Source organism: Cricetulus griseus, chromosome 6, assembly GCF_003668045.3.
Source record: "Cricetulus griseus strain 17A/GY chromosome 6, alternate assembly CriGri-PICRH-1.0, whole genome shotgun sequence".
Taxonomy (NCBI): Eukaryota; Metazoa; Chordata; class Mammalia; order Rodentia; family Cricetidae; genus Cricetulus; species Cricetulus griseus.
The window spans coordinates 152738029-152809198 of NC_048599.1; the positions used below are offsets into that span (position 1 = coordinate 152738029).

At 44.0% G+C, this 71170-nt stretch overlaps 4 protein-coding genes and 1 long non-coding RNA gene across 6 annotated transcripts in view; 4 read left to right on the forward strand and 1 right to left on the reverse strand.

The window, feature by feature from the left end:
- The window catches only part of LOC100767155 (zinc finger protein 175), a 7833-nt gene extending 5373 nt beyond the window's left edge, over positions 1-2460 (forward strand). The window contains exon 4 of the mRNA XM_035446751.1: positions 92-2460. Within this exon, the coding sequence (XP_035302642.1) occupies positions 92-2460 (2369 nt within the window). The remainder of the gene's footprint in view (positions 1-91) is intronic.
- A 3744-nt stretch (positions 2461-6204) lies between these two features.
- Positions 6205-30893, reverse strand: LOC118237941. Its single transcript, XR_004770569.1, has 5 exons — positions 29430-30893; positions 24375-24446; positions 7732-7822; positions 7305-7559; positions 6205-6809 (listed from the first exon to the last, which is right to left on the reverse strand). It is a non-coding gene; the product is annotated as an uncharacterized LOC118237941 (long non-coding RNA).
- Positions 6904-18689, forward strand: LOC100763447 (zinc finger protein 260). 2 transcript variants are annotated; one of them, XM_027420855.2, is made up of 5 exons: positions 6904-7112; positions 7332-7584; positions 11716-11896; positions 13921-14047; positions 15324-18689. In XM_027420855.2, exons 3-5 carry the CDS (start codon positions 11825-11827, stop codon positions 17288-17290), a joined length of 2166 nt encoding a protein of 721 aa, XP_027276656.1. In that variant the 5' UTR covers positions 6904-7112; positions 7332-7584; positions 11716-11824; the 3' UTR covers positions 17291-18689. The 2 variants fall into 2 exon arrangements, with proteins under 2 accessions (XP_027276656.1, XP_035302699.1); XM_035446808.1 differs by lacking the exons at positions 6904-7112; positions 7332-7584 and having other exon boundaries at positions 10988-11896.
- Positions 30894-37720: 6827 nt separating the features above from the next.
- LOC118237623 (zinc finger protein 175-like) lies at positions 37721-43860 on the forward strand. Its single transcript, XM_035446880.1, has 4 exons — positions 37721-37856; positions 41484-41686; positions 43006-43132; positions 43292-43860. Exons 2-4 carry the CDS (start codon positions 41615-41617, stop codon positions 43330-43332), a joined length of 240 nt encoding a protein of 79 aa, XP_035302771.1. The 5' UTR covers positions 37721-37856; positions 41484-41614; the 3' UTR covers positions 43333-43860.
- On the forward strand, positions 43381-53736 carry LOC100763730 (zinc finger protein 660; the record flags this gene model as incomplete). The annotated part of the gene is made up of 2 exons (XM_035447103.1): positions 43381-43441; positions 49203-53736. Coding segments are annotated over 2 exons (1590 nt in total), but the record flags the coding sequence as incomplete, so codon positions are not given.
- Between the last annotated feature and the right edge of the window lie 17434 nt (positions 53737-71170).

Consider the following 71170-nt stretch of genomic DNA (forward strand, 5'->3'; position numbering starts at 1 on the left):
TCATTTGTCATAATTTTGTGCTTCACAGATATTATGTGCTCATTGTCAATTAACTCTGTTCATTATGTATGTTCTTCATCTCTTCTCCCAGAAGTGGAATCAGAGTTTTATACCCCTCGACAGAAAATTTCTGAAAATGCAGGATGTCAAACTAGTAAGGCAAGTGAAAGACATAGTTTGTGGTGCTCTATTTTAGAAAACCTGTGGCAAGATCCTGAGCCCACAAAAAGAGAGCAGCAAAACCAGATCCCACCCTGGAGCACCAGTGCTTTCCTCAACAAGAAAAGACAGAGCACAGGCAGAGACTGTGAATGTAGAGAGCCCGGGGAAATCAGTCCTCTGGTGTCCAACCTTATTTCTACACAAAAGAGAGCTCCAGAGTTACTTACACAAAGTTTGGAGCATAATCTTGAAGCAAATGGTGAAGATCAAAGCAATGTCACAAAACAGCTTAATGATGTTACATCTCGTCAGGTCCTCGTGCAAGACTCTAATGTTAACTGTCCGATTCCTCATGAAGAACAGAATTCATGCAAAGGTAACCAGTACAGAGAAGTTCTCATCCATAAGCAAACATGCACACAGCAAGAAGGTCGTTCTCAGGAGAAACCAGATGAATGCAGTGAATGTGGAAAGATCTTCTGTGACGTGTCTGCTTTCCATGAACATCAGGCAGCTCACCCTGGAGAAAGACCTTTTGTCTGTCACAAATGTGGGAAAGCCTTCCTCCAGAAGCCAGAGTTGACCGCCCATCAAGAAACTCACGTAGAGAAACCTTATGCATGTCCCGACTGTGGGAAATCATTTAGTCGGACATCCAACCTGCAGGTCCATCATCGAATTCACACTGGGGAGAAACCTTATGAATGCCATGACTGTGGGAAGTCCTTCAATAACACATCCCAACTGAAGGTCCATTATCGAATACACACAGGGGAGAGACCTTATGTGTGTCCTGTGTGTGGGAAGGCCTTCAAGCAGAAGTCAATCCTCAGCACTCACGAGACGATTCACACTGGGGAGAAGCCTTACAAATGTACCGTTTGTGGGAAATTATTTAGTTGTCCGTCCCGACTGAAAGTGCATTATCAGATTCATATGAAGGAGAAGCCTTATGAATGTGCCCACTGTGGGAAAGCCTTCAAGCGAAAGTCAAGTCTCAGTGTTCACCAGAAAATACACAGTAGACAAATACAGCACGTGTGCAGCGAGTGTGGAAAGGCTTTCAGCCAGAAGTCAGAACTCAGCATGCACCAGAGACTTCACCTGGGGAAGAGTTCCCACAAATGCAGTGACTGTGGGAAGTCATTTACGTATGCATCCCAACTGAAGATGCACCGTCGCGTTCACACCGGGGAGAAGCCTCACAGGTGCCGGGACTGTGGGAAAGCCTTCACTTACTCATTCACATTGAATGTGCACCGTCGCGTTCACAAAGTGGACAAGCCTCACAGGTGCAGTGCCTGTGGCAAGGCCTTGGCTTCTAAGTACCAACTCGAAGAGCATGAGCGAATTCACACGGGAGAGAAACCCTATGTGTGCACTGAATGTGGAAAGGGGTTTCACGGCAGGTCAGGTTTCCTGAGACATCAGATAACTCACACTAGGGAGAAACCCTTTGCCTGTCACCAATGTGGGAAGGCCTTCTTTCAGCGGTCACAGTTGACATCTCATCAGCAAACTCACACAGGAGAGAAGCCTTACAAATGTCGTTACTGTGGGAAATCATTCAGTCACACATCCCAACTGACAGTACATCATCGAATTCACACAGGGGAGAGACCTTACAAATGCAACTACTGTGGGAAGTCATTCAGTAATTCCTCCCAACTGAAGGAGCATCTCCGAATTCACACTGGGGAGACACCTTATGCATGTACTGAATGTGGGAAGGCCTTTAGCCGAAGATCATCCCTCAATCTTCACACAAAAATCCACACTGGAGAGAAACACCATGTGTGTAGTGAGTGTGGGAAAGCCTTTAGTCAGAAGTCAGTACTCAGAACACATCAGAGAATACACACTGGGGAAAAGCCTTACAAGTGCAGTGACTGTGGGAGAGCCTTGGCTTCAAAGGGCCAACTCCGAGATCACCAGAGAATTCACACGGGCGAGAAACCCTATGTGTGCACCGAATGTGGGCGGGGCTTCTTTGGCAGGTCATCTTTGCAGAGACATCAGATAACTCACACTAAGGAGAGACCTTTTATCTGTCAAAAATGTGGGAAAACCTTCACCCAGAAGTCAGCGTTGACATCACATCAGCAAATTCACACAGGCGAGAAGCCCTATGTGTGCCCTGAATGTGGGAAGGCCTTCTACAATAAGTCATCTTTGCCTAGACATCAGATGACTCACACCAGGGGGAGATCTTTTATCTGTCAAAAATGTGGGAAGGCATTCCTCCAGAAGTCTGTGTTGAAATGTCATCAGCAGACTCACACTTGCAAGAAACCCTAAGAATGCCATGGGAAACTGTTTCGTAATACACCCCACTGAGGGCCAAGCATCATATCCACACAGAAATGCAGAGAGGACGGGAAGTCACCCAGCAGTGCATCATGACTGGACATGCAGCACTGGATTCACACTGGGGAAAGACCCTGTTGTGTTCTGAGTGTAAAGAGACCTTCAACAGCATGTCAGATTATAATAAATACCAAGCAACTCATACCAGACACAGTTCTTACAGACTTAGTTTTTGTGTGAAATGCTTTTCCGAGAAATCAGTTCATAGTCTATAAACATATTTCCAACTGAGGTATAATCCTTAAATTTCTTGGAGAAAATATTTTAAAAGAACTTATTGTACATTATGGATTCTGTATGTTAAAAGATCTAGATATACACTGCTGTTTATACACATTATTCATGAGAGGCATTTGTGGTATGATTGTGGATTTCATCCTAGGAGAAAAACCTAAAGCAACTGGCTGAGAAAAGGTTCTCTATAGAAAATTGCAAAAGACACATTGTTACCAGACTTACACATTGTTATAGAAAAGTTTTGGGGATTTTGTATCAACAATATTCCTGTTTACTGTGGGGTAATAATATTTCTATAATACAAGAAAGGAAATGACAAGATGGTGTTATCTGGCAAAAGTATGTCTAAGTGTGTGTGTGGGGGGTGTGTGTGTGTGTGTGTGTCTGTAGATTGAAATTTATTTCTTTATATGACATCAATGTTTACATATGTATTACCTCAGACTAGTGGGGGTTTGACACAGAATTCAAATAGGAGTTTCTTTTTTCAAGAATTTAATGTGTATTGACAGCCTATCCCTCATCCACACCATCTTGAGGCTTCACTATCAATAATTATTAATCTTTTCATCATATGAAAGTAACTTTTGAAATAAATCCATTAGTGAAATTCTATAGCATTCACTACCTTGTATTGTAACTTTTCTCTTTCATGATTAGCTCAGCTTACTTTTTTTCCCGTGTCCCATCTGTAGTGAGCTACAAAGACAGAGTTAACTATTCATTATAGAATCATTGAAGACTTCTTCATAGTGTCATGCAGGCTTCTTTTGCACACAATAAGACAGTAAATGGTGGTGGTGGTGGTTGTGGTGGTGGTGGTGGTGGTGTGTGTGTGTGTGTACACATGCATGAGTGCCAAGGCATATATGTGAAAGTCAAAGAACAATTTGTGGGAGTTGTTTCTTTAATAACAACATGCAGGTCCCAGGAATTGAACTCAGGTAGGTCATCAGACATAGCAATGTGTGCCATTAACTACTGAGATAGCTCATACTCACCTATGATGGTTTTTTTGAGACAGAGTCTCACTATGTAGCCTTGGCAGGCCTGGAGCTCACCAGGCTGGTCTTGAACTCACAGAGACCCACCTGCCACTGTTTCCCAAGTGCTGGGACAAAGACGTGCACCACCATGCTTGCTTGAATTTTTAAATAAAGTTTTATGCAGCATAGCCACGTTCATTCTGGGTATGCTTTGTTGTTCCACTAGTACAATTGTGTAGTTGTAGGAGAAACCATGTAGTCTCTAAGCTTCAAATATTTACTATCTGGCTCTTCACAGAATATATTTGCCAATGTGTAACACATACATCACTATCCACATAATCATATCCTTGTATAGAATTTCTTTCCTTTGTTTCATAAAAACCAAACTACATCTGTGTGCATATTGTTTTTCTATTCTAAAATATATACCTCCATTGGCATCATAGTATTCTATGAAGTCGGAATGCCATAATCCAGAGCCAGGTGTAGTGACACATGTCTTTAATCCCAGCACTCAGAAGGCAGAGGCAGGCCAAACTCTGAGTTCAAGGCCAGTGTGGGGTCTACATAATGAGTTCCAGAACAACCAGGGCAATAAAGAAAGACACTGTCTCAACAACAACAAAAAAGTTGAAATAACTTCCTGAAAAAGGTGAATAGAAATAATCAGAAAAGAGGAAGCCAAAGAGGAGGATAACTGGGTTCACCTGAAGCAGCAGCCTGTTCCACCCAAAGAAACACACTTTGTGAGAACTCACAGAAAAGAGCCTGAGCTGCTGTAGCCCATTCCCTATGAGTCATGGCTTAATGAAAAAAAAGGAAAGAAAGAAAAAGACCTAGACTGTAAAAGAATAAACAAGAAAACATGGGATAAGGAACTGAACAGAGAATTCTCAGAAGAAGATATACAGTCAAATTCTTTTAAAGTGTTTACTCTCCTTAGCTAACATTTTACCCTGGTTGGAACAGCTATTATCAGTCTACAGATCTGCTGAGAATGTGGAGAAAAGGGAGCCTTTATTGACCATTGGAAGAAATGTAGGTTGTTGCAGCCCTAATGAAGTCAGTCTGGGGTATTGTTGTTGTGTTTGGTTTGTTTGGTTTGATTTTGAGACAGGATCTCACTATGCAGCCTCAGTGGTGGTTTCCGAAATTACTAAAACTGGAACTACCCCATGACCCAGCTAACCACTTCTGGATATACTCCCTGGGAATCTACCATGCCACAGAGGTACTGACAAATCCATGTTTAAACAATAGCAAATCTTTTCACAACAGCCAAGAAATGGAATCAGTCTAGGATTCCATCAGTATAGATGGATGTATAATGAAACTGTAGTATAAAAACAGTGGAATTTTATGGGTCAAGAAAATGAAATTTACAGGAAAATGAATTGGAAAATATGAGGTAAGTAATTTAGGAAGACAATGACATGTTCTTTCTCATATACAGATACTAACTTCTGATTTTATGTATGTGCAGCTTCAGCGTCTGAGTGTCTCTAGTGGCTCCTCCCCTCCCTAAGGCCAGTGCTTCATCTTTGTGAACTAGATGTGGTTTGGGCTGTAAGATAGATGGGCCTAGTGCCAGGTTTATTGACTTCCTTTCAATTCTGAAAGGAAATGTTCTGGAAGAACAAGATTGTGCCTGAGATGAAATAAACGGATATAGTTAACAATAATGATGTGTTTAGAAGTAGCAGATAAATGAAGAGCAGAGACTGACATTTGCATAATACTAACTTTCATGTAGTTTACTATAATTTTGCCTGTGGTAATGGATGGCTGGGCCTGCTCTCTGGGGACTCCTGGAACTGTATCTTTGATGATGAATCTAAGTTCTCTAAATCATCACTCCCATAGTCTGTTTCCAATGGGAAGATCTAGATCATCTGTGAACCAGGTGTGATGGCATGTTGTTGTTATCCTAGCACTTGAATGGCACAGACAAGAAGATCAGAGTCAGTTCAAGGCCTGCCTGTTCTACATAGTTCTAGACCAGTGGTTCTCAACTGTCCTAATGTTGTGACCCTTTAATACAGTTCCTCATGTAATACAATTAACTCCTCATGTTTTGGTGACCCCTCAATGATTAAATTATTTTTGTTGCTTCTAGAATGTTTACCCTGGAGATAATTCACACATCCTTTGACTTTATTCCCATGACTCTACATTAGGTCTACTGGTTTATTCATCACAGTGCTAGGTGCTTTCACCATTTGGCGGGTCTCCTCCATTTACCATTATTTCCACTGTCCACCTAGTTAACATTGTTTCTATTATGCAACTTTAAAAAGCTTACTTCTGAGTAAGAACAGGTTTCTATCCTCCGGGAACCACGAGAAACCCCAGTATGAAATACTCCCCAGTATGAAATATTCCCCAGTATGAAATACTCCCCAGTATGAAATACTCCCCAGTATGAAATATTCCCCAGTATGAAATACTCCCCAGTATGAAATATTCCCCAGTATGAAATACTCCCCAGTATGAAGTACATGATGGTTCATCTCGATTCTCACCTTTAATGTTCTACATGGCTTCACTTCCTGTTCCTAATAACCCCACATAGTTTTCAGTCTTTGAAAAATCAGGAAGCACCAGTGTGGTGGTACACACCTTTAATCCTAGCACCCAGGAAACAGAAGTATGCAATGTCTGAGAGTTCAAGGCCAGAATGATCTACATGGCCCATTCCAAGCCAGTCAGGCCAACATAATGAGACCACCTCAAAAATAAGAACCCTTTTAAGTTCTGGTGAAAATAAAGAAAAGGAAACTTGTTGCTCCTGCAGATGACCTGGGTGCTGAGAACGCAACATGCAGACAATAACACATGAATCAAATACAGAGAAGAGGTAGCTTTAGCAACATAGTGTCACAGTCTCTTAGAAACAGATACATATACAAGTAGCAAATAAACCCCCGGACAATGTAAGGCAGTCCTGGATTTTCATTGTATCACACTCCACAGACCTTGCCTGGCTGTATGGAACTGCTGCACTTGGATGGTGGCTTCCCTGACGTCGGAGTGCGGGTGCGGCCATGACACTTTCTGAAAGAACAGAAACCACCAGACAAACCATAGTAAGTGTTGGCAAGATTTACCTCCGCCAGAGGTGGTGCGCATGCGCGTCACCCACGAGGGGGGATGTGGTAATGGGCTGAAGGAACCATTATTCAAATCGGAAGTGGCCTAGAATGGTCACCTCGGCTCAGATATTTAGGTAGCTCGCTTCGGCTATCGTTGCCAGGACAGCGGGGGAGTTTGGAGTGCGAACTTTTGGTATTGTGGGTGTCCGCGGGCGGAAGTCGCGGCCGTGCGAGCCGTGCGCAGAGCTCTGCGGTGCAGGGTGAGGTGAGAGGCGGCGGCGCAGGGCGGACGCGGGGCTGCTGAGCGCTGGTTTGTGCTGTGACCGCCGGGGCGGCGGCAGGGGGATGCTGGGGATGGGGCGGGGGTCGTTCGAGTCGTCTGCATTCCGTTCTTGCGGGTTTTCCGCGTCGTGTGTGTTTTGTCACTCCCCAGCGTGCTCTCCTGTGGGCTTCTCACCGTCTTCTGTGGAAATTGTCATGTCAGGACGTTCGGGGCAGGATCGGAGAGCTGGCGCTGCGGGAGCCGTCCCGGGTGCGAGCCGGGAGCCTCGGGACCAGGACCTCGACGCCGCGATTGCCTTAGGAGTCAGGCGAGGGCCGAGCCGGCAGCGATGGAGCCTGGGGCCCGTGGCGGGTGCTTGTGAGGGCGACCGTGCTGCCTTCTGGTCCAGAGGTAACTGGATCCCTGGCTCCTGGCCCAACACCGGCCTGCCTGCGACAGGGGAAAACTCCAAAGAGTAAGTGAAAACGGGAAAATGAATTTACTTACGTTTTGGCACAAACTGGGGACAGTGTCCTCCGTCTCTTGTCAGCCTAAGCAGTATTACCAACAGAAGGAACTGCACGGAAGCCAGGATAGGTATATTTGATGTGGGCTCACTCACCTGAGCTGGGGCATAAGCCTTGGTGCTGCCCCCAGAGAGACCAGGTGTTCTGGTCATTTCCGTGGCTCATATTTCCTGTATGGAGGTGGATCTGAAAACAGAAAAACGATTAAAAAAAAAAAAAACTAATCCTAATTCAGTTCCTATTGCCAATTTACGTAGCTGTTGGGATCCTCCGCAGATGTGAGACCTGACTGGAGATTTGACCTGGGCTTGGGACCCATGGATATGGTAGATAGGTGATTGGCAGTTAGGCAGATTTGGTGCTGCAAAGAAGTTTGGGGCAGAAGCCTGGGTTTTTGCATTCAAACAAGCCAGGACCAGCCTCATCAAGTATGCCTACTGAAGAGACCGGTGAGGATGCAAAGCAGAGAGGGAGAGCTGGAGAGATGGCTCGACAGCATTGCATTCCCAGCGCCCACACTCTGAACTGCATTGATCAGTTCCAGGGCCTCTGTTCTCCCTCTGGCCTCCAGGGCATTGCTTGCTTTTGGTGCACAGAGACACAGACAGCACACACATAAAATTTTAAATTTTTTGAATGGTAAAAATAAATCTTTCTTTTTTCTCTAACCCCCAGTGAACTACTTTTCCCAACTAAGCCCCATGTGGTGGTTTAAAAGAAAATGGCCCCAAAGGGAGTGGCACTATTAAGAGGTGTGGCTTTGTTGGAGTGGGTATGGCCTTGTTGGAGGAAGAGTGTCACTGTGGGGTCAGGCTTTGAGGTCTTTTTTTGCTCAAGCTTCCCTCAGTGTGACACTGAGACTACTTCCTGTTGCCTCCTGATGAAGATGTAACCAGCACCGTGGCAGCCTGCACACTGCTATGCTCCCTGCATTATGATAATGGACTAAGTCTCTGAAACTGTAAGCTGCCACCTCCATTGAATGTTTTCCTTTATAAGAGTTGCTATGGTCATGGTGTCTCTTCACAGCAATAAAAATCCTAAGATATCCGGCCTCTTAAAAAAAATTAAGGAAAAAACAAAAGCAGAGGATGAGATTCCATAAATTAGTTACATTAGGCAGGAGAAAATTTAAAATGACCTACTGACCTCATGTCAATCTCCGGTGTACTGATTTGAAGTCTAGGTTTAAAATCATGAGTTATGTATTAAAGTAGCCAAGCCTGTAGTCTTAGCACTTTGAAGGCAGAGAGGCTGGAGGATCACTACAAGTTGAAAGCCAGGCTGGGAATGAAATAGGTTAGAAATTGGGACAGAGTTAGAGTCAAAATGAAGAAGACATATGGTGCTTTCTAAGTAAAAGCAGCTCTGTGTGTGTGTGTGTGTGTGTGTGTGTGTGTGATGTTAAGGCTTATTTTATGTATATGAGTGTTTGACTGCATGTATTTAAGTATGCTAAGTGTGTTCCTGGCACGCAGAGAAGCCAGAATTCCTTTGGAATTAGACTTACGGGAGGTTGTGAACCACATGTAGGTGCTGAACCTGACACATCTGCAAGAGCAGCGATTGCTCTTAACCCTTGAGCCATCTATCTCTCTAGCCCCTGTTTCTTGTCCTTTCTTCCTAGGGGCAGGGTATTCCTATGTACCCTACCAACTCAGTAGGTAGACTAGTCTCACCTCAGATGTGGTTGTGATGCCCCTGCCTCTGGAGTGCTGGGGTTGTAGGTCTGCAATTGAAGTTTTGTTTAAAAGCCACACCTATGTTAAAGATTCTTCAAGACTGATGAACTGAAAAGTACTTGAGTGGTTACAGAAAGTTTGTATATTATAGCTGTCTTCTGTCCCCTCAGTACTTAGTCAATATCCACCCATGTATTTTACCTGAGCAGCCCACTAGGCTCAACAACTGACAGGCTAAGAATGTCATTGTAGAGCATGTGAGGCCTGCAATAGAGATTTTCCCGCCTTAGTGTAACCTGCCCTCCTGATGGCGCACTAACCTTGGGTTTTTGTTGTTGTTGTTGTTTTGGTGTGTATGTTGTGTACATGTTTATTCGGCTGTGGTTACATGTATGTGTACAACTGAACATGGAAGCTAGAGGATAATGTCCAGTCTCTCTGCCTTATTTTTGATACAGGGTCTCTCTCTCTCTCTCTCTCTCTCTCTCTCTCTCTCTCTGTGTGTGTGTGTGTGTGTGTGTGTGTGTGTGTGTGTGTGTGTGTGGCTTGTTGGTAAGCACCTTGACCCTCTAAGGCAGTGGTTCTCAACCTTCCTAATGCTCCCACCCTTTAATGCAGTTCCTCATGTTGTAGTCACCCCCAACCATAAAATTATTTCATTGCTGCTTCATAACTCTAATTTCGTTACTGTTATGAACTGTAATGTAAATATCTGATATGTGACCCCCAGAAGGGTTGTGACCCACATATTGAGAACCATTGCCATAAAGGTATCTTTTAGCTCACGCCAGTGTACTTTAAGGGTTTTGATTTATGGCTTCATTTTGTTCTCTTACTACAAAAATTTCTTGGAACATGGTATTTGGTAACACTTGGCTCTAGAATAAACTCTCTACACCCTTCGAAGTGAGAGCTGTGTTTTGTGTAGCCAGCCATGATGGGTGGCTGACAAAAGTAGCTTCTAGAAGCTTATTTCAGTGCTGCTTCTCAGCCAGGCTTGATGGAGCACACATGCATTCCCTGCACTGGGGGATGAGGCGGTTGTCAAAACCAACCTCTGTTATATAATAAGTTCAAGGCCAGCCAGGCCTACATGAGACTCTACCATAATGTATGTGTGTGTGTGTGTGTGTGTGTGTGTGTGAGAGAGAGAGAGAGAGAGAGAGAGAGAGAGAGAGAGAGAGAATGCAACATCAGTGTTGCTTCCATGCTGGGGTCTGTTATTTGGACCCCTGTATTTGAGGTTTTTGGGGTTATATGGAAACAAAGAGATAGCACTTGGGGTGTGGGGGGGATTATTGGCTATCAAGGCAGCCATATTTTTGGTGTCCTGGGACATGTCAGTGACTGGGAAGCAGTCCTATGTCCAGTCCTTAGGGGTCACTGAAAGGCATTGGTCTGAGTGACTTCATCAGGGAAGACATGCTGCATAATCAGCCAGGGGGGTGTTGACGCCTGTAATACCTGTATGTGATAAGCTGATGGAGCAGGGTCACTGACCTGAAGGCCATCCTGGAGATTGTGAGTTCCCCATCAGCCTATGCGACATAGTAACACTGGCTCAAATAAAATCAAATGGGGCAAAATTAAAAGAAGGGAAGGGTAGGTTTTCTTTTTTGTTTTTCCAGACAGGGTTTCTCTGTGTAGCTTTGGAGCCTATCCTGGCACTCGCTCTGGAGACCAGGCTGGCCTTGAATTCACAGAGATCCGACTGCCTCTGCCTCCCGAGTGCTGGGATTAAAGGCTTGCACCACCAACACCCGGCCAGGAAGGGTAGCTTTTCAAAACAGAGGTCCTGGTCCTTGTACATGCCTGCATACTTTTTGGATATAGGAAGGAATTGTGGAGTCACAAGAGAATGGGCTGTGGGGTGCATCATTGCATAAGTTTGAATAGTGTTTAGAAACACTAAAAGAAAAGCATGAACTGAGCATTGTGTCATTTTGTGTAAGTCAGATAAACACTGATCCTCTTCTCTTCTGTTTGGTAACCTTGGGTCATATTAAGGAATATAACAGCCTCATTTGCCTCCTCTCAAAACACCTAGTATAGTAGTACCTCTGGCATACAGCTGAAAGACTGTGGAAAATGAGCTGATAACTGGCTGATTTTCAGTCAGACTCATGACCTGTCAGGTGATGAGCCTCATCCTGCATCAAACTGCCAATACCAGTGACCAACACCTCATCCTTGCTTTACATTGTCTTTCTTAACCTTCCTGTTGTCACAGTTCAGAGGTGGGAGGAAGAGCTGGACATTTCTGGGCTTTGCTCTGCAGTGTCTACATGATGACCTTCGGGTAGGGCCCTTGACTCTTGGCAGGCAAATAAATGTTGGGTGAATGATAATATGGTCATTGACTTTCTCAGGTTTTCTAATGTCTTTGCAAACCTCTAGGTGAGGCTGACTTCTGCACCGCAACCCTGCGTGGATCCTCCACATGCTCAAATAGCCTCAGGATCCTGAGAAAATCAGAGACAGAGCAAGAGTAGAAACCACAAAGGATATGCCCACTGACATGAATTTCTGCCAGATGCCCCAGAGATTAGGAGCAGAGGAGCAGAATGGATCGTGTGAGGTGAGGAGATGCCCCCGCTTCTACTTTTCACAGCTAGACTGCAGAAGTTGGAAGCAGCAGATTAGACAGCCTTGATTCTCCAGGTAAAAGAGAAATTCAGAGGGCGGAAACCTCTCCGTTTCCTCATCTTGTCATGGCATGTTTATTGTGCGGCTTCTTAGGTTTAGGTTTACCTACCTGTCTATGACTTCCTGGGGAGTCCTGTTTCTATTCCACCCAGAGGGGATAGGCAGGACAAAGACATAGGTGCATGCAAGCCTAGCTAAGCTTAGTAAACCAGAGATTTGTGTGTGTGTGTGTGTGTGTGTGTGTGTGTGTGTGTGTGTGTGTTTACTAATTATGGCAGCATGTATGAAGTGCAACCTTCAGAGGCATGGGCACTTTAGGCAACTGCACCATCAACACCTGTTCCCTCCTTCCCCCAGCTGTGTATCCAGCTTGCACATTTATATAACATGAAGGAGTGCTCTCTTGAATCTCTCCCTTCCTCCAGGAGGAAATGTTTCAATGCCAAGGTAACACCTAATTAGCACAGTCTTTACCCCACATATGTATACATCCCTGAGACGTTCTCTCTCGGTTCATAGCTACACATTAGCTCCTCAAAGCTAATTTTTAAAACTTATATTCTTTTCTGTATATGGATGTTTTGCCTACTTGTGTATCTGTGTACCACATGCATACAGTAAGTACCCACAGCAGCCAGAAGAGGCCATCAGATCGTAGACCTGTGGGTGTTGGGAATTGAACCCAGATCTCTGGAAGCCGGCACTCTTAACTTCTGAGCCCTCTCTTTAGCCTGAGGCTGAGTATTTTAAAATAATAATTTGGATATGTTCAGCTAAATTAAGTATGCTATTAAGTTGATTCCATCTGTTTGTAATTAATATGGCTACTGGAAATTTGGAGATGACTTGTGGCTACCATTGTATCTGCGTTGGAGATTTCTGCTCTGGGAAACAATCAGGCTCCAGTTTTATTTTATTCTTGTAAGAACACTTCACAGTGGTAGCATGCATGCACTATTGTGCCCTGCCGGGTTCACATCACGCTAAAATCATCCCCCAATCCTACCTCCTGTAGATGTATCTGATAGTGCTTCTCCTGTGTGGTTCAGCAGCCCTTGTCAAGGAGGAAAAGTGCTGCAGCAGTGACTGCCCTCTGGCTGCACTTGTGGCTGCATTGCTGCTGAAGGCAGATCCTCCCACTGTCACATCTTAGAATGGCACAAATGGGATGCACTAAGACAGACCAGCCTTTAAATGCGAAGATCCTCATTGCCCTGCAGTTCATTATTTAAGTGACAATCCATGACTCTCAATCACACAGTCCATGCCCTTTTCACCCACCTCAGACCCACCCTAGAGTACCTCCTGTGACTTAGGCAACAACCACTTTTCAGTCATTGTGGATGTCGCTGTCTCCTCCACAGGGCTCTCTGCCACTCCCTGAAACTGGCTTTTCCTGCCAATCCACCTTCATTCTACTTCTCTTCTAGAATGTGGTATTTTCCACATTCCATTTCCAACTTCTCTCTTGCAGTTTAAGTTGCTATATTCTGATTAGAATAATAGCCATTTCCAGCTATGTGCCTAATTTGCCTTTCCCAACAATTTGCTTTTATAAATTTATAAATTTCTAAAAGTGTTCCTTTATAGCCCTATACTTGGGTCTTTATAGTTGCTATTTTGCAAGTCTGAGTTTCTCTGAGAAACACAAGCTCATATAGTGTTGAATCCCAGGGGCCCAACACAACTAAAGACAGGTACAATGTGGCTTAATAATTGTTATGCTGTTTAATCTTTGATAGAGAATGAAAAAGAATCCATTTCTGGCTTCCTGGGGAGGGGATAACACTATTTAATATGTGGCCAGTTGTTTTTTATATTTCCTCTTTATGCCCAAAAATTCAGTGGGAAATAGGTATTTTTCGGAAAGCTTAAAGCTTAAACTGAGGGGGAGGGGATACTAAAAACACATGTCCTATTTGTCATTGTTAATTCACAGTGAATATATTGTTACAGAAATTGGTGTCCTTTGAGGATGTGACTGTGACCTTCAGCCAGGAGGAGTGGCAGCAACTGGACTCTGCCCAGAGACGCCTGTACCAGGACGTGATGCTGGAGATCTACAGCCACCTCTTGGCAGTGGGTGAGCACAGCTGGCCCAGGGATCCGGGATGGTCCTTCTTTCCTAATTTCTCTTTTCCAAACATGGTGGAATATCAAGTCTTTTACGAATTTTTTTCCTCTTTTATCTTGATTCCATTTTGGATATTTCCATGTATTGTTTTGTGAGTTTGATTCATGGAGCCTGCATGGTAAAAGGCAAGCTGAGTCCCCTAAGTTGTCCTTAGAATTCCACACATTCCATGGCATGTGCAACACGTTCAGGTGAACACACACACACACACACACACACACACACACACACACACCTACACACATACACACATACACACACTCACACACACGTACACACACACACACAGAGAATGTGGGTGTGGGCGTGTATTAATAATTTATTTTTATTTTATGTGTATGGGTGTTTTGCCTTCCTGTATGTCCATATACCGTGTGTTGTGCAGTACCTGTGAAAGCCAGGAGAGGGTGTCAGATTCCTTGGAACTGTAGTTGTAATTTAGTTGCCATGCAGATGCTGGGAACCAAACATGGGTCATCAGCAAGAACAACAAGTGGTGCTAACCACTGAACCATCTCTCCAGCCCACCTCCCCTGCACATACTTGTATGTGTGTAAATTTTTTAAAAAACATAAAGAGTAACAATTTGGGAGTGTAGGTTTATTGCTCAGGTGGAACACTTGCTTAGCATGAGTGAGGCTCTACTTTAATCCTCACTGCCTCAATAAAGAAAAAGAAACCTAACCAAAAAATCAGATGAGAAAAAGGGCAAAGGACATGAATATGCATACTCCAGAGCTAATGCAGTCTTCTTGGCAGTCCATTCTTTAGGTCTTAGCTGTCTACCAACAATGCAGTATAACAGCCTTGTCCAAGCCCTTCCTATTTACTATATCTATATGGCTAGGTCTCTTATTTGTTGAGCTGGTTGCCTTTGCCCAAACCAAATCTTCTCCACAAATCAGCTAAGTGATTTTGGCCACTAACTATAGCTCCCAATTTCTCACATATAAAACAAGGAGAGTAGATGTGGCTATTTGTGGAATAGTTTTTAGTTCATGTGTCCAGTGCATAGAAAGATGCATAGCATGCATGGGTGCTGTATATATGAAGTTTGGTATGTAGTAAGGACCACAGTCTTGTTCCATACCATTATCATCACATGATGAGCTGAGCGTGACTACTGCCTGACTCTGATTTCTCAGAGTTCAGATTGAGTTCCATGTGGTTCCTCCTCCATCCTCTTCACTGTGCCTGCTCCTTCATGTCTTTCTCTTCTCTGCAGGCGAATGGCGGCTTGACATACCACATCAACAAATTTTTGTGAAAGCTTCATTTCTAAATGATGCATCCAGTGAAGTCACAGGACATGGTTCATATACCATTTTAGAGAAATTGTGGCAGGATGGCAACACTACTACAAAGACAGATCAGCAAAGACAGAGCCCACCCATAAGTCCTGGTGCTTTCCAAAATCAGAAAACACTGAACATAGACAGTGGCTGTGACTATGAAGAAACTGGAGAATCTCTTCTTTTGGGACCCCACCTTCTTTCTACACAATATGTGCCTCCAAGATGTTTCTCATTTGCAAAATGTTTGAAGCCTAACCTTGAAGCATATAGTGACAATCAAAGCAATGCCACAAAGCAGGTTAGTGACATTATTGGATCTCATCAGTTTTTTACACAAGGCGCTTCTAATGGTGTATGTGCAATTCCTCATCAAAGAGAAAAATCATACAGCGAAGGCCAGTTTGGAAACATTCTTCCTCCCAATCAACCACTTACGGAGCATGAAATTAATTTTCAAGACAAAGCAGCTGAATATACTGGATGTGGGAAAGTCTTTAGCAGAGAGTCTGCTTTCTGTCAACAACAAATAACTAACAACATGGACACATCTTTTATCTGTCACACATGTGGGAAAACCTTTCTCCACAAGTCTAAATTGACCTCCCATCCAGAGACTCATAGAGAAGAGACACCTTATGAATGTCCTGACTGTGCGAAATCACTTAAGGGTATGTCCAGCCTGCAAGTGCACCGGGAAATCCACACAAAGGAGAAACGTTATGAATGCCATGTGTGTGGGAAGTCATTCAGTTACACCTCCCACCTGAAGGTGCACCTTCGAACGCACACTGGTGAGAAGCCTTATGCGTGCTCTGACTGTGGGAAGGCCTTCAGCCAAAAGTCAGTCCTCACCATCCATCAGAGAATTCACACTGGGGAGAAGCCTTACACATGCAGTGACTGTGGGAAAATGTTTGTCTGCGCATCCGATCTGACAAAGCATTGTCGGTTTCACACAGGGGAGAAACCTTATGAGTGCCCTGACTGTGGGAAGTCTTTCAGCATTAAATCTAACCTGCTGGCCCACCATCGAATTCACACCAGTGAGGGACCTTACAAATGCTTTGACTGTGGGGAATCATTCAGAAAAATATCCCAATTGAAGGTACATCATCAAATTCACACTGATGGTAGATCCTTTGTGTGTTCTGACTGTGGAATGGCCTTTAGCCAAAAGTCAGTCCTCGCCACACATCAAAGAATTCACACTGGGGAGAAATGTTACCCATGCAGCGACTGTGGAAAGCTGTTTCTTTATGCTTCAGATCTGAAGAAGCATTGCCGAGTTCACACAGGGGAGAAGCCTTACAAATGCCTTGACTGTGGGAAGTCCTACAGTGTGAAATCACACCTACATGTGCATCATCGGATTCACACCGGTGAGAGACCTTACAAATGCGAGGACTGTGGAAAGTCATTCAGAAGAAACTCTCACCTGCAGATGCACCAGCAAACTCACACTGGCGAGAAGCCTTACAAGTGCTCTGACTGTGGGAAGTCCTTCCGGAGAGCATCCCACCTGAAGGTGCACCATCGCACTCACACGGGGGAGAAGCCTTATGTGTGCTCGGAGTGTGGGAAGGCCTTCAATGACAGGTCCGTCCTCAGCACTCACCAGAGGATTCACACTGGAGAGAAGCCTTACATATGCAGCGACTGTGGGAAAGCCATGTCATCTAAAGCCAATCTCAAAGAGCATCAACGAATTCACACAGGCGAGAAGCCATATGTGTGCGCTGAATGTGGGCGGGCCTTCAGTGACAAGTCTTCTTTCTACAGACACTGTAAAATTCACAGTAAGGACAGGTCTTTTGTCCATAACAAGGGTGAAAAGGGCTTCCTGCAGAATTCACAAGTGACATCCTATGAGCAAACTCACAGTACAGAGAAACTATAGTGATGCTCTGTCTATGGGAAATCTGTCGTTATGTATCTCAAGGTCACACATATCACCATTGCTGAAGCTACGGGATACTACTGGTGTACCATCCACACCATACTAGGAAGAGACATTTGTGTTGTGAATGCAGAAAGTCTTTCAAAATCATGTCATTTCAGTAGACTGGAAAACTCATACCAGGCAATCTTCTTAAAGACACCTGATCATATGAAAGAATTTATTGTAGATTCAGTTTCTCATCCATATCCCTCATCAAAATATTCTTGGTTCTCATGAAAAAAAAATTTTTTTTTTATCACAGACCTAAGTAGAACTACGAGATGTCACACTCAGTTGGTAAATTTCTGTCTTTGGGATACCATAGGCACACACATACACAAATACATGCCACAGGTATCTACACACAATAGATACATAAACCTAACTATACAAGCCATAGTTCATAGTTTTAAGAGAGTGCAGCTATGCGCTGCTTGTTTAAACATATAATTATATGTGAGGGAAACACTAATGAACTTGTAGGAAGAAGCATAAATGTTGTTTCCTTGCATGAAGAAATGTTGATTAATGATTTGAGGTAAACCTTCTATAATTAATGGTACAAAGTTTCTAGATATTTATAGGAAAGTTTTTTGGAAATTACATCAATGGTTTCTGTGTTTATTGTGGGAGCCTACTTTGTTTTTATGAGACAGAGTCTCGCTATGTATTTCAGGTTGTCCTGGAACTCACTATAGAGATCAGGCTGGCCTTTAGCTCCCAGAGATCTGCCTACCTCTGCCACCCAAGACTGGGATTAAAAGTGTATGCCACTATGCCTGGATGGATATTTTTAAATGTCACAAAATATTTCTCATCCCTGTCTAAGAAAGTCCTGGGCTTATCCATAACATGGTAGCCAGCAGACAAATTGACCACCTTTTTGACTTCCCAGGTCTTTCAGTGGATTCCTCACCTCCATGTCCAATCTTGGGTATCTGGAGATACCACCTTCAGGGTGCCATTTGAGAGACAGAGACAGAAACTTAGAATGTTCATGAGCCCATGTTAGTGCCTCCCCAGTGCCGGTGTGAGTAATGCTCCTCCATAATGTATGTTCTTCCAGAGCCTCAGAATGTGGCCTTGTAGAAACGACTTCTTTGTAGAAGTAAACTTAGAATGCAGGCATACTTGGCCAGTGTTGGTCCTAAATCTAATGAGTAGCATTCTTAAGAGAAAGCCATATGAAGACACAAGGATTTTCAAGGACAGGACCAGGGTGGCAGGGATTTCAGTGACACACCTCCAAGCCATGGAATGTCAGCAACAGGAGATAGAAAAGCTTCTTTGGGGGGAGGGGACTGGTAGGTGGGTGGTTTCAAGACAGGGTTTCTCTGTAGCTTTGGAGGCTGTCCTGGAACTAGCTCTTGTAGCCCAGGCTGGTCTCCAACTCACAGAGATCCGCCTGCCTCTGCCTCCCGAGTACTGGAATTAAAGGCGTGCGCCACCACTGCCTGGCTGAAAAGCTTCTTCTTGGGAGTTTCCAAAGTTAGCCATCCCCCTTGGCCAGTACCTTGATTTCCAAATTCTAGTCTCAAACATGTTGAGAAAATCAGTTCCTATTGTTTTGCCAACTATATTAAAGCAATCTGGGAAAATCAGTACAGTACAGTACAGAGGGCTCTGGGATGCTATGTGTACTCTGGTCTACCTTCCTGGTTCTTTTACATTTTAGTACCTTCTTTAGTCATTCTTTTGTCATCCACTATTCCTGAACTTCCTGTGCCTCTTTGTCCTCACTCTGGTTCCCACGCTTTTAATTCCTTTCACAAAACTTATCCCATATTGCTATTCTTCCTATGGAACCATGGCCCTTAACCTACCAGGTGTCTACTCTTTATGGTCCTCAAGCCACCTATGGCCCTCATTTGTCTTTCACTGAGGCCCTCATTCCAGTTTGGCAGACTGTGTATTTCTGTTTATTTCAGCTCTTTTTTTGTTTGTTTCTTTTCTTTCTTTGAGACTGAGCCTCATGTAGTCTAGGCTAAATTCTGATTTGCTGTATAGCAAAGGATGGCCATGAAATCTTGAATCTTCTGCTTCCACTTTCCAAGTGCTGGGATTACAGGGTATGCCACTACCTTGGCCAGATGGTATTTTTACAAAAGACTATCATAATAATGACTCCCACCCAACATGTACATAATGTAAATCTGATGGTTGAAAGGTGAGTCTGTGTCCCTACTATCTCCAAGTTCAATGGGATTTTATCCTAGTTCCAATTGGTGAAATAATAGCAGAGGTAACATGGTGTTTGAGACCACACTAAGAGCAGTGGAGCATCTACGTTGCTTATCTGACTGTCTTGTTTTTCTTTTCTTTTTTTTTTTTTGAACCCTTCCTCTGCTGTTCAGTAATTCAAGTCATGTTGACGCCAATATACTATGAGAAAAACTGATTGAGCCAATGTCCAGACACACAGAGATTAACATTAAACACATGAAGATTGATCCAGGACATCATTCCCATGGATTGGATTCCAGTTAAACCTTATCAGCTGTCTGAAAAACTAATACCACAGTCACTCATGATCCTGCCCAAGTCCCTGACTTAACATAAACCTTGAAAGGTAACAGCAACTCTAGAACATTATGATTTACCTTGATTTGTTGTGTTGCAGCAACAAGTAAGCAGAATACTCTCCCTCATCTGCACCAACTATGCCTATTCCTCTGTGTTGTATTCCTCATGGATTTTGCCAAGTCCCTAACTCCAGGGAGTTGTTAGAGATGGAAAAGACCCATCTGCAAGTTTAGTGCTTGGGGTGAGGTGATGGGGCAGTTGGGCAAATCCTCACTGATGTCCACAGGTTAGTTCTAGCTAAGATTGGGTTAGGCATTCCGGTAAGGGATTCCTGCCCAGCAAGAGCAGTTTTCTTCTGTTAGGAGGTACATAAAGGAGATAAAGTCTCAATTGGTGATACTTTGTCAGAAGGATGTATAGACAAGTACCATGTACACCCAGGAATGACACCAGGACACTGTGCCACTACATCCTGGAAAATGACACAGATGTCCCTGTTTCCCTGTTGCATATCGCTTGGTTTAGTCCAACGCCCTGTGAGGCCTGCACCCAGCCCTGTCTTACCTTAAAGACATCACAGAAGTGAGGCCAGAGTGAAAGGCAGCCCAAGGTACTCAGTGCAACCCTGAATTGCCTTTTATGTCCAGCAGTTGTTTTCCACCCTGGCCCTCTCTAGACCCTCAGTAATAACCTTTCCTAGTAAGCAACTCAACAAGAGTTGTGATGGGTAACATGGGAATTATGGCTATTAGCCATGCTGGTTTGTAGTACTAGAACACCTGTCGTGCATAGGCTAGGCTGCAACACCATTTCAGCATTGTGTTATGGCTGGTTCTTAGGTCTCCAGAATCTGCCATGAAAGCATCCCATAACACTTGTGCTGTATCTGAATGCCCAACTATCCCACCCCCAGTAACAACAAGCTTATGGTGGTTCCACCACTCAGCTATCCCCCCAGGCCTGCTCTAATCCATTATGGATGTGTCTGAATACAATCTCCCCATCAGAATAACCACTTGCTGAGGGCAGCGCTGAAGACTCACTTGTATCTGGGCAAGAACCAAACCAGCTCTTCATCTTAGAGCAGCATTCAATGTGGAAGATGAGGCAGAGCTCGAGAAGCAGATCTTGACCACCACAATGTCATCTGCTAGGGTTCTGGTTTCCCTTTAGAAATGTAGATGAGGCTGCTCAACTAACGGTAACCTGGATCCTTCCTCTTAACATCAGGGTTTGAATATAAATATATATATTTCTCCAGACCTTCCTTTACCTGGCCAGCTCAAGTGTCACCCAACCTCAAGTCCAACTACTACACAAATACAGAAATAGGAATGTCTCACATTTTATACTTAACACTTGTATCTCATAGTTCATCCCCAGTACAAAAAGCAAAACAACAGGGCTGGAGAGATGGCTCAGTGGTTGAGGTCAAGTTTGCTGCTAAAAAGCATGAACATTTTTTTTTCTCTGTCCAGAGAGCTGAACATATAGATTGGATAGAAATGGTTTAGCATGATGAGAAGCTCCTTTAAGTCTACACTTAGAAGATAACATAAAGAAATTTAAAATCTTGAGCTTGTGACTGATAATAGTAATTGGTCTTTATCACACTTCCTCCAGTAAGGTTACACAGACTCCAACAAAGCCAAACCTCCTAATAGTGTCACTGCAAATGTTACAACTCTGGAGGAAAAGGTATCCTGACTATGGGAAGTCTAGCTATACCTACAACTGTTACAGTTCTGAAGGAAAGGTTTTCTGATCTGTCAGGAAGGTGGGAAATGCCTACTGTTGTACGGGGGAGGTATCCTGGATACCTACAGTTGTGAGGAGAAAGATATCCTGGCTTGTGCAGAAGTCAGCCTGTACCTGAAGCTGTAAAGAGCTGGATACCTAAAGCTCTGGAGGGAAAGTTATCCAGACTTGTTGGGAAGTCAGGCTGTACCTGAAGCTGGGTTCCAGTTGGAGATGGTCTCCCCACAGGATGTAGCAATCCTGCTCCTCTCCAACAGAGAACTGTTACAGCTTAGCTCTGCTCCACTCTGCTAAGAGAGTTTCCCAGCAGAGATGTCTGTTTCTTCTCAACTCCAGCCCAAATTGTTATCTCTTCTGTTTCAGTCTGCTATGGGGAAACCCCTGCAGAAATATTGCAATCTGCTATGACTCCAGCAAAAACTCATTACTTCTGCTCCAATCCCCTCAGGAAGTTTCCCAGCAGAGATGTCCATTGCTTCTCTACTCCACCACACTAGGGGATTTCCCAGTAGAGATTCTGCTCTGCTCTGGCAAGAAAAGGTCTTCACCCAAAACTCTTTCAAGAAATTTATTTGGAGGGAGAAATCCAGAGAGTGGCTGTGGCTGACTCCACAGGGATGGAGAAGGGCAGTTGGGGGCAGAGTTTTCAAGGGAGAAGATGGGGTTGTTAAGACTGTCTCCCTACCCCAACAACAGGGAAATGAGAAAGGGGGGGGGTGGAACCTCAAAACTGTCAGGACCAAATAGGGTTACCTACTTGGTAACCCATGCCCAGAAGGAAGATGGGTTGCCCTGATGCTGTGATGACTACCTGGGCTCCATTGTCAAAGATGGTGGTAGTTGGGCTAAGGAAACCTAGAGCCCCTCAGTCATCCATGGCAAGGCCTAAGAGTTTGGCTACAGGGCAATCTGGGCCTGCTGTCCCCATGCTACAGGGACATGGGGGCAATCAACAGCCCAGTGTCCCTTTTTATGGCAACTTGGACATGGTGGTTTAGAAGGGCTCAGGCAAACCAGGGCCCAGTGACCCTCCTGATAACATCTGAAGCAGGGACCTGCAGATTCGTGGGCTTTGGGAGGCAAGGAGCTAACAGCAGGTATTTTTGTTTTCAGGCTTTTTCATCTCTCTCATGGTATACCTTGAAGGCCACTGCAAAAATTCTACCTGTAGAGTCAAGGGGTCCCCTCTTAAGTGTGGCCTTAATATCAGGGAACTCTGGGAGAGGAAGTAGGTCACGAAGAGTTGTTTTCCACTGGGGTCTGTGGATCCAGATTGGTGTATTGTAAGAGGGCCTTTGGAAGATAGTCTAGAAATTGAGACTTTTTCAGAATTTACTACTTTGATGGCATCCTCAACAGAGACTGGCCAGTAGACAAGTTACACATTGATCCCTAGCCAGAATGACCCTTGGAGTATTGTAGTTCCATTTGGGGTCCAGACAGTTTGGTGAGTTTGTCTACATGTGCCCTAGCCTCCCACTCACCTGTGCTCCTCAGGGAGAAGGTTGTTGGTGAGAACCATGTAACTGTCATGAAAGGTGAGGTTGTAAGATTGGGTAATCTATTGGAATTATTTTATAATGGTGGAGGGATTAGTGGTATACGATCCCAACCTCTTCTCTATTTCAGGGAGATCACTGAATGAGAAAGGGACAGGTACCCTGACCAAGCCACTCATTCTGGCAAACTCCAGCAAAAAGAACTGGGGATGTGTTATGCCAGGTAGCGGCAGAGAAGTTCCATGGCAAAGCAGGAACAAGTAGCGTGAAGACTAAAGTCTGCCAGTGGGCTAGAAGTGGGTGCCAGAGGGATGGTCAAGGAGGCCTGTGGCTGGAGAGGGAGAAGGAGCTGAGGGCTGAGGCCAATAAGGGGAAGCTCACTGGCTGGATCCGAGGTGGTTTGGGCTTCATATCTAGGAGGAGTCAGGTGGGGAAACAGAACAGAGAGAGGGACTGGAGCAGGGATAGGAGAAAGCTGGAATGTAAGGAATAGGGAATCACTTTTCATTTCCCTGATCACTCACAGTAGTTGTAAAAGTCCCAAATAATATTGGAACCTAGGGTGCCATTAGGTGGCCATTAAGATTGGTTATCTAAGGGATATTGAGGCCAAATTTGATTGCAAAAGCAATTAAGTTTTGGGCCCTTCGGGTCTGGTGCCAGGTGGAGAGGATAGAAGTTTCTAAAAGGCATCCCAAGGAGAATGAGAGGGTACAGATGACACTATTCCCATGGATGAGAAGGGGGACTGGGGTGGCTGCAGCAGCCTGTAGTCAAGGGTGTCCCAAGACTCAGGGAAGACTGAACAAAGACCCTGAGATGTAAATAGCCAGTTGATATGCCAGGCAGGAGAGACACTGTGAATTCAAGGTCTCTGTGTGGTATACAGGGAGTTCTGGTCATCTTGTGCTACAGAATGACACTATGACAAACAACAGTGGAAGAATGGGCAGGCTCCCAGGACAGAGGTCCTGGTCCCAGTGCTGGGTGCAGCACTTCTAATCCCAGAGACAAGGGGAGAGGTGTGTCACAAGAGAGGCTGGCGTATCAGTAAGATGCACCATATCCAGCAGCAGCAATAGCATCCTGAACTGGCCATAACCAGTGGCCTGAAGGAAGACACTAGGATTTAAATGGTTCTGGAGGCTCACACAGGCCAACTTAATGTAGATAGTCCCTCGTTGAGACTCCAAATGTTGCCAGGTTCACAATTGAAATACCATCACATGATCTGACTCAGATTTCTCTGTGTTCAGACTTACCTCTGTGCAGTTCCTCCTTCATCCTGTTCTTCAGATCTACTTCTTTGGGTCTTTCTCCTCTCAACAGGGGACCTGGAGATTGACACACCATATCAACAAATTTCTGTGAAAGTTTCATTTTCAAATGATATAAAGAGTTGAGAGGTATAAATTTCCCCCATTGTATAAAAGGATCTAGGTTTCAGGGTTTTTTTGGGGGGGGGATTGTTTTGTTTTCTTGGTTTTTCAAGACAGGGTTTCTTTGTATTGTTTTGGAGCCTGTCCTGGAACTCACTCTGTAGACCAGGCTGGCCTCGAACTCACAGAGAATCCAACTGCCTCTGCCTCCTGAGTGCTGGGATTAAAGGCGTGTGCCACCAACGCCAGGCCTAGGTTTCAGTTTTTAAGAGCAAATAAGTTTCAGTTTCTTAAACAAAGGGCTATTAATCAAGAAACACCCCTAACAGCAGGAATGAGAGAGAGAGAGAGAGACCCTCAGATCGAGGAGCCTCCACAAATTGGACGGTTTCCTCCCAAAAACTCAACGTCCAGTCCAGTTGATGTAAAAACAAGAGGTAAGTTTATTGTGGGGCATTTGCGCAAACGGGCCTCCCAGTCTGGCAGACAAAGGGAGCCCCGTTCCTCAAATGCAGGCCTCTTTTATAGGAAAAAATCACAAGATTTTTGGGGAGGAGAGGAGGTTTGGGTACATAACCGGAGTCACACGTCCTTTGAAGGTCTCTTATCTTTGGGGCCAGATGGTCTCCTGACTCACCAGTTGGGTCAACATCCCACAGAATGTGCTGATCACTCTTGCCTGAGCAAACAGTAACTGCAGCTATCTCTTTGGTTTCTCAGGGACTCTCTTTTTTTGTCAATTGTTGCTACATTAACTGGTGGGATAGTCTGTTCTTATCTTCACGACCCCATGGGAGGGTGGCCCTTTGGAAATTCTTGGTATTTAGTTAGGCTATCTTTCAGCCTAGCTGCCGGCTAGGAAATTCCAGGGACTAGAGTCATTGTGGCCTTGGTTAGATTTTTAAGTCAGGCCACCCTGCTTTTAGTGTGGGAGGTTTTTCTAAGCCTCCTTATTTTATTTCTTTGTTAATTTTTAAGTCCAGAGAGAGAGAGAAAGAGAGAGAGAGAGAGAGAGAGAGAGAGAGAGAGAGAGAGAGAGAGCACATTACAAGGCTCGAATCAGCCCTGCAGTATTACAAGACAGTGACCAAAAAGGGACAGTTCCTGTAACTCTCTGAAACAAGCCTGGACTTGCCCAAATATGTCCAAAGAAACTAGAACCTCAGTCTATCAAAAATGTACTACTATAACTGCTACCCGCTTAACCAATTATGTTTGAGATGACCTAACTACTGCTGAAATTCCCCTAGCTATGCTTAAAAGGGCCTGTAAGCTTTTGTCCCAGGTTGCCATTTTGCATAAATGGCTGACCCCACATGCTGGAATAAACACTCTTTGTCTTTGCAAACTATTTGAGTCTGGGGTCTTTCTTGAGTGTTTTCTTGGACCATACAGAGTGAAGTCACAAGATATGATTCATGGACTTTCATTTTAGAAGTATTGTGGCAGGATGGTGACACTTCAAAGACAGATTGGCAAAGCCATATCCCAACCCTTGAGTGCTGGGACTTTCCTCAATCAGAAAACACTAAACACAAACAGTGGCTGTAAATGTGAAGAGACTGGAGAATCTATTCCTTTGGGAATCTCACCTCATTTCTACACAAAATGGACTGCCAGTGTGCTTCTTATTTGCAAAATGTTTGAATTCCAACCCTGAAGCAAGTGGTGACAATCAAAGTGATGTCACAAACAGATTGATGGTGCTGTTGGATCTCATTGGTTCTTCACACATAGGAAGATGTGTACAATTCCCAACAGAGGGGAGAAATCAAACAGTGATGCCCAGTTTGGTAAAGTACTTAGCCCTAAGCAACCACTTACTGCTGGGGCCCAGCTTGTATCAGTCCCACACTAGAGGCTATCTATTCTGCACTGATGTCTTTAGGGCTGCAATTGGAGCCAGCCGAAAGGCCCCAGGTCCATCCTTGAGATGGGGAGTGTTGTACCAGGAAACTCCTAGCTACCCAAAGGCAATAAAGATGAGACACAGACTTCTTGTCATTTTAAGAGAGCTCTCAGTCCATGCTGGAAACTGGAGTCCATGATTTATTCATGCATCCTCTTAAATAGCTTTCCAACATGGGGAAACATCTACTATTATATTGTTAGACCCCCAGAAAACTCAGGTATCCCGGGTCCCAGGCCACAACCGCAGTCACCCCAATCACCAGGGAGATTCGAGAGCTTGCTGCAAACTGCATGAGGCTTTATTGTAATTTAACGAGCTAACCCCATGTTAACTCAGGTCTCTTGTCCACCCACCATGGCAGTTGGCTACAAAAGACAGTTTGAACCAGCTCCCAAGAGATCTTGTAGGGCAGCGTAAGGGGAGTGTCTAGGGGTACGCACAGGTTCACGATTGGTGTGCCTCCAGGCTTGGAGGGCTTGCCCTGTGTTGATTGGTCAACTGGTTGTTATGGCCCATAGGCCCTCCCAGGGTGGTTGCTATGCTCAGTGCGTCATTGCTGTGTGCTTGTCCGCAAAGTACACCCAGGGTCGTAAAGCATAGCGCCACCAGCTAACTTCTGATTGGTTCCTTGTCACGAGGCAGGCACCTAACCTCTAGTGACTAAGACAAGGTCATAGCGAGCATGTGTTACTGTCATGGCTGCCGAAATGGGGGGGCTGGTCCCTTCAATATATAAAGCTGATATCAAATATTTCCTTTTTTCCAAGAGGCACCCTAAACAGTCCCTAGGCACGTAAACAAGCCCTCAGAACAGGTGTGGGCACACACAGGGCCTAGGTCTGTTGTTATTCAAACTAGGAGATATTCTCCACCAAGGCCAAGTCATCCAGTGGTAACCACCTGACATCTAGAAGACAATGTGTGAGATTCGAACTCCTGGGATAGATTTTGAGGCCTGTATCTGAAATACCATAACTGATATTTTTTGGGCCCTGACAACTTATGTAGTATGATATTATCTCTCATGACAAGCCAGTTGAATATATCATCACATATGGGGAGGTCTTCCCTGGTGGGTCAGCATCACAGTATCAGATAACCAACACTTGGGTGTAGTGGGAATCTAGTAGTCATTGTATCTAGGGTAAACATTAGGATGTAAAGGTTGTTTTTCACTGTATCTAGGGTCACAGTAGAATGCATTAGTATCTGGGGTGACATTAGAATGAGTAGTTTTAATAGTACCTAGGGTAAACATTAGAGTTAATTGTTTTATAGAAGTACTTTGGCCTTGAAGAATCATTGTGGAAACCAGTAAAGAACCTCTGTGGAAAACAGTGATTGTTTTCCATATTTTGTAGAATTGCTTTTCTGAAGGGGCATTGAAGCCTTTGCATGACTTTGGTTACAAGACACCTCTGGCACATCTGAGGCTTCTGGATTATTGTGCATTGCAAATGACACATAACAAAGGACTAAAGTCATGAGGGCATGCGATGCTCTCCTTTAGTGAGACATATAAATTATATTAGGGACCTTAGTTTGAGAAAAATCAACTTTGTGTAACAATCAATAAATACGCCTCTGTGTGGCTGTTCAGGGCTCAGTCCGTCAGAGGCTGGACTTTCCTACTGCCACACGGGCCTTAAAATTTCATCTTGGAGTGAATTCTTTCTTCAAATGAAGGGACCAGCTCCCCATTTCGGCAGCCATGACAGCTGAAAACATGCTTGTCTGACCTTGTCTTAGTCACTAAGGTCAGATGCCTGCCCCTTTCGGCAGCCATAACAGCTGAACACGTGCTTGTCTGACCTTGCCTTAGTCACTAAGAGGTTAGATGCCTGACTCGTGGCAAGGAACCAATCAGAAGTTAGCTGGTGGTGGTATGCTTTATGGCTCTGGGTGTGCTTTACAGACAGGTGCACAGCAATGACGCACAGAGCATAGCAACCACCCTGGGAGGGCCTATGGACCATAACAACCAGTTGACCAATCAACACAGGGCAAGCCCTCCAAGCCTGGAGGCACACCAATCGTGAGCCTGTGAGTACCCCTAGACACTCCCCTTACGCTGTCCTATAAGATCTCTATGCAGTGGCTTCGCAGCGTCTTTCCTAGCCATCCGCCATGGCGGGTGGATGAAAGGCCCCAGCTAACATGGGGTTAGCTCGTTAAACAACTACAATAAAGCCTCTTGCTGTTTGCATCAAGTTTCAGCCTCCGCATGGTGATTTGGGTGACCGAGGTCCTGGGTGGAGATCCTGGGGTCTGAGTCTCCAGGGGTCTTTCATGCATAATCAATAAATATGCTTCTGAATGGAAATTCGAGGTTCAGCTCACAGATAGTGCTCCTCCCGGCTGTCAGAGAGCCTAAAATTACATTCTGGAGTGACTTGCCTTCTTTGAATGTCCCACACAACACAAAACACCTGACCCTTGGGTGGCACCTGAAGGATGGTGGGAGACCCTTTCTCCTGGACGATAGGAGAAAAGCTTTATGAATGTCCTAGATGCCAGATGTTGTACATCAGGTACATGACGGCATTTACACAAAGGAGAACCCCTGCAAATGCCCAGAGTGTGGGAAGTCATTCAGTTATGCAACCCATCTGAAGGTAAGCATCAAATACACATAGGAGAAAGGCCTTATGTACGTTCTGACTATGAGAAGTGCTTCCGCCATTAAGTCAGTCCTCACCACACATGAGAGAATGCACACTGGGGAGAAGCCTTAGTGATGCAAGGGTTGTGGAAAATCATCTATTTGAACATCAGAACTGGAGAAGCACAGCTCATATTACACAGTGAAGAAGCCTTACAAATGCTATTTCTGTGAGAAATGTTGAGTACTAACTTCCTGCTGCTCGTACATCATCAAATAAACATCGGTGAGAACCCTTAAGTGTGTTCTGAATGCGGGAGACCTGCAGTGATAGGTCAGTCCTCAGCACCACCTTGGAATCCACACTGGGCAGAAACTCTACACAAGTAGCCATTGTAAGAAAGCCACATCTTCTAAAACTCACCTCAAAGAGCATGAATGAATTCACACAGGATAGGAGCCACATGTCTGCACCGAATGTGGGAAAGCTTCAGTGGCAGGTCGTCTTTACATAGACACTGTAGAATCCATGCTAAAGAGAAACTGTCTGTCAAAAATGTGTGTTGTAAGAATTTAGTAGTCACTGTATCTGGGGTAGACATTAGAGTGAACAGTTGTTGTCTAGAAGTACTTTGACCTTGAAGTATCATTGTGGTAAAAAGTAAAGAATCCTTGGGGAAAACAGAGATTGTTTTCAGTGATTTGTAGAAATCTTTTGCTGAAGGGACATTGCAGCCATCCCATGACTTTGGTCACAAGACACCTCAGGCACACCTGAGGCTCTTGGATTATTGTGTATTTCAAACAATACATAATAAAGAACTGAAGTAATGGAGGCCTGTGATGCTTTCCTTTAGTAAGACATGTAAATTAGATTGGGGACCTTTGTATGAGGGAATTCTTTGTGTAACAATGGATAAATACACCCTTGTATGGCTATTCAGGGTTCAGTCCATCAGCAAGTCTGGCCCTTTCTGCTGTCCCATAGATCTTAAAATTTCATTTTGGCATGTCTTCTGTCTTCAAATGACCTGCACTATGCAGAACACCTCAATATTTGGTGATCAGCAACGTGGGCATGAGGAAAGAAGGGTCTGGATACCCCAAGACTGGAGGTAAGGTACACCCATAGTAGTAGATGAGGCTCCAGGATAGGGCTGGAACATGGGGGACCTAAATTCCCCATCTCAGGATTGGAGCATCAACAAGTAAAATGGCTCTTGGAACAAAGAATAAATCGAGGAACAAGGCTCTTCTCAGTAGAGAAGAGGGAAGGAAAGGGAATTTCTTGATGAAAGGAGAAAATGTTTAATCAGACAAAAGGATTTTCCTGGTTAAAAGTGGGGGTGGGGAATGATGACTCAAGGCCTAAATTTAAAAGGCCCCATAAATAAAAAATAAGCGAAAAAAACCTCTTTCCAGTATAAATTGAGGAAGAAAAAAAAGGCTCTTCTGATGAAAGAAATTAAGACTAGCTGAAACTCTGATCTCTTTGGCTGCACTCTGCCTGTCAGCTCTTTCAGGGACTGGCCTGCAGCAAAGTGGAGACATAGGAACTACCAAGCATGACAGGTGGAGCCTCAATGCTGTAGCCTGAGCAAGCACAGCCGGCCCAGACCTTAGATTGTCTGGTTGTTTGTTTGCTTAATTTTGATTAAAATGTTTTGCCCTCAGAGTGGGAATAACTCAATGTTAAAGGTTCCTTTGTGGGAAATGTTCTTTTGTTTTCCCTAATAATGGGAATAACTCATCAATGGTCCCTTCAAGCCAGGCATTGGTGGTGCACACCATTAATCTCAGCACTCAGGAGGCAGAGGCAGGCAGATCTCTATGAGTTCAAGGCCAACTTGGTCTACAGAGAGAGTTCCAGGACAGGCTCCAAAGCAATACAGAGAAACCCAGTTTTGAAAAACATAATAAAATAATAATAAAATAATAATAATAATAATAATAATAATAATAATAATAATAGGATTCTGAAACTGATGTATCTATAATTTCTCAAGAATCCTGGAATCCCGACTGTCCTTTACAAAAAGTTTCTATTCAATTTTCAGGAATTGGAACATTATCTCATGTAAAACAAAGTAAGGAATGAATTAAATGTGTAAGACCTGAAGGACAGGAAGGGATATTAAAGCCTTCTGTGACTGATATAGCCGTGAATAATGGGGAGAGATTTGCTTCAACAATGGGAGCTCAAATTAATATTTCTATAATTTCAGAAACAGCTCATAAAACAATGTTTAAAATGGGATATAATCTTGGGAAAGGTATTGTAAAGAATTATAAGAGAAAGTCATTGGCGATCCAAGTTTGGAGCAAGGACCACTGCCAAAAACCCAACAGCTCTGCCTTTAAAATGGTTAACTAATAAGCCTGTATGGGTAGAACAATGGCTCTTTTTTATATAATTATTTTTTTAGATTTTATTTATTTGTATGTATACAGTTATCTGCATGCATGCTTGCACACCAGAAGAGGGCACCAGATCTCATTACAGATGGTTGTGAGCCACCATGTGGTTGCTGGGAATTGAACTCGGGTCCTCTGGAAGAGCAGCCAGCGCTCTTAACCTCTGAGCCATCTCTCCAGCTCCGAACAATGGCTCTTAACTAAAGAAAAATTGCAGGCGATTGAGCAACTAGTGCAGGAACACTAAGAATACCAAAAGTCCTTGGAATTCTCCTATATTGTAGTAAAAAAGAAATCTGGAAAATGGTGAATTAACTAATTTAGAGCTATAAACAGTGTAATTCAACCCATGGGTCCTTAACAGCCTGTAGTTCCTTTACCTTCTTTATTACCTAAAACATGCCCTATAATAGTTGTTGACTTAAAAGATTGCTTCTTTACTATTCCTTTACAAGAACAGAATGGAGAAAAATTTTCTTTTACAGCTCCTTCTTATAATAATGTGCAGCCAATAAAATGATATCATTGGAATGTTTTTCCCCAGAAAACGTTAAATAATCCAACTTTATGTCAAATATTTTGCAAATCAGCTACTGGAAATGATATATAAACAGCTTCCTCAGATTGTTATTTATCATTATGTGGTGATACCTTAACAGCTGCCTCTGATATTAATGTCCTTGAAAAGGTATTTACTGAGGTACAACAGATCTTACCTCAATGGGGATTGCAAATTGCCCCTGAAAAATTCAAAGAGGAGATTCTCTTAGTTATTTAGGATTTAAGTTGAGTACACCAACCTCCAGTCTCAGGTTCTCAGGGATCATCACCTTCAAGGGACCATCTTACAGACACAGAAATCCAGAATATTCATGGGCCTATGCCAGTGCCTCCACAACCCAGTTTTGCTGGTGTGAAACTGCTCATCCATAATTCATGACCTTCTAGAACCTCAGGGTGGCCATGTGGAAAATGGCTTCTTTGTAGAAGTAACTTGAGAGTCAGTCATGCTGGCTGAATCCAGTGACAGTTGTTTTGGTTAAGGGTGGTTTTCCTGTATGTACATCTGTGCACCTCATGTATGTCTGGTGCCCACAGAGGCTATCAGATCCCCTGAGACTGGAGTTAGTGCTGAGAGTTGATCCTGAGTCCTAAGGAAGAGCAGCCAGTGTTCTAACCACGGAGCCACCTCTGCCATGATTCCTCCTTTTAATGAATTCTAGCACCCAAGTCCAGGAATTGGTGCCACTCTCCTTTAGGGTATATTTTCTCACTTCAGTTAACCTGGTCAAGATAACACTTTATAGACAGCCTAGATGCTAATCGAAGAAGAAGAGGAAGAGGAGCAGGAAGAGAAGGAGGAGGAGGAAGGAAGAGGAAGAAGGAAGAAGAAGAAGAAGAAGAAGAAGAAGAAGAAGAAGAAGAAGAAGAAGAAGAAGAAGAAGAAGAAGAAGAAGAAGAAGAAGAAGAAGAAGAAGAAGAAGAAGAAGAAGAAGAAGAAGAAGAAGAAGAAGAAGAAGAAGAAGAAGAAGAAGAAGAAGAAGAAGAAGAAGAAGAAGAAGAAGAAGAAGAAGAAGAAGAAGAAGAAGAAGAAGAAGAAGAAGAAGAAGAAGAAGCAGCAGCAGCTCACAGGTAAGCCTGGTAGCTTGTTTCCCAGGTGATCCCAGTTCCTGGCCAAGTTGACAACACTAGCAAAATCATTCCCTTCTCCTCACACTGGCCCCCATGCTTCTCATCCTTCTCCCAGCAAGCTTATCTCATGCCAGTTTTCTTCTTGCTATGGGAGGATATATGGGCCTTGATAAGCTCTGAGGTGTCTCCTTATGATTCTCAGATCTGCGTTCCTTCTCATTTTTTCCTCATTGAGGATCCCTGTGCATTCATTCCCTTTGTGACCAGATCATGTTTTGTGATATTTGTATGTGTATGAGTGTTTTGCCTGTATCAGTGTTATTATGTGCACCATACTAACTGGGAACTGAACCCAGGTCCTCCAAAAGATCATCAAGTGCTCTTAACCACTGTGGTATCTCTCTGCAGCCATGGATTTTGTATTTCATACTGCTTGAGACGGTGTCTCATGTATCTCACCTTACTCAGTATTGAACTCCTTATTCTCCTGTCCCCACCTCCCAAGTGCTGGGCCATTCTTGCCCACCTGATATTTTTACCAAAGACTGCCGCAACACTGTATTGCATTCAACATGTTTTTATAATGTAAACTTGATTATTCTGTTGCAAAGTGAATCCTTGCCACCTTGAAGTTGGGTAGACTTTTAGCCTTGTTTCCATATATCAGAAGTAGCATTATGTCATTATTAAGACCACACATTAGCCTGGCAGTGGTGGCACACACCTTTAATCCCAGCACTTGGGAGGCAGAGGCAGGTGGATCTCTGTGAGTTCGAGGCCAGCCTGGTCTCCAGAGTGAGTGCCAGGATAGGCTCCAAAGCTACACAGAGAAACCCTGTCTCGAAAAACCAAAAAAAAAAAAAAAAAGACCATAATATTAAAAGCCATAGGCTTCTTTCTCTACAAATGTTTTACTCTTTTCTGCATGTATATATGCACACAATGTTTATACAGCACCTGTGAGGGCCAGAAGAGGGCATTAGACTTCCTGGAAGTGGAGTTACAGATTGTTGTGAGCTACCATGTAGATGCTAAGAGCTGAACACAGGTCCTCTGCAAGAACAGCCCAGGCTCTTAACCACTGTTCTGTTCCTCCAGACCCTTAATGCTTGTTTTTGAATCCTTCAGCTGCCATATAATAATTAAGTCCGTGCTGAGGCCAGTATGGAAGCTATAGGAAACCCAATGCAGCCCATATAGAGACACTGCATTGAGAGGTCCTGAGATGAACATGATGGACATCAAAACTGAGTGTGGTGGTGCACACCTTCAACCCCAGCACTCAGGAGGCAAGGGCAAGCAGGTGTCTGTGCCTTAGAAAACAGCCTGATCTACATAGTGAGTCCCAAGACAGCCAGGACTACATAGAGACACCCTATCTTAAACAAAACAAGATAAAAACTTGAACCAGTTCCAAGGACTAGATACCAATATACATGCTTAACATGGAAAGGCGAATCTCAACAGAAGACAAAGAACTTCAGGAACCTAGGGAATGTTCAGAGTAAGAGAAACAGTCTTGCCCAGCAAGAGTCCCAGATTGGTTATCCAATATTAAATGGTCAATCCTGAAATCATATGCACACAAGTGACATTATATGGAACAAGCAGGCTGTATTTATGTATCTAGGAACACACACACACACACACACAACAGCAATTAGAGGAATAGAAACCATTACTTTGAGAGAGACCAAGTGTAGTTGTTGGGAGGAGAAGGAAGGGGGAGAATGTTGTAATTAAATTTTAATTTCAAAAAATAAAAAAAACACTTTTAAAGAAGATTGAAGAAGTTCCCAGTGTGTCATTCTTGTGATTACACTCCAGTTGTACCTCATCAGCTGCATGAAAAACCAAGACTAGAGCCATTCCACCAATCCCTCCCCAAATCCCTAACTCACATAAAATTTGAAAGGCAGTAGTATCTACAAACCTTAGGATTCAGTGTGATTTATGATGAAGTAGCAGTAGATAACCAGAATAGTCTCCCTGCACCATATCCTTGGCTTTGTGCTTCCAGGTTCTCCTAGACTTGTGTGGATTTTCCCATATCTTTAGATCCTGAGGTGGGGTTGGCGGTGGAGAAAACTCACCTGCAGGTTAACATTGTAGGTGGTGTGATGGGGAAGTTGGGTAGGTCCACCTCACTGATACTCACAGCTGAAGCTGCTTCGGTTGGCTCATACACCCTAGTGAGGAGTTCTTGGGCTGGAGAAAACTGAGGTGTATTGTTGTGCCCAAATTCTGAACCCCTAAATCACCAAGAGGCCCTTATGATGCAAAAGCAATGAGTCTTTCATTGCAGTTGTTTAAAGAGCTGACCCCATTAGCTCAGGCTTTCTATCCGGATGGACAGAGAAAGGACCCCGAGAAACCACAGGACAGGAGTCTTATAGGGCAGCGTAAGGGGAGTGTTTAGGGGTACACACAGGCTCAAGATTGGTGTGCCTCCAGGCTTGGAGGGCTTGCCCTGTGTTGATTGGCCAACTGGTAGTTATGGCCCATAGGCCCTCCCAGGACGGTTGCTATGCTCTGCACAGTCACTGCTGTGCACTTGTTGTAAAGAGCCTTAAAGCATAGCCCGGCAAACTAACTTCTAATTGGTTCCTTGCCATGAGGCAGGCATCTGACCTCCAAGTGAACAGGGCAGGCCCATAAGGTCATGGCTGCCAAAACAGGGGTAGGGTGAGATGGGGGTGGGGTGGGGGAAGGGCTGGTCCCTTCATTATGTTAGGAATGTCCAGTATGCATAGTGTTAGCATCCAGGCACACCTGACCCACCCCTGGAGACCTGACAAAATGGCTGTCTGTCTCTCACCAACCGTGGTTTTGAAGGAACCAGCTTCCTTTTGGCAGCCATAACAGCCGAACACGTGCTTGCCATAAACCTGCCTTGGTCACGTAGAGGTCAGATGCCTGTCTCGTGACAAGGAACCTTAGTCACTTAGAGGTCAGATGCCTGTCTTGTGACAAGGAACCAATCAGAAGTTAGCTGGTGGCGCTATGCTTTACGACCCTGGGTGTGCTTTACGGACAAGCGCACAGCAATGACGTAGAGAGCATAGCAACCACCCTGGGAGGGCCTATGGGCCATAACAACCAGTTGACCAATCAACACAGGGCAAGCCCTCCAAGCCTGGAAGCACACCAATCGTAAGCCTGTGCGTACCCCTAGACACTCCCCTTACGCTGCCCTATAAGATCTTTTGGGAGACCCAAGGAGCCGTCTTTTCTAGCCAACCGCCATGGCGGGTGGGTAAAAGACCCGAGCTAACATTCGGTTAACTCGTTAAATTACAATAAAGCCTCGTGCAGTTTGCAGCAAGCTCTCGAATCCGCCTGGTGATTTGGGTGACCGCGAACCTGGCCTGAGACCCCGGATACTTGAGTTTTCGGGGGTCTAACAGTTTGAGCCCAATACAACAAGGTCTCTCCCGTGCAGAATCATAACACATAGTGAAGGGACCAGCTCCCCATTTTGGCAGCCATGACAGTAACACGTGCTCACCATGACCTTGCCTTGGTCACTAAGAGGTCAGATGCCTGCCTGGTGGCAAGGAACCAATCAGAAGTTAGCTGGTGGTGCTATGCTTTACGGCTCTGGGTGTGCTTTATGGACAGGTGCACAGCAATGATGCACAGAGCATAGCTACCACCCTGGGAGGGCCTATGGACCATAACAACCAATTGGCCAGTCAACACAGGGCAAGCCCTCCAAGCCTGGAGGCCCACCAATCTTGAGCCTGTGTGTACCCCTAGACACTCCCCTTACGCTGCCCTACAAGGTCTCTCTGCAGCCGGTTCGAACTGTCTTTGCTAGCCATCCGCCATGGCGGGTGGGTGAAAGACCAGAGATAACATGGGGTTAGCTCATTAAACAACAATAAAGCCTCATGCAGTTTGCACCAAGCTTTTGAATCCACCTGGTGATTGGGGTGACCTCGGTCCTGGGCTGAGACCCCAGAGGCCTGAGCTTCCTGGAGGTCTAACAATAGGATGTCCAGTATACATAGGACATGCAGAATTCTTTCCCTGGGGAGATGTAAACAACGCCTTCCCCATTCTTATAGGGTCCCAACAGCAAACAAAGTACAGTTCTCCCAGTGTTTAACCTGGAGAACCAATGAAGCAGTCATTTTGGAGTGTTCACCCAGCATAAGCCATCGGTCCCCTTTATTGAATAGAGTTGTCTCTTCAGTTAACCCCTTCTCCAGTCTATAAGCATTAGGGGACAAATACCCCTCGCCCCACCTCAATCCATATGCAATTAAGAACAAATCGCATACAAAATGACTGGGTGGGGTACCTGGAAGCCACAGCTACTTTTATATACACACACCTAGACAATAAATCCCCTGAAGACGTGAGACAGCTTTAGTCTGTGGCATTCCACATGACCATTGGTGTATGGAAATGAGCATTCTGACGGCGAATTCCCCATAATTGGAATATTGACGTGGCCATGACAATGTCTTGGGGAGGAATCAGAACGTACACCATTGCAATTATTGGCAAAGCCTAGCCTTCCAAGTGGTGATGGGCATGCGCACTACTATTTCTGTAGCTGCAAGCAGTAGTGGCCATGCGCAATACCAACTTCCGCCGGTATGGGCGAAAAGGCTGAGGTGTGGCCACAAGTGTCCTAGAGTGCCTATTTCCGCTTAGATCTTCACGTGGCTAGCCGTTGTTATCGTTACCAGGACGCCGTGAGAGTTTGGAGTCTGAACTTGGGGAATCCCGATCGTCCGCGGGCGGAAGTCGCGGCCGTGCGAGCCGTGCGCACAGCTCTGCGGTGCAGGGTGAGGTGAGCGGCGGCGGCGGCGCAGGGCGGACGCCGTGTTGCTGAGCGCTGGTTTGTGCTGTGACCTCCGGGGCGGCGGCAGGGGGATACCGGGGGTGAGCTGGGCTGGACTGGACGTCCTGTGCGAGTGGGGAGAGCAGGGTTGCCGAGGGAAGCGATGGAGCCTGCTGTTGTGAGCCTGGGGCTGGTGTCTGTGAGGGCGGCCGCGCCGCCTTCTGGACCGGGAGTGTTTGCATAGCCGGTGCCTGGCTGGAGTCCTCCTGCGAGAGGAGACACAGGAGAGGAAAGTGGAAAATGAGTTTATTCACGGTTTTGACTCACACCGGGGCCGCAGCATCCGTGGTCTGCCCAAGCCTCAGCAGTGTCAAAATTGCTAGGAGGAATGGGACTGTGCTCGAGCTCGTAGCTTTGGGGTGCCGGGGAACCGGGGCTTCGGGCCATCTCCCTAATCGCGTTATATTTCCCACTGGCAGCTGGTGCTGAGAAAGAAAAAAATAAATCAAATTTACTAACTTCTGTGGCCAGTTTTGAGTATTGGGGTCCTTGAAGATGTGTGGGTGCGTCCGTGCTGACCTGTCTTTGGGACCCTTATGGACTGGGATCCGCAGTTGAGAGCAGCATGGTGCTGTAAATAGGTGTCTGGCCTCCTGCAGCCCCGACAGGTTGAAAAGACTAGTTCGTTTCTCTTGGTGAAAAGCGGAGAGAGGAGGGGAGTTTCTTCAAATTAGCCATATCGGGTAGAGTGAACCCTGCGACCCTGTGTCATATAATGGTTGGGATTGCGGATCAAGAGATTTGCATAATAAAGTTATCTGGCTGGGTGCGGTGGCTCCCTTGGGAGGTGGTAGCTACCCTTTGCAGGTAGTACCTACCGGCAGGATCTCTGAAAGTGGCGGCTGCTTAGCATAGTAAGCATCCCCACTTCGTTTTTGCACGCGTTCGTAGATGTTTAAGAAGTCCCAGTCATAGTGTGTGTGTATTCTGCCTATCTTTTTGTTAGCGCAGTCCTGCAGAGTGTGCCTTACATTGTTAATCTGTTCCTTGTCCTAAACCCAAGGGGACCAATCTGTTTCCTCCCTGGTGTTTATTTGTGCTGTACAGTGAAGCCTCATCCTCATGCCTAATTGTCCTCCTCTGTGTGTTCGGAGGCTTTACAGTTTCTGGAATTGAAGATGACTGAATTTAGGACAGTGGCTTGTCTTTGGACCTTGAAGGGGGATGTGTTAATCCCACCATGCAAGAAGACCACTCCCATAATTTTGAGCCAAATTTGAAGCAAGCTTGATTTTTATTGGGGTGCACACAAGAGCTGACCAATGACTGCCTCCTAATTCAGGTTAAAGAGAGCAGTCCTGAATCCATTACTTAGGGCTCTTTGAAGGAGTAAAATTGTGAGTAGTTGCACAACAGATTTATTTTATTTGTCTGGTTGGTTGTTATTTGTTTCTTTTTCAAGACGTTTTTCTGTGTAGCCCTGGCTGTCCTAGAACTTGCTCTGTAGACCAGGCTAGCCTCGAACTCTTCAGAGATGAACTCAGGAGATCTGACTTCCTCTGCCTCTGGTGTCCTGGGATTAAAGGTGTGCACTGCCACAGCCCGGCTTGCAAAGCAGATTTACCTAAGACAATGGAGCGGTAAGGAAGTACAGAAAAAACTCAAAAGAAAAAAAACAATAGCCAGTAGCCATCATGTGATCAAGGAGAGGTATGGGGCTGAGTGTTCCCCAAAACAAGTCAAGTTCATAAGTTGGGGCAGGTCAGGTTCTGGGAAACAGAGCCAGAAACTTATTTTTAACAATACAACATAGTGGCTCTTGTCTTCAAAATGGAGTCAGGCAGGTTCCCCAGATGGTGTGAGGTGGGTAGAGATAGCCAAGCAAAAGTCTAAGCCAAAGTGAAGATAAATAGACCCAGCTGGCCTTGAACTTGGCAGTGATTCTCCTGCTTCTGTGTGCTGGGTTACAGGAGTGTATCCTGCAAATTGAAGTTCCCAGAAAATTAAAAAAGAAGTTCCTTCTGCCTAATTAGCTAAGAAATTGTTTGAGATCTTGTCCCTCCCTCTGCCACTTTCATTCTTCTGTTCTCAACAAGAGCCTCCTGTGGTTTTATCTCTACGTTTCACTTCCTGTTTATTTTAAAGCTATCAGGCATGTGACTTTGTCATGAATACAGGTTGCTGTTAGGTGAACCTGTCTCTAAGTCATTTTCTATTCTGAATATTTAAAGTTGTTTCTGGAAGCGGGTAGGTAGCAGACACTAGTAGGGCTCTAATTATTTTTGTCCATCTTGGAGCTAAGCTGATTCAGGGTGCTTTGATTTTGAAGATGAACCATGGCTTTACTTTTTTTAGGAGTTGTCTTTAGGAATGTGTCCTCTGGCCCTTAAGTAAGCGAAACTTAGGTGCTGTCTTTGCCTGGGTACCTTTTGAAAACACATTGAGCTTCAGTAGCATCTGAAGTTTCCCATCTATCAAGCACACAGAGCAGGTCAAACTATAGGACAAAGGTCTCTTTTCCTCTCCAAGCTTTCCTTCCTGTGCCACCATCATTGTCTTTCTGTTCTGCCTCACAACAGTAGGAATGATGTGAAGCAGCGGAGAGACTCATCTCCTGCATATGCAGTTAGTGACCTTGAGTCCGATTCTGGAACACAGCACACAGCCTCATTCGCCACTTAAGAAACCAGGCACACTAATGCTTGTGACATACAGTTGAGCTCTCAACTGAGCAAACACTAAATAAAATGGAGTTGACACTACTGATTTTTAGTCAATTTTTTTTTTTCCCAACTTTGAATCATGATGTGTGCCTGTTTGGGGAATGTGCCCATGAGTCAGGTGCACCTGTAGGCCGAAGGCTTCAGGTCCCCAAGGAGCATGAGTTCCAGGTGGCTGTGAGCCGCTGATATGTGGGTGCTGGGAATCAACTTGGTTCAGAATGGAAAACAGCAAATGTAAAGACTCAGTATGGGCTAAAAAGGGTTTTTACAAGTATACACAGAGAAAATGATGGGCAGGACAAATAAAGGAGCAACTGTCATTCTCCATAGAGCACCCTTAAACAGAAACAGCACTCTTTTATTTGTATTCTTCACTGCCACAGTGGGCTTGATTCCCAATGCCTGTCAACACCTGCATCTTCCTTTGGAAACTTCGAGTTACTTAGTATCTTCTCACAGTTAAAGGGTGGGAAATCTGCAGTTAATTCTTCATAAACATTAGTTCAAAACTGTAGTCTTTTGTTTGTTTCCTGGATCTTCATAAAATTAAGAGTTGGGTCAGGCATGGTGGCGCACACCTTTAATCCCAGCACTCAGGAGGCAGAGGCAGGCTGAACTCTGAGTTGAGGACATCCTGGTCTACAGAGTGAGTTCCTGGACAGCCAGGGTTACACAAAGAAACCTTGCTCAAAAAAAAAAAGAACAAAAAAGAAAAAGAAGAAAGAAAGAAAGAAAGAAAGAAAGAAAGAAAGAAAGAAAGAAAGAAAGAAAGAAAGGGAAAAAAATCTTAACCTTATCCACTACTCTGTAGTGTTTATATGATGCCTGCCAGGTAGGGCTAAAACTTCCTATGCAAATGTTGGACGAGTGTCCCACAGTCGTTGACTTTCCAGGACTTTCTGTGTCTTTGTAGATCCCTGGGTCAGGCCAAGTCATTCATAGCACAACCAAGCTGAGTTCTGCTTGTCAACTCTACTCAGAGGCTCCACATGCTCACCCGAATCCTGAGGAAATCCGAGACCTAGAGTAGACACCACAGAAGACATGACTACTGATGTGAATTTCTTCCAGAAGCCCCAGAAACTGGAAGCAGAGGAGCAGGATGGGTCATGTGAGGTGAGGTTCTGTTCTCCAGAACTAGAGTGTAGAGACATTGGAAGTACCAGATTGTAAGCTTTGTTCCTGAGGCGACCTCGATTCTCAGGCTCAGGGGGCTGAAATGCCAGTATTTTCTCATCTTGTCATGGCATCCTCATTGTACTGCTTCCTGGGGAGACGACCTGTTTCTATTCAACCCAGATACAGGGGACTGGCAGGACAGAGAAGTAGGTATAGCTGAGTCTATGAGTCTATGAGGTATAGCTGAGATCCAGAGATTATTCTGGTTTAATTCCGGGATCACAGATGAAGAGTGGCCTCTAGAGACATGAACAATTTGAGCAGTTGTGTTATTGACCTCCAGTATCGATGATGGTTTGTGAAAGCTGTATCTCCAGATCATCCCCCACCCAGTGTGTCTAGCTGATGGGTTTTCTTACTTGTGGACCTGTGGATTTGCCTGCCTCCACGCTTTCACTCCCATTCTCTTTTAGGAAAATGGCGTTCTACCCTACTTCAAGCATCTCGTTTACAGTTTAAGCTGCTGTGCTCTACAGAACATAACAGCTACTCCTTACTTTGTCCCGCCCAACATTTTCTCTGTGTATATTTGTAAAATGCTCCTTTGAAGCCCATGCTGAGACTTTACATTTGTTGTTTTACCAGTTTTTCTAAGAGTAGAAGTTCATACTGTAGCATTGAACTCCAAGAACCCACACAACTCTAGACAAGTATAGTAAGGCTTAACAGCTGCCATCCTGCTTAAATTTGGTGGAGAAATTCTGCATGACAGGGTATCTTTTTTTTTAAAGATTTTATTTATTTATTTATTTATTATGTATACAACATTCTGCTTCCATGTATATCTGCACACCAGAAGAGGGCACCAGATCTCATAATGGATGGTTGTGAGCCACCATGTGGTTGCTGGGAATTGAACTCAGGACCCCTGGAAGAGCAGTCAGTGCTCTTAACCTCTGAGCCATCTCTCCAGCCCATGACAGGGTATTTTTATATACTGTCTTTCACATTATATATTGATTTCACATTTTTTCTTTTTTTCTTTTTTTTTTTTTTCCGAGACAGGGTTTCTCTGTGACTTTGGAGGGTGTTCTGGAACTCACTTTAGGCTGGCCTTGAACTCACAGAGATCCGCCTGCCTCTGCCTCCCGAGTGCTGGGGTTAAAGGCATGTGCCACCAACGCCCGGCTGATTTCACATTTTATGCCTGAACATAAAATGTGAAATCAATATTTTTGTGGAAAGTTTAAGTGTACTTCCTGGAAAAAAAAATCACTAAAAACATGGTTATTTACTGTATTTTTCTGTTGTTACAGAGATTGGTGTCCTTTGAGGATGTGACTGTGACCTTCAGCCAGGAGGAGTGGCAGCAACTGGACTCTGCCCAGAGACGCCTGTACCAGGACGTGATGCTGGAGATCTGCAGCCACCTCTTGGCAGTGGGTGAGCACAGCTGGCCCGGGGATCCACGATGGGTCTTGTATTTTTCTCTTTGCAAAACTTGGTGGAATATCAGAAATCTGTAATGATCTCTTAGTTGTTTTGTCCCTGCTTCACTCCGTTGGTTACCTTTTATGTGTTACTTAATGTTGACTTTTGCAGTTAGCCAGTACAAAGTTTATTGGATACCCTTCAAAAACTAAGACGATGCGACAAATCCAGTAGCCTTGCAATTCACAGGGTATCCCAGGCCAGAGGCCATCCTTAAGATGAAGAAAGTTGATTTCCCACATCAGAGGTGTCTGTGTCGAGGTGAGTGATACTACCAGGTGAGGTAGGTAGTTGAGAGGTGTAAAATCAGCCTACTGACTTACTCATCCCCTCAGTAGTGGGCACCTAGATTGCCCTACTCCCAGTTTTCATAGTAAACACTTACTACATTTTAATATGAGCATGTAATAGGGACAGAAAGATGGTTACTGGATATTTGCTTAAGTTTCCTTCTAATGATCTATACAAATTTACAGTTCATGTTTGAAAATCATGAAGAAATCACACATGGATTTGTGTTTGTGTTTGTGCATCTTAGTTGTCAAGAGTTGACATTATCAAGGTGGTTAATATATTGTTTGTGTAATGAGTAGAAGAAATGTTTCTTAGCTGGGCGTTGGTGGCACACACCTTTAATCCCAGAACTCAGGGGCAGGCAGATCTCTGTGAGTTCAAAGTCAGCCTGGTCCACAGAGTGAGTTGCAGGACAGGCTCCAAAGCAATACAGAGAAACCCTGTCTCGGGGGAAAAAAATGTTTCCTTGTTTTGTATGAGAGAGAGAGAGAGTTAGAAGTGTGTGTGTGTGTGTGTGTGTGTGTGTGTGTGTGTGTGTGTGTGTGTGAGAAGAGGCCCAAAGCATGCTAGAGTTACACGTGGTTATGGGCACCCATGAGGGTGTTGGGAACTGAACTTAGGTCCTCTGGAAGAGCAGCAGGCACTCTTAACCACTGAGCCATCTCTCCAGGCCCTTTTGTGATGTCTTTTCATAATTATTTAGAGCATCTTATTATATCTGTTATGTAAATAACTTTTCTATGTATATATTTTTTGTATGTTTTATCTTTCTTTGGTCTTCTAATGCTTTCACCCCATTTACTTATCCCTTCATCAATGTCCTTTTTCATCCTGGGTCTTTTGTGTCCTAATTGTGGCACACCATATTCCTATTTAATATGTTCCCGTGTAATCATTCTTTATTATGTTTGTGTATATATATTTATGATCCTGGGTGTGCACCTGTCCCTCACCCCTGTGGAGCTCTGAAGACAACTTGCAGGGAGTCACTTCTCACCTAGAGATCAGACTCAGATCCTCAGGCGTGGCAGCAGGCCCCTTTACCCACTGAGCCATCTTGTGGGCCCAGCCATACTTTCTTATAGGAATTGCCTTTTAGAGCCATTCTGTGCTGATCTCTTTGTCCTCCTGCGGCAAGTTTTGTCAAGCTGATACAACATAGAACTACCTGGAAAAATTCTTGATGAGAAACTATGTTAGGTTGGCCTGTGGGTATGTCTCTGGGGAATTCTCTTGATTGACGTGGGAAGACCCATCTCTGTGGGCAGCACCGTTCCCTGGAGTCGGGTCATAGCCTCTGGGAGTACAGACAGTGAGAGGAGTGGAAAGGATCGAACACGGGATAGGTTATTAACTGGTAATATATTGAGAGGAGCTAATAACCAGATTTGGCACTCCGAGAAGTCCAGCCCCAGATGCCTCCGAGACCTGGTCTGAACCCTGAGAGAGGAGTGCCTCCTCTCCTTGCTCTTTATCCTACCCCTCTACATACCTGTAACCACGCCCAAGTGGTACAGGTATCCAGGGTCTCTCCCTACAGAGGAGTAATCGGTATGCATGTGTTCAGTCTTTCTCGTCCTTTCAGTTTCCCACCACCTTGGATTCCCTGAAATGATGGAGTATAACCCAGAATGGTAAGGTAAAATATGTCTTTTTTCCCCTAAGTTGCTTTTTGTTGGTGTGTTTTATCACAGCAATAGAAATGAAACCAGGACAGGCCTCACATTTGAATTGTGGTAATGTCTGTGTTAGCCTCTGCAGTCTCTCTGTGTGGTAAACCTCCTGCTCCTTAGGACTGGTCTTGTGAATGGTCCCCTTCCTTGTTTTTGAGACATGTGAACTGGGGTCATCCTCATCCAACTTAGAAAGTACTTCCATTGGAGGAATTTTAGTCTCTTGCTCTCATCCTTGAGTTTATTACTTCTCAGTTCCTGCTCAATTTTATTTTCTATTATACACTTTACATGACTGCTTAATTCTGCTAAAACTCCGTTTCCTTATTTAGATGTCTTATTCCTATTGAGATTTTTGGATTTCACTTAGGAATTCAGTTAACATTCCATTGATAGGTTTTCTTATAGCAAATATTTCTATTTTCTTTCTCTTCTTCCTAATAGATTTGATGCAAATACTCAATTATTTTGTATGATGTAGAATTCACCAGTTCTTTCAGTGGCTATATATTTCCAATTTGCAAATGTCCCTGAGTATTTTTCCTCACTTGTGTGCTGAGCCAAGTATAGATAGGTAGGTCTCTGTTAATGTCTGCTCTGCTGGTATTCTCTGTTGCATACAATCTGTTGATAAGATTGTCTTTTCCAATTTTTGTTTGTTTTGTTGTTGTTGCATCAGAGTTAAGCCCTGTAGACAGCAGCTTCAGCAAATGAAGAATTGCATGTATTGAACTTCCAAAGATAAGCAGAAGATACTGTTTTCCCTATTTTAGAAAAATTTTCAGTGTGCTAAACTAAATGGAAGGAAACAGGGGGTAATGGACAGTGTGGAATAGCAACAATAGAAATGAGAGTCACAAAAGTGTCCTTAGTGCCTTTGTCCTCTATGTTTAGGGAAAGATTCTTGAAATGCACCCACCAACAGGAAGACGCAGGGAAGAACTGCTCTGGTTCACATGAAGTAGCCTCACCCTAAATGTGAGCTGACATGGGAGTTGATTTTGGGGGCACAAGGACTGGCTATCATAAAGTAATTTTGAATTGGAATAAAGGACCAGATGAAGCAAAGTTAGTTGAGTTAGAGTAATATTTTTCAACCTTCCGAATGCTGAGACCCTTTAATACAGTTCCTTATGTTATGGTGACCCCCAACCATAAAATTATTTATGTTGCTACCTCATAACTGTAATTTTGCTACTGTAATGAATCATAATGTAAATATTTGATATGTAGGATATCTGAGATATGACCCCTGTGGAAGGGTCAGTCATTCAACACCCCCAGAAGGGGTGGGTCATGACCCATAGTGAGAACCCATAGTTAGAGGATATGAATAAATGCTCAAAGTTAAGAGAAATTGACCATTTTTATGTTGAGGTTGTTGAGATATAGTGGAGAAATAAAATGTATTTTAAAGATGTATTTTATTTTATATGTGTGAGTGCTTTGCCTGTATGTATGCCTGTGTACCATGTGTGTAGCCTGGTGCTTCAGAGCCATAAGAGATTGTTGAATCCCCTGGAACTGGAATTATAGATGGTTGTGAGTGCTGTGGGTGCTGGGAGCCAAACTCAGGTCTTCTGCAAGAGCATCAAATGTTCTTAACCACTAAGGAAAAGATAGCCTTTCAGCCCAATATTGGCAATTTATGGATAAGCTTTTCAGAATCCCTGTGGTGCAAAGTTTATAATATTCCAGATGGATGCTGAAGGGTTGACAATATAACATCAAAAGGATAAGTGACGACAGTAGTATGTAAAGTTGATATTTATCAATTTGTTACTCCTGCTGGGCGTTGGTGGCGCACGCCTTTAATCCCGGCACCCAGGAGGCAGAGGCAGGTGGATCTCTCTGAGTTCAAGGCCAGCCTGGTCTCCAGAGCGAGTGCTAGGATAGGCTCCAAAGCTACACAGAGAAACCCTATCTGGAGAAACCAAAAAAAAAAAAAAAAAAAAAAAGAATTTGTTACTCCCATACTAAGGGATGAGAACAGGACAACAATAGTCATTTTCTAGGTCTACTAGCCAGTCTTGCCAAAATAGTGTCTTCCATGTTCAGTGAACATGTCTCAAAGAAACTAAGGTGGTTGTAGCTAGTGAGATGTCTCAGTGAGTAGCATGATTGCTGTGCGGTGGTAAGAATCTGAGTTTGAGTTCTAGCTCCCATTGAAGAGGCTGTATGCCTATAACACTAGCACTGGTGGTATGACATCAGGGGCCTGGTGGACAGTCCAGCTGAGATTGTGCGCTCCTAATTCAATGAGACACCCTGTCTCAAAAAATAACTAAGTAAATAAATGGAGAGCGATAGAGAAAGCTATCCAAAGTTGGTCTCTGGCTTCCACATATACATGCAATGTTGAGTACACAAATACCACACACAATAAGTTGGAGAACCGTAAAAGAAAGATACTTAAAGTCTACTTCTGCCTCTACAATTGTACATACAGGCTAACATACTCATATACAGTCACATAGAAAATGTGTACACACATCAAAAGAACAAAAAATTGGGCAGTCTAGGCAGGTGACTCAGTTGGTAAAGTGCTTGCAATGCAAGTATGAGGACCCAGGTTCAATCCCTAACATTCCCATAAAAACCTGAGCACAGTGGCTCACTTGTAATTCCAGGGCTGGATTGGCAGAGACAAGAGGACCCCTGAGGTTTTCTAGCACCCGGTCCAGCTGAACTGGTGATACCCAGATTCAGTGGCGGACCTTGTCTCAAGAAATAAGGGTGAAAATGACTAAAGAAGACATTGAACCTTTGACTTCCACATGCACGAGTGAACAAATGTACAACTGTGAAACATTAAACAGATAAATAAGACACAAAAATAAAAATTTGGGAGTATAAAGTTTGGGAGGAAGGGCTTACAAGCATGGGTGATGTATGTAGCTAATCCTTACAAACAGAGGGAAAGAAAAAATGTAGCAAAAAAAAAAAACTTTACCAGGTGAGAAAATGGTCAGAGACTTTTCTCTAGAGCTAATGAAGTCCTTTGCTTACATCCCTTTCTTCTGATGTACCAGTGATGGCCTTGTCTGTTTTCTCCCATACTTTTTTATCATTCTGTATCACAGTCCTCTTGCATAAGTTGGTTGTCTTTCACCAAATCAAGTCTTGCCAATAAATTATCTAAGTCATTTTGTCTACTGACTGGTGCTTCTGTTTCCTCAAGAGGAAAACAAGGAGCATAGGTATAGGTTCATTGTGGGATGGTTGTGAGGATTACATGAGCTCATGTATTCACTTCCTGGTTCTGTGTTGGAAGAGTCAGTCAAACAAAGAGTTCACTCCAAGATGGAATTTTAAGGCCTATGTGGCAGCAGGAAGTGCCAGCCTCTGATGGACTGAACTAAACCTACCAAGGCATATTTATTGATTGTTACACAAAGTTGGTTTTTTTCGGATGAAGTATTTCCTCGTGCCAAGGTCCCTAATCTAATCTATATGTCCCTCTAAAGGAAAGCATCACATGCCCTCTTGACTTTAGTCCTGTAAAGTATACCACTCACAGTACCCAATAGTCTAAGAGCCTCAGGTATTGTCAGAGGTGTCTTGTGACCAAATTAATGCAAAGGCTGTAAACAACCCTCAGAAAAACAATTCTACAAATCACAGAAAACAATCACAGTTTTCGCCGGGCGTTGGTGGTGCACACCTTTAATCCTAGCACTCGGGAGGCAGAAGCAGGCGGATCTCTGTGAATTCAAGGCCAGCCTGATCTACAGAGCGAGTTCCAGGACAACCTCCAAAGCAATACAGAGAAACCCTGTCTCAAAAAAAAAAAAAAAGAAAGAAAGAAAGAAAGAAAGAAAGAAAGAAAGAAAGAAAGAAAGAAAGAAAGAAAGACAATCACTGTTTTCCACAGAGATTCTTCCAGGTCAAAGTACTCCTAGAAAACAGCTGTTCAAGTGTTGTCATATTATAAGGGCCATTATAGCATTTCTTACCATTGTCAGCATTATTACTATCTGACACTGATTTCTTTTTGTTCACACTCTGACTCCTCCATCATGCTCACTGTGTTCCTTCATCTCTTCTCCTAACAGGGAAATCACAGCATGACTCATCACATCAAATTTGTGTGAAACCTGCATTTCCAAATGATGTATCAAAAGAAATCACTGAACGCGGTTCCTACCATTCCACTACAGAGGATCTGTGGAAGGACGGTGACCCTACAAAAAGAGATCAGCAAAACCAGATCCCACTCTTGAGTTCTGGTGCTTTCTTCAACCAGAAAACGCTGAGAAGTGACAATAGTTATGAGTGGGAAGCAACTGGGAGATCCATTCCTTTAGGACTTCACCTCATTTCTACCCAAAAGAGACTTCCAAAATGTTGCTCAATTGAAAAAACTTTGCAGCCTAACTCTAACCTTCAAGCAAATAGTGAACATCAAAGCAGTTCCACAAAGCAGCCTAATGGCATTGTTGAATCCTGTCAGTTCTTCACACAAGGCCCTTCTAATGCTGTGTGTACAATTCCTAACAGGGAAGAGAAAGCATTCAAAGGTAAAGACTTTGAAAGAATTCTCAACCCTAAGCAGCCACTTCTGCAGCATGAAATTCTTTCTGAGGACCAGCCAGTTGAATATACCAAATATACTGCTTTGTGTCAGCAGCAAATCACTAATACCATAGAGACACCTTTTATTTGTCACATATGTGGAAAGTCCTTCCTTCAGAAATCTCAGTTGAGTTCTCATCCAGGAACAAATAGAGGAGAGACAGCTTCTGAATGTCCTGACTGTCTGAAATCACTTACAAGTCCATCCAGCCTGCAGGTGCCTCAAGAAGTCCACACAAAGGAGAAACCTTACAAGTGCCATGACTGTGGGAAATCGTTCAGTTATGCCTCCCACCTAAAGGTTCATCTTCGAATACACACAGGTGAGAGACCTTATGTGTGTTCTGACTGTGGGAAGGCCTTCAGCCAAAAGTCAGTCCTTACCACACATCAGAGGATTCACACTGGGGAGAAGCCTTACACATGTAGCCACTGTGGGAAAATGTTTGTTTATGCCTCAGATCTGAAGAAGCATAGTCGGTTTCACACGGGGGAGAAGCCTTATGAATGCCCTGACTGTGGGAAGTTGTTCAGTAATAAATCCCACCTGCCTGTGCATCATCGAATTCACACTGGTGAGAGACCTTACAAATGCCGTGACTGCGGGAAGTCATTCAGAAGAAAATGCCACCTTAAAGTCCATAACCGAGTGCACACTGGGGAGAAACCTTACATATGCTCTGAGTGTGGGAAGGCCTTCAGCCATAGTTCAGTTCTCAGCACACATCAGAGGATTCACACTGGGGAGAAGCCTTACACATGCAGCGACTGTGGGAAAGCCATGTCATCCAAAGCCCAACTGAGTGAACATCAGAGGATCCACACGGGTGAGAAGCCATTTGTGTGCATGGAATGTGGACGAGCTTTCAGTGGCAGGTCTTCTTTACAGGCACATCGCAGGACTCACAGCAGTGAGAAACCTTTTGTCTGTCCCAAATGTGGGAAAGGCTTCCTGCGCAGGTCACAGTTGTCTTCTCACCAACAAACTCACACTGCTGAGAGCCCTTAGGAGTGCTGCATGTGTGTTGCAATTTCTGTCACACATGTCAGCTGAACGTACATCAAATTGAAATGGAAGAAAACGTTGCCGGTACTTGACTAGGAAAGTTTTCAACAACTGAAGGCTCATCTGTTTCGTTCTGTGCGGAGAGACCTGAGGTGGGTTTTCAATGCAGAAAGTCCTTCAAACACAAGTCAGATTTCAGTAGACCCAGGGACTCATACCTCACACTGTTCTTACAGATACTGTGATCATATGGAACGCTTTACCACAGTCAATTCCTTAGCAATACTTTTTTTTTTAACTTTCTTTTTTTTGGGGCGGGGGGTTGTTTCGAGACAGAGTTTCTCTGTGGCTTTGGAGGCTGTCTTGGAACTCACTCTGTAGACCAGGCTGTCCTGGAACTCACAGAGATCCGCCTGCCTCTGCCTCCCAAGTGCTGGGATTAAAGGCGTGTTAACTTTCTTTTTATTTATTCTTTGTAGACAGATTTTTCTTTGGGGCCAACAGCTCATAAAGAATGACACAGACTTATTAATTATGAAAGCTCAGCTGATAGCTTAGTCTTGTTTCTAATTTGCTTATAACTTAAATCATCCCATTTTTATAATTGACTTTCCACCTTGTGACTTCGTTACCTCATCTCATAATGCCTATCCTGCTAGCTCTGTGCCTGGCTGGCGACCCCACCCTTCCCAGCCTCCTCTGTGCCTGGAAATCCTGTCTAGCTATTGGCCATTCAGCTTTTTATTAAACCAGTCACAGTGTTAAGGAATAGTCCACAACAGTTTTGTGTCCTTCACATCATACATCTGGATCGTATTCATCCTGTCCCTTTGTATCCACCCTCTGCCCTTGCAACCACCCCCCCACAAAATAAATTTAAGAGAAAAAAGAAAAACCAATTTTGGCATGGAAGCTGTAGTGTGACACAGTAAACCCTTTTGTCCATATGTCTTTACTTGAAATCGTTCATTGCAAGGAGTCCATTGGTCTGGTTCAAGGCCTCTGGTTTCTGCTACACTATTGATGCTGGCCCCTCACTGGGACTCCTCTTGGATATCCTGTTGCCCTGTGTCATGGAGATCCTACAGCTTTGGGTCTTTTCCATGTTACTAATTTAAATAAAGAGACCTAATTATAGCTATGCATTGGTTATTTTAAATATACAAGCTATATCTGAGGAAAAGAATAAAGGATCTGTAAGGAGAAGTACAAACATCCATGGTCATACATTGCTGTTTATGTGTGTGCATTCCTCTGGGTACACTTGTTTGTGGATGTTCTTGGGTACAATGAGAAATCTTTTCTTGATAAGACAAGTATCTACCTCCTCCCATGTATTCCACTGAAGCCCATCTTAGGGAATCAATGAGTTTATTGGGCATACTTAAAGAACATGAAGGATACTTTCAAGAGCCTTGGTGACCCCAAAGCAGCCACACTCCTTTAAAGTCTCACCCCAGCATGGATGACAACTTCCCCATAACTGCATGGATGACATCCCTTCAGTTAAGCTACCATAATCTATACTTCAGCATCTTCTAAGACCATGAGGCTACAGACTCAAATTGACAGGGGTGTAATTGAGATACCAGGTGAGGGATAAGTGGCCCTCCATACCTCTCCTATGAGGGAACATTAAAGATACAACAAACCCAACCTCAAGGGTCTCTTAAATGTGATCCTAGATGCTCTGATGAAGATGATGGCGTTTTGCTCAGATGATGTGTGCCCATGCAAGTGAGGATGTCTACAGGCTACCTCAGTTGTCATTTTTTAGACCTTCCCTCTTGATTGACAGTTTCTTATTGGTCAGGTCATTCCCCAAGTAGTCTAACCTGGGTGGCCAGTGAGCTCTAAAGACCCACTTGCTTTCAACTCCCATCACAACATTATTGTGCATACAAATGTGTACTGGGGTCAAACTCAGGACCTCACACGTGTGAGGCACAGACTTGACTATCTGAGCCATCTCCCTGGCCCTGTGTTAGATGTTAAAGGACTATTTTGACACAGAAAGAAATCTTGAATAATGATTTGAGCTAAGTCTCTCTGTAGTTAATGGTTTAAGGTATATAGTTACCAAACTCTAATTTTAAAGTTTGTGGGAAATTGTAACAATCATCTGGTAAGACACAATTTTTTTTAAGTGCCAGAAGGCAAATGACACACGTGTATCTTCATGCCTAAACATGTTTGCACATTCATTTGTAGGAGTGTAAGATCTGGCCAGCATTTAAGTATGTATGTATGTTTAGATATCTTCTCCCAGTTACACACCCCTGTCACCACCATTGGAACTTGAGCATCTTTTAGGCTCTTTATGATAGGGTTCCCTATGTGGCAGCAATGCCATTCCCCTCATCCCAGCCCCAGTACTCAATGGAGAAGTCAACAATCCTTAGGTAGTAAATGTGGCATCTGGCCAACGACTCTTACGGGAGACCTTGATGGGCAGCTAAGAATAAGAGATGGTTGGAAACAGGGAAGTGACAGACCAGGATCTCTGGTGCGTTTCCAGGGGAGGCCAAATCCTGACAATAATAGTAGGTAAGAACAGACAGCAAAAAGATCCCCCTGCTTCATTTCTGTGCAGCATCCCAAAGAGGCAAATACATAGATTCAGCAGGTTCGGTGGTTGCCACAGGAGAACAGAGAGGGACAGCATCATGGGTGTGGGTGCAGGGTTTCATTCTAGGGCATAAAAGTATTCTGGAGTTGAATAGTGGCCATTGTTATGTAGTGGTCACTGCTGAATTTACCACGTGAAATTTCTCTCAACCACAAATTACAGGACTGTAGTTTTCATATGTTACAAAGATCTAAAGAGTCTGCAGGGACTGTGGTATGGCTCACTGCTTGTCTACACATTTAATCCGGTATGAAAAAGCAAAACAATGAGTTTGTCCTACATGGGTATGTTACAGTAAACCTTTCCGCCAAAAGCTGCCGGAGCCCTGCTGCCACATGTGCTCTTTACGCCAGCCGCCCGCCTGAGTTAGGGCCCAAATTAATGCACAGAGAGACTTGTATTAGGTAAAATGCTGCTTGGCCAATGACTAGGATTCTCATCTGTTAGCTCAGTCTTTATTATCATAAATTATATATTTTATAAGACTTATTGGCATCCCTCCTTGCCGGTGGCTCACATCCCGCCACTGGAGGAGTCGAAGGGAAAAAGGGACCCTTCCTGTTTCTCCTTGCTCTATATGAGTCTCCTTGCTATGTCACTTCCGGCCTGGATCAACACTTCTCTACTACATTTCCCAGAATCCTTTTTGACTCCTAGTCCTGTCTAACTTGCTGCCATTGGCCAAGCAGTATTTTATTCAACAATCAATAAGATAAACATACACAGAAGTACTTTCCCCATCATCTCTTTTCTGTCTAAATAAAAAGAAGGATAACTTATCTTTTATAATAACTGAAGAAAACTATAACCATAACTATCTGTCTTCAACTCTATCAAAGACCACAGAAGGTAAATATATAAACTCTAGAATTGACAGAGACATCTGGCTACCTGGACAGTCACCCTAAGTTCCTCTGTAACGTTGGGGCATTCATCTTCAGCCCAAGGCCACAGTGTGTCTGGCACACTTCTCCATTTCAACATGAACCCTTCAGTACTGTCTTGTTTTGTAAGTTCAGCAGTCATTTTCTTGTGGGTCCTGCATGTCCAGTTTATACAGCAACAGACAGTCCAGGCAAGAGCAGTTTCTTGCCCAAATGGCTAATCTTGCCATGTTGAAAGCAAACTCCATAACGAGTTTCTTCGATGCCCATCCTCCTTTCTGACGTAATTGGTGTGCCAGGAGCAGTTGTGTCTCACTACCAAGAAAAACCCTAAACCATTTAAATGCCATATTTCTGTAGGTCTTTGAAAGGTTTGAAGAATACCTAACCATCTCAAATACATCTCTGTATATCTAGAAAACCTAACTAACCTAATTAGAAGTTCTGATTATCATAGGTGATTATAAAACCTGTATTTAATTATGCATATCATTTTAAAAGATCTGTATAAACATAATACCTAAACAAGAGGAGACATACACATATCACAAAATTGACCTTAAAGTTGTATCAATAATTGAAAATATATACTAATTGTAAAGTATTTATTCCTATACCCTATTCCTCTTTTTTTTCTTTAAAAAGAGATTGACTATGTTCATTATCATTTATAACTAACCCCATTTAAATGAAACAAACATTTATAAACAATATTTGGGGATTTGGGTGTTGTTCCTTCTAAACTGCTTCCTGCTGATTGGGGGCGATGTTTATACCATTGGAATCATGATAAAACATAGAAACCTGACCAAGTCCTTGTTTTTGAAGTCTGTAAGGCTGTATATTCTCAGCTTCAGGGGGTCTTGCTTGATCAAACCATATTAGTCTGGAAGGAATCCACAGCTTTTGATTTTCTGTGGAAACACAAGTAAAAACTTTTTTTTCACGAAGCCTGTCCTTAGACTTAAATTTTGAAGTCAAAGCATTTTTAAAATGTATAAGTTGGATTAATTTAGCAGCATTTTTAATCAAATGTATTTTAGCAGTAAGTCTTTCCTCGGCAATCAAACAATTTAAAGACAACAATATGGCATACAGTATCCAGATTCTCTGTGTATTTTCCATCTTTATGTGGCTTTTTTATTACTGTATTTTTACTTTCTTTTTTTCCCGAGACAGGGTTTCTCTGTGGAAATCTGCCTGCCTCTGCTACCTTCAGCAAATCCTACTGGCGTGTGCCACCGCAACCGGCTACTCTATTTCCTCCTATTATTTTTTACTCTCACAAGCCTACATATATTTTTAAACGCAGTGTAGACCTTTAAAGATTTTTATCTGAATCTATCTTTATCATCTTGGGGGTGCCGAGTCCAAGGCCCAAGAGCGCCGGGACGGGGCGAGCCTATGGAAGCTGCTCCGATGCCTCTCAGCGGCCTGACAGGGCAGGCTGTGGCGGCAGGTTTCCCTCTTTCTCTGGGAACTTTGGGGCATTGGGTCATCCCGCTCACTGGCACCATTCTGTTACGGTAAATCTTTCTGCCAAAAGCTGCCCAAGCCCCACGGCCACATGTGCGCTTTACGCCAGCCGCCAACCTGAGTTAGGGCCCAAATTAATGCACAGAGACTTGTATTAGGTAAAATGCTGCTTGGCCAATGACTAGGATTCTCATCTGCTAGCTCAGTCTTTATTATCATAAATCTATATATTTTATAAGACTTATCGGACGCCTTATTGGCGTCCCTCCTTGCCGGTGGCTCACATCTCGCCACTGGAGGAGTCCAAGGGGAAAAGGGACCCTTCCTGTTTCTCCTTGCTCTATATGAGTTTCCTTGCTATATCACTTCCGGCCTGGATCAACACTACATTTCCCAGAATCCTGTTTGACTCCTAGTCCTGTCTAACTTGCTGCCATTGGCCAAGCAGTATTTTATTCAACAATCAGTAAGATAAACATACACAGAAGTACTTTCCCCATCATGGGTAGGTGAAAATGCTGTTGAATTGACCATTGTCTAGAATTGTCAAAATTTAAAAGATGCGGCTACATTTTGAATTGTTGATGTCAATGACAGGTTTGTGGACATATGTCCAAGACTATAATGACACATTTCTTTTGGCAGAATGAAATCAGTTATCCACAGAATTTGGGTCTCTTGTGTAATTCTGTCCTGGAGGGAGTTTTAGTGGTTACAAACATTTACTGTTCTTCCAGAGGACTTGAGTTTGGTTCCCAGAATTCAGTATCAGGTAGCTCACAAATATCTATAAGTCAAGCTCAGGAGGAGGATCCATATCTTTGGCTTCTATGGGCATCTGCACGCATGTGTGCATACCCACACCAATGCATATAATTCAAAGTAATAAAAATGTAAACGATGGCAGAAGCAAACAACTTACAAGTCTCAGGAAGTTACCAAAATGTAAGATTCAGAAAAGCCTCTCAAGGTTGTAAAGTAGTAATTCCTGCTGGGCATGAGAAAGTCTCCGATCATAAAGCTGCCTGAGAGCTGTACAGGGAGCTCCAGGGATGCAGTCATCACCCATGCTCAATGGACTTCTGTTGATGCAGCTGCTTTTGAGTCATACAAGCCATTCAAAAGAATCTCTCATTCATACTTCAACAAGCCCATTACTAAATCATTTGTTCACTGATTGGACTTTTGTGGAATCACTACTTTGGCCTGTTGTCAGTGACCTGTCTGGGATAAATAGACATTGTTCACATCTCAGGAACTCAAAACAGCCCAGCACTTCACTGTAGATCACTGTCATGACTTGTTTATGTTGAGTGCTTATCTGCATGTATATATATGCACAAAGGCCAGAAGAGGACATCAGATCTGGAACTGGAATTACAGTTGAGAGCCACCATGTGGATAATGGGAACCAAACTTGGGTCCTGTGCAAGAGTTTCAAGTTTCCCTAACCACCCAACTTTTTAAATTGGGTTCTTTCTTTTCTTGATTTTTGTTGTTGTTTGTATATTCTATATCCATTGATCAACCTGTTTCCATGTCAATACCATGCTGTTTTTATTACAATATTTCTGTAGGTCAACCTGAAATCTGGGACGGTGATACCCTCCAGCAATCCTGTTTTTTTGGTTTGTTTGGTTTCTTCCCCCTCTGTTACCATATGAAGTTTAAGATTATTTTTCTTTCCATTTTTGTGAAAAATTGTATTGAATCTGTAGATTCCTTTTGGTAGGATGGCCATTTCACAATATTACTCTTACTGAACCATGAGCATGGGATTTTCCATCTTCCAATATCTTTTTTCAATGCCTTCAAGTTTCACCTAGCGTTCTTGGGTGGAAGTTGGGGGGCCTGGCATGCCATCTGCAGAGCTCCCTGAGTGAGCTGGGGTGGCAGCGCAGTGAGAATGCTATCCTGCTGAGCACTGGTTTGTGTTGAGTGACAGCTGAGGCAGCAGCAGGGGGGTGCCCTGGTTGAGCTGGGGTGGGCGTCCCGTGGGAGTTGGGAGAGCAGGGTTGCTGTGGACTGCAATGGAGCAGCCTCAGTGCTTTGTAGCCTGGGAGTGTAGATTGCAGACCCGGCTGTGAGTCATGGCTCTGAGACAAACACTGACCCACAGGAAGAGAAAAATAGTATAAAGAAGATAAATATGGGAAAGCTAATTTATTCACAATTTGGGCCAGAACTGAGAAGACAACCATTCTCAAGTTTTTGTTTATGCTTCTTTTTTTTTCCATTCCAAAGGTAAAACTATTCCAGAGGGATAGAACAAAAGCTAGGACATAAGCACATGTACATTTGCCTCTGGACTCCAGTCAGAGCTGGGCCTGGTGCTTTTGTGCAGGGGCCTTCCGATCCCAGAATGCTATTTCTGTAGGTCACTGGAGCTCAGAAGATTAGATTTAAAATTAAATAATTAAATAAATAAACCTTAGACTCTAATTGTATTCTTAGGATATATATATATATATAATATATATATATATATATATATATATATATGTGGGCCAGTGCTGTCATCTTCTGACCCTATGGACATGGTGTCTGTGATTGACAGATGATTAAAATGATGCTACTTCCATATTGGAACATGTTATTTGAGCCATGTTTGGAATTGAGTCTCAGGAAACCAGTAAATTAGATTGTTTGGGAAATGTCTGTTGACTTTCAAGGTAGTGACATTTCCAGGAGCCTAAGATACCTCAGTGACTGGAAAGTAAAACTACAGTTTTGTGGTAATCAGAGGATACTGAACATTATTGATGTCAGTGACCTAATTCTGGTGTAGTAGAGGCCACTCCTTATCGACAGGTCTACGAATAGAGGCCCTGGTGCACACATGTACGCGTTTTCCAAACCACACCAGAGATTGGGTCTGTGAATTTAAGTAGTGTGTCAGAAAACAATAGGCTGTGTGGCATGTCATGGATGGACACAGAACTAGTCTAGAAACAGAATAGGAACCAGAAATGGCCATTACCCCCCACCCCCAGCTTCTAAGTCGGGGGTGTGCTGACCATATGAGACAGTAGGAACAGTGTGTCATGTGACTGATCCCTGCCTGCTCTTCTACCCCATGACCACAGGGTAAATTAAGGAATAGCATCCAGCTCAATACTAAGGTTCTTATATATGACTGAAATGGTGTGTGGAATTTAAATAAAAATGAAGTAGGCAGCTTGCTGGTTTTGATGTGTATTTGCCATGTGCCAAGCAGATACCTGGTCTTGAGCCTTATCCTTGAGCCAGTGCTAGCGACCATCCCTGCATCCTCACTTAGGAAATAACCAGGTTAGACTCTGATGACAAGAGCGGCCTCTCCTGAGCCTGCTCTGCCAAGTCTGCAAGGAGACCCTCACTTGGATCCTGAGAGGTCCATGTTGGATCTGTGGTCACTTGGTCATTGACTTCCTGGAACTTCCCAGTGTCTCTGCAGATCCACGGTCATGCCACATCATCCAGACTGCAGTACTCAGGTGATAATACCACAGCTGCCCTCCACCCAGCACCTCTGCTTAGAACCTCTTGTTGCAACCCAGCTTCTAGCTCTTGTGGAAATCACATCTCCTAGCAAGAGTTTACCAGTGAAGACATGCCTGCTGATGTGAAATTATCCCAGGAACCCCAGAGACTGGGAGCGCAGGAGCGGGAGAGGTCATGTGAGGTAAGCAGGACCTTCCCCAGGTTCAGATCTCCAGAGCTAGAGAGACACAGGAGGCAGCAGGTCCTGGGCTCCCAGAAGTGGTTTAGTGGAGCACAGGAGTCAGATGCCCCAACCTTATCTTTTCATGGCATGCTGATTGTGCTACCTCTTGGGTTCTTCATTTAAATTTGTCCATGTGCCCAGTGACTTCCTGTAGAGTCCATTTTTCTGCACCCCAGCTTGAAGAAGGCAACTACAGACCAAGGGAATTTTCCCACTCAAGTGCAGCTTGATAAACCAGTGAGTTTATTGTGGTTACTTAAGTGGCATTAGTAACCCGTGCAGCTGTTTCACTGAAAAGCCCCATCCCAGCATGGGGGAAGAGACATGGCTGCTAAAAAAATCCCAGAGTTTCCTGTGCAGCTGCGTGGAGCTTCATGACTGAAGATTCTCCTCTCCTCATCCTCACTCCCCAACTGAGTATTTCAGTCCAGAGAAATAGCAGCTACCCAACAGCTAAGCCCTCATTGAGCCATCTCTCCAGCCCTTGCATATCCTGTTTTTGCAAGTTTCTAGGAGAACAGACGCTCATCTAACACTGAATCCCAATGATCAGGCACAAACACAGCCTATATAATGCTACTTAACAAATGTCAAGGTGTTTGTATTGTGTTAAAGTTTAGAGAGACTTGTGTCTGGCATCCTTGAAAAGGAAAACAACTTGAATATACAATAGCAAGACTTTTTTTGTTTTTAAAGTAAGCTTCCTTCATCCCTAGAATGGAACATGAAATGGGTGTTTATAAGAAGCCTAATGATGCATCCTGGTGAGGTCACTACCAACCCAGCCCTGTATGTCATGTCCTAGTCCTCAATGAAGCACCCATCATTCATGTTACAGAGGTGGATGTCCTTTGAGGATGTGACTGTGACCTTCAGCCAGGAGAAGTGGCAGCAACTGCACTCTGCCCAGAGACACCTGGACCAGGACGTGATGCTGGAGATCTACAGCCACCTCTTGGCAGTGGGTGAGCACAACTGGCCCGGGGATCTGGGACGGGCTCCAGTGGGGATCTCCTTCCTTCTTTTCACAGAACATGGTGGAACATAAAAAGTATTTAATGATTTTTGCCATGGAAGTCCTGCAGTTTAATTCCTTTTTGGATCCCTAAATATTACATTAGGTTCAGTGGGAAATGTTGGCTTTTATGACAAAACAGGGCAAAGCTTCACTGGATAAGCTAGAACCCAAGAAGTCATTTTTTAATCTGTCATCCTTCCGATTCACAGTGTGGAGGTCATCTTCAGGATCAAGAAAGGAAAGGAGGCACAGATGGGGAAGGCTGAGTTCACATACCAGAGGTGTCCAGTGAGTGACCATTACCCACGCAGAGGAGGATTAGTGTTCCAGGGCCATTGTCAGTCTATTTTCTTGCCCAGTGGGCATGTAGGTTGTTTTCTGCTTCCGATATCTACGATCAGTGCCAGATGCATTACATTATGAATACAGATGTGGGCCACTGTGAGACTTGGTCAGAAGTGGACATTAGAAACTGCCCAGCTTCTTTGTGGAGATCAGGGTGCCTTAGTTGGTTAACTCAACTTCATCCTCCTTATGGTCCATGTACAGCCTCATACACAAACATAAAAGGACTTGTGTTTGCACATCTTGTCAGTCAACTTGAACAGCAGGCACATGGTTTATGTGTCATCCATGTGATATTATAAATAGGCCTTGCTTTTCTACTTTTATTTTTCTAGTAGAGCACCTAATTTTATGTCGGCTGACTCAGTTTCCTGTTTATGCCTTTCTTTTGTTTTAGTTTATCATTTTGTGGTCATGTAGTTTTGCCTAGTTCTTGTTCATTTTTTCTTACATTCACTGATGCTCTTTTCTCTACTGGATCTTTCATTTCCTCGAATGTTCCCATGGCAATGCTTCCTATGGAAACTGCTTCAAAGGACCCAGTCACACTGAACATCGCAATTGTATTGTAATGATTCCTGTGTTCATTTCTACAGTCCTGTTGCTGACACTGTATCTGCTACCATGTTTAGCTGCTTGGAGAACCATTCCCACAAGACAGTCTCCTTCTTTAGTGTGCATGCATGTGTGAGTGTGTGTGTGTGTGTGTGTGTGTGTGTGTAGATCCAAGAATGCCAGTGTGTAGAAGTCAGAGGACAACTTATAAAAGTTGGTTCTCTCCTTCCACCACTTGGGTTCTGGTGATCAAACTCAGATTGTCAGGCTTGGCCATCTCACCATCCTTTCTCCCTTGCTTTCTGAGACAGGCTCTCACTGAACTTTAACTTTTGTCACATTGTTGTTAAGCCTGAGGATACTAGTTTTGGACAGATGGATGGATGGATGATGGAATGATAGATAGATAGATAGATAGATAGATAGATAGATAGACAGATAGAATTAAGTTTCCAAAGATAGGCAGAAGGTATTCTTCTCATCAATTTTAGAAGGAGCTTTTCAATATCTGTTTATGGAAACTCAAAGGAATGAATTCTAATCCAACCAATGGTGGCATGAGATGGGAAGAGCATCCCTGGTGCCGTTGTTCTGTTTAATGCAGGGCCTCCTGAAATACAAGCCAGCATGCAGGTCTGGAGAGTAACTGCTTTTGAAATTTAGACACAGTGATCTTACCATAGATGACAGGTAACACTGGAGGTTAGTTTTTGACACACAATTACAGGTACTGGTCCAGGAAGCAGTTTTGAACTGGAACAAAGGATCAGACAAACAAATTTCATTGTCAGTAGAGGATATGAGGAAGCTTTAGAGTAAATTGGATATTTCCATGTCCACATGAAGATATATCTGAGAGTTATAGAAAAGCTTTTCAGCATGGCTCTGATAGGCTACATCAGTAGTAAACTAATATCATTGTACATTTATATGATTTCTACAACATGAAAAGTTAGAGATACTCTAAGCATATGTCTTGGGCTATATAATGTAAAATCAAGAACATAAGCAAAGCCAATATATGTGTAAAGTTCTGTCTAAGAGTAATGAAGTATCTGGGCATGCAATTACTGCTATACTTGCAACACTTTGGAGGTGGAGGCAGGAAGACCCAGAATTTCAAAGTTACCCTCAGCCACATAGTTAATTTAAAACTAACCTATGCTACATGAGTCCTTATCTAAAAATACAAACAAAATAATGAAAACTTAAGGGTCTGGATCCTAGCTCAGGGGTAAAGTAGCTGTAGCATGAGTAAGACCATAGAATCAATTCCCAACAACATAGGACAAAAAGAAGGACAAAAGTCAAAACACATGAAATGGGTAAAGGACACTAATATGCATCTCTCCACAGCTGATGAAATCCTCGGCTCTGATCCCCTCCTTCACCCTTGGTTCTTTTCTAAGAGTACCCTGGATTTGTTTTTTTCTACCTTGCTTTCCCTACCACATCTAAGAATCTGTATACTCTATATAAAGTTGACCTGATTGCCTTTCTCCAAACCTTTTCCAAACCTTTCTCCAAACCTGGTTGCCTTTCTTCCTTGCAGAGGAGCAAGGTGATTTGGGCCATTTCCTGAAACAGTCTATTCTTCAGTTTTTTAATCTCTAAAAAAATGAGAGTAGGTATAGTTGCCACAGTTGGTATGTCCATAGCATAGCTGCCTGACACTTGGGTGCTGTAAGCATGCGTGTCTGCACACCATACAGGCTGGGGGATACTCTACTCATTGTTGACATCAGCAACATCATTAGTGTCAGGCTCAGACTTCTCTGTAGTCACTCCATGGGATTCCATTCTGTTACTGTGCCTGTTCCTTCTTTGCTTTCTCTTCCTAGAAGGGGAATCTGAGCTTGACACTCCATCACAGAGTTTCTGAGAAAGTTTCAGTTCAAACTAATAGAGCAAGTGAAGTCACAAGAGATGGTTCATGGTGTTCTGTTTTACAAGAGCTGTGGTAGAATGTTGACTCTACAAAGAGAGATCAGCAAAATCAGATCCCACCTTTGAGTCCTGATACCCTCCTCAAAAAGAAAATACTGAGCACAGACAGCCTCTGTGAATGTAGAGAGTCTGGAGAAACCATTGCTTTGGTGAACAAGGACTTTCAAAATGTTCATTTTCAAAAGGTTTTAACCCTAACCTCAAAGCAAATGGTCAGAATCAAAGCAGAATCACAAAACAGCTGAATGACACGGTTGGTTGCATCTATTCCACTCTTCACACAAGGCTCTTGTAATGCTAAATGTAGGATTTCTCATAGAGAGAAATCATACAAAGCTAATCAGTTTGAAGCAGTTAATCGTGAGTGACCACTTGAGCAACTCGGAAGTCAGTCTCTGGGGAAACCACCTGAGTGCACTGAAGGTGGAGGAAAGGTCTTCAGTGGCAGGTCATATTTCCATAAACACTGGACAGCACACACTAGGGAGAGACCTTCTGTCACAAATGTGACATCCTATCAAGGAACTCACATAGGAGAGAAAAGCCTCAAAATGTCCTGACTGGGAGATGTTATACTCGTATATCCCACCTGCAGTTGTGTATTCAAGTCACACTGGGGAGAAGCCTCATGCGTGTCCAGACTGTGGGAGACTTTTCTGTCACAAATCCCACCTGCAGGTCCATCATCGAATTCACACTGGAGAGAAACCTATGAATGTCATGACTGTGGGAAGTCATTTGAAGATACACAGTCAAATTCACACTGGTGAGAGGCCTTATGTGTGTTCTGGATGTGGGAATGCCTTCTACCAAAAGTCAATCCTCAGCACTCACCAGAGAGTTCACACAGGGCAGAAACCCTACAATTGTAGGGACTGTGGGAAAGCTTCCTCTGCTAAGGCCCAACTCCAAGTCCATGAAGGAATTCACACAGGAGAGAAACCTATGTGTACACAGAATGTGGGAAGGCTTTTAGTGCCAGGCCAGGTTTCCATACACATAAGGTGACTCACACTAGGGACAGGCCTTTAGTATGTCCCAAATGTGGAAAGTCCTTTCTCCAGAAATCAGAGTTGACATCCCATCTTCAAACTCACATTGGGGAGGAGCCTTATGGCTGTCAGGACTGTGGAAAGCCATTCAGTAAAACATCCCACCTGAATGTCCATCACCACATTCACACGGCAGAGACCTTACGAGAGTTTCGAGTGTGGGAAGACCTTCTGCTGGAAAGTCTGTCAGTCTGTACCAGAAAATCCATACTGCAGAAAAACACCACATATGTAGTGAGTGTGGGAAAGCCTTTAATCAGAAGTCAGTACTCAGAACGCATCAGAGAATTCACACTGGTGAGAAGACTTACAAATGCAGTGACTGGGAAGGCCTTGACTTCTAAGAGCCAACTCCAAGATCACCAGTGAGTTCACACAGGCAAGAAGTTGTATGTGTGTTCTGAATGTGGGAAGGCCTTCAGTAGCAGGTCATCTCTGCAGAGACATCACTTGACACACTACGGAGAGGCCGTTTGTCACAAATGAGGACAGCCTTTCCTCTAGAAGTCACTATTGTCACCATCAGCAGCCACACTGGAGTGCCTTAGGAATGCCATTAGTGTGGGGAACTGTCCCACAATGCACAGGTCTGAGGAAACCTGTTGCCATCACAGCACTGTGGCTAGCTATTTAGCGGTGCATCCCAGCTAAAGGTGCATGATCAAATCGGTTACACGTAGACGCTGCATTTTCATTCCAACGGCAGATCAAATTGCAATAGACCCAAGCAGCTCATAGCAGGGACAATTCTTGCGCCAGTTCCCTGAACCCAAAATGATTCTAGGTGTTGTAGTAAGCTCTCCCTCAGACTTCAGGACATTTGGGCTGATCCTCTTCACTGACATCCACAGAGTTGACCTGGCTGAGGTTGGAGTAGATACCCCCATTTGGATTTCCTGAGCAAGAGACGTGGACCAACAAGGGCAGCTCTTCTCTCACCTTTGAGCTGTCTTGTGTTAAGAGGTGCAAAAAAATGAGATGGAGTCTGGATGGGTAATAGGAATGCCCCCACAACCGACACACTTGTATCCCCAGAAATGACTACAGGAGGCCCTGTGATGTTCTATCCTTAGGACACAAGGTCCTTGCCAGTGCAGCCCTTTCACTTTTATACCTAGCACCACATGGCCCAGTCTAGTTCTTTGCATGCAGCCTTTTCTGTTGCAGATGCCACAGAGGAGAGACCAGTCCAAAGCTCTTCAGTGCCATGCCACATTTGTGAAGGCAGTAACTGCCTTGCGCAGATGTCTAGCCATGTCTACTCTAGCCCCTTCAAGCCCACCAGTATTACCAGACATGAGCAGTTCTGCTCCAGGGAACAAGTCAACATTTACAAGTCTCTGTTGTGGTCTGTAGAGTGGGGCTAGTGTTTAGATTGGCCTTGACTTGTCCTATAACAACATGTATAGACGAGGGTGTGTCATGCTCAGCCTTTGGTGCTAAGACTAGACCATGTTCTCACAGCTGTAGTTCCCACACTATTTGTATGTTTTCTGCACTTTCTTCCCCCACCACTGAGTCCTAGGAAACCTTAGTGGTTTCCATATTAGTGGTCTCCTGCATAACCTACCCTTGATGTGCCTGTCTGTACAACCTCACTGGTTTGATCAGAGCAGGCCTCAACTCCTCTGTTGGGCCTCTTAGGACTAGGGATCCAGCACTGGGTACCTGAGCATCACGTCCTCCGTGTTGCAAGGACTGTATATATGCTTATCCAAGGGAGAAAAGACAGGATGTGAGAAGCAGGACTTTGACACCTGACCCTGCTTCCCCTGACAGCCACTAGAACCATCTCTGCTATGGGCAAGCCAGGCTTGTCAGTCAGCTACAGGTACTCAGCCTGTCCTAGCATTTTCCTCAGACAGGCACCCCAGGTCCCCAACATTGGCCCTGCAACCAAAGGGACACATTTATCTGGGTTATTTTCTCCATGGTTATACTAACTCCAAGGAACATCTCTTGAAAGGTGAGATTGGTTGCAATCTTAGTCGTGAGAAGAGCTGACATCCTGCAGATAGAAGACATCCCCTGCTCTCAGACTGAGGGCACAGAGCATAGTGAGTGACTGGCACAGCCAGAATCCAGGGTTTCTGGGATGTGATGAGGGCTAGTGAAGGGGAGACATGCAGGGTCAAGAATGCAACCAGGTGCAGTAAGCCCCTGCTGTCCTGCCCTTAGCCAGTCCCAGGACAACCTTGTAGTGCAGGTCAATGATGACTTACCTGCTACAAGCATGGGTGTCTGCTATAGTAGTTCCATTTCAAGCTTTTTTTCCCCTGCCTGAAAGATGATTATCTCCTGTGAAACTGATATCCATGGAGTGAAGGTGGAATTTGCCCTGGGTCAGTGTAATTGTGGCCACTGAAGTCTTATCCTATCAATCCTTGTATGAATCAGTTGCCAGAGATAGATACAGTACGAAATAGAAACATGGGATAGAATTATCAGTGGGGCTCAAGGTACTGAATGGCTGCTGTTTCTCATATTTTGATGGGGAATCATAGATTCCATGTCAGAAGCCATGTCCTGGGGAGATTGACTCAGTCTAAATCCCTGTTCCCAAGCTCACCTGCCTGGAACAGGCTCATCAACATCATGGTGGGGGCGTCTGGGTCCTGGGCAAAGGGAGGGCACACTGTGGGGCTGGAGATGCTGTGAGAGAGCCAGAGTCCTTGTTTACAGAAGGTAAATCTCAGACCCACAGGTGGCAAAACAATCTGCAGAGAGCAGAAAGGCACCTTGGAGCCAGAGGCCAGAGAGAAGTTAGAGGAGTAGAGAATACGCTCTGCTCCTACCTCACACTTCTCTGGACAATGGGGTCTGAATCAGACATTTTTCCTGATTCACAAGCTGTTGACAGTTTTTAAAAGATGTTCAGACTGTCTTGAGAGTCCTTTCAGGAATCTCTGAGGGTTTACTCAGGGTTGGGAGACGGGACAATGCATAAGGACATTTTATTTGTTACACCTTGTGGAAGATGTAGTTGAGCTCCTTCCATTTATTGGTCAGAGCTCACACTGTACAACATTCTACAACACAGAGCCTCATCACTCAGGAGTCATCAAACCACAACTTGCATCAACCATCATAAGCTTGAGAGGTGCTGCGGTGGACCCTAAAGGCTGTCACACCTGCAAGGGTGAAGGCTGTGCACCTGCAAGGGTGAAGGCTGTCACACCTGCAAGGGTGAAGGATGTCACACCTGCAAGGGTGATGGCTGTCACACCTGCAAGGGTGAAGGCTGTCACATCTGCAAGGGTGAAGGTTCAGATGAGTAGATCTTGGGGAAAATATTGAAGGCAGATGTTCACTGAGTCAGCATTTACCATGAGCTGGGGCTGGAGACAAATGCAGCAAACTATTCAAGTCCTCGAGGATCTGTCTGTCCACACTAGGACAGCCAGACAAATGCCAGGAAAGAGACAGGCCAGAGGGGCTGTGTTGTGTAGTGATTTCCTCTGTATTAGAACATTCCATCCTGGAGCAAAGCTCCTTAAGACTTAGGAAGTTTTAAAGGGAGGTTCATTAGGACCTGGGAAGTAAACAGCACATGAGTCTCCAGAAATACCTGAAACTGACCAGATATACAATGTACCTTTCTCCCTAAGCTTATATACGCAGTGAAGACTGCTGAGGAGACACACTAGACAAACTGCTTGGAAGAGACATTCTCCAACCTGCTGAGTTACCTGCACATCATACAGTAAGTGACAGAGTTCCAGCTTTTGTGAACCAATACCCATACTGGAATGAGTTTTCAGTGATGTATTTGCCTTTGAGATATTTCTCCTGTATAATTAACCCCAATAAATAAACCCCATGTTGGACCTTGGTGAATTATTACTTTGGTCTGCCATCAGTTCCCTATCGGGTGGATATTTGTTCATGCCTGTTGGGAGCTGCAAAGTACCGCGCCCAAAAGATGGCACCAGTTTCCGCCTTCCGCCAGCCCGACGGCGAGTGCTCTCTGTGGTAAACAACTCCTAATTTGGTAAAGGTCATGTTTCATCTTAATTCTGCTTGGAGACAACCTATTCTGGCGCACCACGTAGGGTTAGGTGATTGGTAGATATAGACTATATCAGGCCCAGTCTTCCTCTACCCGGGGCCGCCATTCACTGTAAATCAAGTTCCCGATTAAACTGTGTGAAGAAGATTCTTCGGTGTTTGCGTCGTTCTTGCTGGTCAAGGGTGGACGCGACAAGTGGTGGCCTGTCGGGGATGGAACCCGAGACCTTGGCATTATTAGCACCAAAGATTGGCCCTCTGGCTGGCCTATACAGGTCTCTTCTCAGACTTTACAAGGTTTGGGTTATGCTAAGGCTCCTGATATGAGTGCTAGACAATTGCCTTGGAAAGATCAGGAAGGGCATTCAGGGACCATGCAGCCTTATGTGTTAGACTTACCAATTTCACTATGGGGAAGAAATTTGTTAAAGGATATGGGTTTTAAACTCACAAATGAATACTCAGAAACATCTCAAGATATCATGAAACGAATGGGATACGTCCCAGGTCGAGGCCTCGGAAAACATCTGCAGGGTCGAACTAGTCCTATTATTCCACAACCGAGACCAAAGAATCTAGGTCTGGGTTTTTCCTAGGGGCCACTGAGGGAGGTATTCCTATTACCTGGAAAACAGAGGAGCCAGTATGGGTTCCTCAGTGGCCACTTTCCTCTGAAAAACTGGAGGCTGCTAGGACTCTAGTGCAGGAGCAGCTGGATCTGGGGCATATAAAAGCCTCTGTATCTCCATGGAATACTCCTATTTTTGTCATTAAGAAAAAATCTGGTAAATGGAGACTGCTTCATGATCTTAGAGCTATTAATCAGCAGATGCAAATTATGGGCCCGGTACAACGTGGTCTTCCACTTTTAACTTCTTTACCTGCATCATGGCCTATCATCTCTATAGATATTAAAGATTGTTTCTTTTCCATACCTTTGTGTGCCAAGGATTCAGGGCGTTTTTTGCATTTACACTGCCCTCTTGTAATCATGAACATCCTGATCTAAGATATGAGTGGATAGTGTTGCCACAGGGGATGGCCAATAGTCCTACTATGTGTCAGTTGTTTGTAGCAGAAGCCATTGCTCCTTTGAGAGTGGGCTTTCCAAAGATTAGATGTGTTCATTATATGGATGATATTTTATTGGCTGCCAAAGATGATAAAACGCTCAATAAGGCATATACAAAATTGGTAAAATTGCTTGAGATGCATAGTTTAGTCATAGCCTCAGAAAAGGTACAAAAGGACACTGTTATTAACTATCTAGGGGCTAAGATTCTCCCTCATACAATTATTCCACAAAAGATAGAGATTAGAAAAGATAATTTAAAAACTTTTAATGATTTTCAGAAGTTGTTGGGAGATATAAATTGGATAAGGTGTTATTTAAAATTACCTAATTATGAGTTGAAACCATTGTATAATATTCTCAATGGTGATTCAGCGTTAGATTCACCTAGGCAGTTGACCGCTGAAGCCAGAGAAGCTTTAAAGAAAGTGGAGACAGAATTACAAAATGCCTGCCTTAAACGACTAATAGAAAATATGGATATTCTTTTGTGTGTGCTCCCAACATTCTTCCAGCCTACAGCTTTGCTGTGGCAAGATGTCCGTTACTATGGATTTATTCTAAATCCTCCCCAGGAAAAACTATTGAATACTATCCTGCAGTGGTTGCTGACTTGGCTCAAAATGGGATACAGCAATGCATTCAATATTTTGGGAGACTACCAAATAAGATCATAATCCCATATACTCCTCAACAAGTTAAGATTCTTTGTGGAACTGTGGATGATTGGGCCATTCTGCGCTGCGGATTTTCAGGAGAAATAGATAATCATTATCCAAAACACCCTCTAATGTCATTTTTTTAAAGAACATCCGGTCATTTTTCCTAAAATGACTGAAGCAGCTCCTATTGCTGGAGCCACAAATATTTTCACTGATGGATCCAAGACGGGCTGTGGAGCCTATGTGATAGAGCATCAGGATCCAGTGCAATTTCAGTATCAGCCTGGCTCCCCCCACTTCAATTGTTCTTGAAGTGTTTAGAAATTGCCCGTTCTCCTTTAATCTGATTTCTGATTCGGCATATGTTGTGAATGCTGTTAAGGCCCTGGAGGCTGCAGGACCTATCAAATCTTATAGTACAGTTTGCAAACTCTTACAGGAGTTGCAAAAGTTGATCTGGCATCACCATCAGAAATTTTTTATACAACATATTAGGGCTCATACCAACTTGCCCGGACCTCTATCAAAAGGCAATGAGATCGTAGATCACTGTACTAGAGGGGAATATGTATTTTTCGCTTCCCCTGTGGAGTGAGCACAGCAATTTCACAAACAATTCCATGTATCTGCAAAAACTTTGCAGCAAAGGTTTCAGCTATCTCGAGCGGAGGCTAGACAGATAGTATTGAATTGTCAACAGTGTATAACCTTCTTGCACCCCCCTAGCCTGGGGGTCAATCCCAGAGGGTTATTGCCCTTGAAGATCTGGCAAATGGACGTAACTCATTTTTCAGGATTTGGAACTCTTAAATATATCCATGTGTCTGTGGATACCTGTTCAGGCATCATCCATGCCACCCCTATGAGTGGGGAAAAGGCTCGCAATGTCATTGGACATTGCCTTGAGGCGTGGGCTGCCTGGGGAAAACCTCAGCAATTGAAGACTGACAATGGTCCTCCTTACACAGCTCAATCTTTTACCTCCTTCTGTAAACAGATGGAAGTCCAATTAAACCATGGCCTACCTTATAATCCCCAAGGACAAGGAATAGTTGAAAGAGCTCATCGCACATTGAAAGAATGTTTAT

What these genes read in the sequence shown, in the direction of transcription:
- LOC100763447 (XM_027420855.2), top strand. Translation starts at nt 11,825, where the DNA reads ATGCCCACTGACATGAATTTCTGCCAGATGCCCCAGAGATTAGGAGCA. An exon ending in AGCAGAATGGATCGTGTGAG is followed by an intron (nt 11,897 to 13,920) that starts GTGAGGAGATGC and finishes ATATTGTTACAG; the next exon opens with AAATTGGTGTCCTTTGAGGA. An exon ending in CAGCCACCTCTTGGCAGTGG is followed by an intron (nt 14,048 to 15,323) that starts GTGAGCACAGCT and finishes TCTTCTCTGCAG; the next exon opens with GCGAATGGCGGCTTGACATA.
- LOC118237623 (XM_035446880.1), top strand. Translation starts at nt 41,615, where the DNA reads ATGACTACTGATGTGAATTTCTTCCAGAAGCCCCAGAAACTGGAAGCA. An exon ending in AGCAGGATGGGTCATGTGAG is followed by an intron (nt 41,687 to 43,005) that starts GTGAGGTTCTGT and finishes CTGTTGTTACAG; the next exon opens with AGATTGGTGTCCTTTGAGGA. An exon ending in CAGCCACCTCTTGGCAGTGG is followed by an intron (nt 43,133 to 43,291) that starts GTGAGCACAGCT and finishes TGACTTTTGCAG; the next exon opens with TTAGCCAGTACAAAGTTTAT.